Consider the following 60,948-nt stretch of genomic DNA (forward strand, 5'->3'; position numbering starts at 1 on the left):
AGTGAAACCACAGTGTGTTCACAGTGCGCAGGATTTCCTTCACACTCCATCCTGATATAAAGAGAGAGGAACTACGTGAGAACATATAGGATATTTAGGGTGGGTAGGGAGGACCCTTGCCACCTCCTCAAATCAGATTTCCCTAATGTGCTTAGCACACACACCTCTACAAGTAAGGGTGTAGTTAGCTATATACCATGTGGCCAACTGAAGGTTCAGCTTGTTCCTCTTTGTAAATGGAAACTGTGTTTAGCAATCGTTGTGATGGTATTGTCATCTGTTCCCTTTGGCATTTTACAAATTTTTTTTTTGTTTTCCAATACAAGGATTGACTGCTTTTTGTGTCATTTACGAAAGAAAATGAGGAAGAGTTGAGCACAGGACAGCTGGGTGGACAAAAGAACTTATTTCAAAACACCACTTTGGGCTCTGGGAAACTTCAATGAGCATTTAATAGATTCAGTGATTGCATCATCTGCTGATAACCCTTGGTGCGTCCCTTCAATCAAAATCAATAGAGTTTCCTCGAGTCACAACACTCAAAGAAATCAGAACTGATGAACATAAATGTATCATCACTTTGTGGCTTTGTGACCACACACACCGCAGCAGCAGCGTGTTTCAGTACAGTGCAGCAGCATCTTCTAAGCAGCTGCACTGTTCGAGCTCGTCACAGGATTCAGGCTGTGGCCCAAAATCCCTCGCATCCCTCAGCAGCTGAGCTCAGCTCTGCGCAGCCAAGCACCTATCTGTGATTTTTCCCTAGCAAGGAAAAAGTGCGGTACATTCCCTAAGGTGTCGGATAGAGGATTTTTTACACTCAACTACACACACACACACACACACACACACACACACACACACACACACACACACACACACACACACACACACACACACACACACACACACACACACACACACACCATGAAAAACCAATAAAAAAAAGATATTGAACTAAAGATGACACATGGCTAAATAAAGATACACTGTTTGGAAATTCCATTTGCATTTCTGTGTTTCAAATCATTTTAAGTTTACCTCTACAATTACTGTGTGACTCCTATTTCCCACCACACTCTGACATTTATGAAAAAAATCATCACCATAAAGACAGTTATTTTATAGCAACCCCTCTTTGAACGTTTTCAGAACTCCATACACTTTGCAAATGAAACTTGAATTATACATTTTCAATTATGTAAGTCACAGTTTTTAGATGATAGACTTATAAAATTTTACTGGATTGGAAAGTGGAATAAAACATCAGTGCTGTTTGTGTGTGTGAAAATAAATGCAAATGAATATACAGTAGGGGTAAAAATATGCCTGCTCAGTATCCCACATACGCTGAACCAAAAATAAAAAAACAAGTGACAGATTAAAGCAAGAAACCAAATTGAGTGTAATCACTTATTAAATAGCATTCCGCAAGGATGATGTATTTTTGAAGGCTTACCCAGAGGTTAGGCATCACCATGGGTTTTCTCAGACATCAGCCAATGAGATTATTTTACAATGGATTATTGTGGAAAATAGGCCCTGTGGCGGTTTGTCAGACTTCCATTGTTTTACTCAGAAAGAAAGTCATCGATGCTAACATCATGCTACAAGCAAACTACACCGCTGTCTAGTTTAGCCAGTTATCAGCAAACACTGAAATTCACACGAGTGACATTTACTGATCTGTTCTATGCAAACAAAAAACAAAAAAGAGAGTCATTAATATCTTAAATTAGTTTTGCCACAGCTTTTATTTGAGGTATTTCACTGAAAACAATTCAAAAATCACACTGACTACTGGAACCAGACATTCAACTATCTAACTTATTTCTGGGTTTCAGCACTCATTCCTGTGACATGCTTCCATACAGGGTCACTGATAGTTGTGATGAGTATGTAAATAATTTGAAGATGAGGGAATATCCATGGGAGGAAGGAAGGTTCATCCCTCCAGTAGAGATTTCTTTCCAAGACACTTTATGTACCTGCTTTCACCCACTTTACCTTAAATCCACTTCAATAGTGTGAATGCAGCAGTGTCGGATAAACTGCCCCACATAGTGCATTAAAATTAGTTTGCACTGCTCATACCACTGCAACAGAAGTCCTGCAGCAGCATGATGTATCCGTGCTGCTAATCATAGGAAGTATTAGTCTATTTGTTTTAATGAGTTGTACTATAGAGACACAGTACACAATGGACTTCCATGTATTTACTTCCTCCACACCTGGCCTGTGACACAGCAGGAACTATGATCACATCCCTCCTCACTTATAGCAGCTCTGAGGGCAACTCAGACTTTGCACAGCACAGGAAATAATATTAAACACCCCAGATACAGACTCAGTATTTTTAAAAGGAAGAAATGACTGATATGATAGATATGTCCACTTACTGTAAAACTGACTATTAGTTTATGTAAACAATGGATGAGAAAATCTTATACTGACTTACCTCTGTAATTTAGCCCAGTTTTGTAATAATAATATTTACAATTGTAATAATAATAATAATAATAATAATAATGTCTCTTATGTGGGATGTTTTTACAGCGTGTTGGGGTGAAATAACCTGCATGTATTAACATTCAAAACATGTGGCTGCCTGCTCCGCTGTGGATTCCCCCTCCAAAGACAGGTCTCCCTCCCCAAAACCTCAAGAGTTCGCGCTCGCTGCAAAAACTGACCAAAACAACCAAATATAAGATTTTTACCTGTTGATTTTCAAGGCAAATGCCCGTCGGTCGGCGCTGGCCAGAGAAGACATGTGTGAGTCCGAAGTCCGGTTGAGCGGCGATGGCTCTGGTGTTTTCCTGCGGTCTCACCGCCTCGCTGTCACCGACGCAGCACCTCTGCTCCCCGCTACAGCTCCACTGTCATGACAGCACTCATCTTAACTGTGGCGGCAGCAGCTTAACGGGGTGTAAACTTCCGCGTTTGATTTGAGCCATCCCGCTAAGGGAGGGAGGGACAGAAGAGTGAGAGAGAGAGAGAGAGAGAGAGAGAGAGAGAGAGAGAGAGAGAGAGAGAGAGAGGTGGACGCTGGGCTCTCCCTGCAGTGGGACATCTCGACTTTTTTTTTCCTTCCTCTCAAAACAGGAGTGCGGTGGGGCAGGGAATACTGAAAACAAGAAGGCAACACAATCAAGTTTCTAATTAGTATTAAAATATGTTCAACGTAAAAAGAAATTTCAAAAAAAGGTCTTCTTCAAGTTCGCATTTACTAATTACATTACTTTATTTAGCAATTGTGCTAACAAACAAAGTAAGCTCGCCTCTAAGCAATATTTGTAAGTCAGGTCTGAAACTGCCTGAACTTAAAAGTTATAAACATTTACTTTGTTGTTCCTAAAAAAGAAATGTACATCAAGTTTGCGTTATTAGGTAAACTTCAAAGTTCAATGTATGCTAGGCTAGTGGAGGTAACTAAATGTATGCTACTTCTTGAATTAAACTTGGAACTTTGTTTATTTTGCTTTTAAATGAATGCTTTAGGGATTAGTAATGAACATTATCTTTCACATATCCAAAATGAAATAATTCATATGAATTCTTCTGTAAAATATATACAGTATTTACTCGTGTGGCCATAAATATTTCAATTGCTACAGCACTCTATCTAGCCTCAAACTCTTATCTAAGACCAAAAGCATACAGTATAAAGTGGCGTGCAAAGACATTTCCATATCTACGTGTTCAAACTTGTTTCACACTTAATGTGCCATTTTTCATAAGTTTTTATCATCTGTCATTAAACTACTCAGATATTCAGCTTCACCCAAATTATATTCCAATACCTGAAACTAGGAAATTACTAGAACGAAGAACCTGTTATAACCTAACCTTAACCTGTATAGTTAAATGATTAATATTTTCCTTCCTAGGCACTTGTCACTAATGTAAGAATTAATTTCGCACTCTTGTGGCTGATAGCGGTCATTACATCAGTTTCAATCATCACTAGGTGGGGCAATGAAATAAAATATTTATGTAAATATAGACTTTGAAGTTTGATATGCATTAAAAGTATGTTTTAAACTGGCTATTTCATTGCTCTCTTGATTTTTTGAAAGCTCAACTCCTTTCAGACTTTGTGTCCTGACTGACATGAACGAAAGCGGAACCTTTGTCGATGTGTTCAGGTTTGACCGGAGTGTAGACTGTGTTGGACGCTGTCACAACAGTAAAGGCAGAACGCTGCACTAAGGCATTTTATCGCTGAAGAATTGTAAAAGTTTCCCATTTGAACGAAAATAACAGGTAATTTTTCTTTGGTATTCGTAAACAGAGACAACCATGGTTTTTGCGTTGTCGTGGTAAAATGGCACGTTGTTGTTCCCCTTTTTAAATACATGTGTAGGTGTTGATGGTGTATGAAGCTAATCGATGCTATTACCAGAGTTTAAAGGAGTATCTGGGTGGGGAATGTGTTGGTTAATGTGGTCAAAATGTTCTTTGTCGTCTTGTCATCTTTGTGTGCTTTTATTTGGGTTTTTTGACGAGGATTTTTGGACAGAGACGTGCGTTGAGGTCATGGTGGCACATTTACACTGAATAACACTGAAGCATGACAAGTTGCTTGAGCTTTTTCAAACCAAAGATTGATGTTCGTTGTTATTATGAGAATTTTTAATGTACATGACTGTTGTCTACATTATGGATTGACTAGATGACGTTTTTCTCCAGTATATTTGTGTAAACTGCTGATTCATCATCATCATCACCATCAGATCCTCCTATCAAAGATCTCTTCTGGTATGGATGGTGTGATGGTGGTGGAGGAGGAGGAGGAGGACGATGATTGCCCAGAGTTGGTGCCCATCAACACCCAGCCTAATCCTCCTGCCAGGCAGATACCTGTCACCATCATCACTGGCTACCTCGGTGAGAGCCTGCTTGTGTTAATGAGCTTATAATCTAGATTATAGTCTCACACATTTATCTTTCCAGTGTCACTGTAACGCAGTGCAGCTCTGAATATAACATTTATGCTGACGCAAAACCGTGATTTGCTTGACTGTTCTTTAAAAAGTAACATATTTCTTGTGTTCCTTTGTAGGTGCTGGAAAGACCACACTCCTGAACTATATCCTAACAGAACAACACAACAAACGAATTGCTGTCATACTCAATGAATTTGGAGAAGGTAATCTTAATTAGCATTAGACAAAAGGTCACACCATATGTCTGCTCATGAAGCTGGCTTTGATGATTTTATGTGTTGTATCACAACTCTCCACAAGAGAGCAGCATTGTAACAACTTTGAACCCACAAAAACACACATTCACAGTCAAATACTATGCCTCACATTTGCATAGTACTCATTATTTGCTTTTTAGATCTTTGGGATTCCATTATGTTTTACTCCTATTATGGTGTGAAGTGGAGTTGTAATATGTCCAAACTGTTTTGCTGCTTGTTCTGTTGAAATCACCTTTCAGTGGGAAAGTTACAGGACATCTTTGGTACCAGCTTCTTGTCCTCACCACATGTTTCTATCCGTGTCCTGCAGGCAGCGCCCTGGAGAAGTCCCTTGCGGTGAGCCATGCTGGAGAACTGTATGAGGAGTGGCTGGAACTGAGAAATGGCTGCCTCTGCTGCTCTGTCAAGTATGCAGGTTTATCACTCACATTCGCTTTTAACCTGCCACTTGTTTTTTTCTTATTTTTTATTTTGTCAGTGGTTATAGCTTTGCATAACCTTTTGTAATGTGTGTGTGTGTGTGTGTGTGTGTGTGTGTGTGTGTGTGTGTGTGTGAATTTTTGGGGTGACTGATATTAAGTGGTAAAAAAAGTCAGAAAAGACTTACTATATATTGTGTGTGTGTGTGTGTGTGTGTGTGTGTGTGTGTGTGTGTATACACACATATATATATATATATATATGCAGAGCTTAATTAATACTGGATTTGCGTGGCTGGTGCTTGTTCCAATCTTCTGTTTACAGTGATCAAATGTCATGTTTCAATTTACTGTTGTTCATTCTTCAGGGACAATGGTTTTAAAGCCATAGAGAACCTGATGGAGAAGAAAGGAAAGTTTGACTATATCCTTTTAGAAACTACAGGACTTGCTGATCCAGGTAATGATACATTTGCAGATTAAAAATGAATATTAGTTTTTTAAATTGTTGTTGTTTTTTAAAAATTCTTTTCAAGCTCTATATTTGACACGTTGCGGGGCATATAAACATTCAGTGTCCTATCAGTTTGATTTATATGAGCTCATGGTGTCACCACCTCTTTGACCAAGAGGTGTGATGTTTGTTGGCTGGAGGAGACGAGGACATTTGGGTCATCTAGCCCACACACAGCCCACTCACACACACACACACACACACACACACACCACCCACAGATTTGACTGTCAGTTTGCAAACATTATCATGTTAAAAATGCGTGAAACATTTAAAAACACATCTTTAAATGATGACTGTGCTCGCTCATCTTACAGTTTTGATTTCCAGACTGCAGCAGGTCATATAACTAAATCATTAGAAGATACTCATGAATGGTAAATTGCTGCACCAAAACCAGTGGAGGGCTTCTTTAATCTCGGAATCAGTGAGAAAACTTGTCTCCTAAATCACACCATGTCACATTTGTATCTCATCTTCATCAGAATGTTTCAGCAGCTTTACTATGTTACCTTCATAATGTGATGAATAACAGACGAGTGTTGAAACAAACTTGAAAAAAGCTCATTGCTAACTTGTCACATGATGCCAAAAATGTCTGACTTGCTTTCTTTACATATAATTACAGTGCTGCTCTGTCACCTGTCGAAGTTGCACTTTTCTCTGTTTGCAAGACTGTGAAGTAATGTGATCAAAGTTTGATTCATCAGGTCTGTGTTACAAAGTCCTGAAAAACTGGAACGAGAAAAAAATAAGCAATGAAAAAGAAGAGACTGAACTGTCTCAGGACAACAAGCAGCCTTTAATCAAGCACCATGAATTCAAAGTTAAAGCTAAAATAGGACTCAACACATTTCTTTTCATTTTCATACTATTTTCAGAGCTTGCAGTGAACAGTCCCCTTTTATTCAGTATCTTTGTATCTTTGACTGCTCCTGCTCACACTAGCTCTGATTAGGTCACTCGATGATCCATGTTCTGTTAGGTCTCACAGTAAAACCGCTAAAGCTTAATCCAGCTTTTATGAAATGCTCTTCTTGTGCAGGAGCAGTGTGAGCCATTCTTTTCTCTAATGTGTCTGGGATTAAACACCTGCTGATTGCTTTCTACTGCCCCCCCCCCCCCCCCCAAACTTAAGTTAAACACTTTTTTAGAGGCAGTCTTATGGTTTGATGACAGTGATATCCCAGGAGCTTTGCCCAAGCAGCCATTCCGCTTTCATGTTTGAATCAGGAAATCAATATTTGGCCAATATGGCGTGAGTGTTGTTGGGGTGTGTCGCTAAGTGACAGGTGTCAGAGAGGAAGTAGCAGTGCAGGCAGATACGCCTCTGAGTGTGCTCCATTGCACACATGGACCAATGGAGCACACTCAGACTCTTCAGCTCTCTGCCGTCTCATTGGGTGAGACAGGCTTGTTATCAGCTGAGATGGGTGTGTCACGCATCCCGGCACTGCTGTCAATCATAAAATCTCCCGGGGGGATTCTATCCCCCTCTATCAAGGAAAGGCTCGGGTGATTCATGTGAAACATGCCACTCAAAAACAGTGTTTTCATTACACGTCCATCAAATATTTACAATGCTTTCTTATTCTCGCTTGGCAGTTTGACAAAAGTGCATTATGTGAACAAGCTGTGGCTGGCATGGCAACAGGGTCTTGAAATAACCTGGGCCAGCGGAAAATGGAAACAAACCAAATGAACCAGCAAAAGAATTGAAAGCTAGTGATACTGGTTTGATCTGGCTCACAGAGCTCACTCAGGAACGTTGTGTTTTTTTCAGAATAGTTTTATAAACACTTGAATTTCAGAAGAGGTCATGGAATACCTTAATTTAATTTAACGAGAATTGTTTAATGAATCAGTTAAAGAAAATTCATCTTTAACTCAAAGAGAACATATTGAGGATCTTCAGATTTTCTTCATTATTTTAATCTCTACGACTACCAGCCTTTTTCCATTCTTTTGATGGACTCATGCAGAAGTTAATGAATTCAGAGTTTTTGAACAAAAGCTTTGCCTCCATCGGGTGTCACAAGGATGATGTCTTTTTGTAGGCTAACCAGAAAGTTAACGTTATCATGGTTTCCCTTGATTAAAAGGCAATTGCTGAAAATAATCTCTGTGGAAACAGAAAGATTATGATACTTGCACGTTCTATTCAAACAGCTAATCCCCACAAATAAACACCACTTTCAGGACTTTGAAGCATAAATTCAATTGTTAGAAATACAAAACTAATCTTAGGCTATGCAAGAACTGCACAGTGTTCTTCTATTTAAGGCATGATGAGGTCTAATGTCCACAACAACCTCTGTACTCCATGTGTCAGCAAATGCAATTTAGAATGCAAAAATGGCCTCCAAATTCACAGGTGGTATTTCCATATTTTATGCTGTAGAACAAACAAGCTTAATAAAATAAATAAGCAGGGCTTATTTCAGGCATTTAAAAATAAAACTCGATGACTTCAAGACAAGGGAACTGGACTGGACTTCAACGATGCTAACTACTAATGCTAGTTCCAGGTTTTAGGACTTGTTCGTAAATATACCATAATATACCGTTATTTGTTCTTTGTCAGGCGCTGTGGCGTCCATGTTTTGGGTGGATGCAGAGTTGGGCAGTGACATCTATCTGGATGGTGAGTGATATGTTAACATTTGTAAGGGATGAAGCTCTTATTTTGTAAATCTGTTAATTAATCAGCCAAACATGATTGATTTGACATCACCCATTTGTTGAAAGCAGCGATGCATTGTGTGTGTGTGTGTGTGTGTGTGTGTGTGTGTGTGTGAGAGCACAGTGTCTCACTCCTGAGTCTGAATGCTCAGCTGTCCACTCTGTTGTGACAGGCCAGCAGACCAAAAGTTAACTTCAGATGAGTCGGTGAAAGTGGCTCAGACAAACAAACTGAACACCAAAAGGCTCCAGAAAAGAATGTGCAAAAGTTGAGGTGGATCATTTGTTTTACTGGTCAACAAAATTTTGTTTGTCTTAGGTATCATCACCGTCATCGATGCCAAGTATGGACTGCAGGTATGTAATGACATTTTTGGAATTCAACAGTATGATTGCTCTATTTGTTGGTCAAGCTGATTTAGTTAATTAGCAGCAAACTTAGTTCATTAAGATTGGCACTGAGGTTTGTATCGCTCTTCCTTCTTCCTGAGCCATCATTTCATCAGCTTGCGCTGGGCCTCATTCATTCCAAATCCTGACTAGAAATTAGTTTGTTATTCAAGGACGACGTTATGTTGCTGCTTTTTATGCACATCGGTCATCTGTTTTAAACAGTTCACATCCCCATACTCCTTTCTCGCTGGACAAAAGGCCCAACTAACACTTGTAACATCTGGCTTTTGTCTGCAATGGGGAAGCGTACAAAGGGTGTTCACCCCCCCACCCCCCACCCCAATCCCCACCCCTGTCATATAACTCTGCAGTAGTCACGGGCATTTATCTGCTCCTCTACCAACACCCAACAGCTGTAACGCTTGCATGTTTGACACAATCAGACATAGCATCAGGTCATCCTCAGTCAGGGCAAGCAGTATAAAAAATAGATGGCTGGATACGTGAAAAATCGTAAGTTTATCATCCGCTGTACCACCACATACTCTGCAAAGGTCTTACATGAACTTTTTTTTTTTTTTTTTAAAGAGGGGGAAAAACACCTATCAAAGTTAAAATCTGATTTTTCCAAAGGTTCGGTTTCTGTTAAACTTTTCTAATGTGATACTTGAAAAAGCACAGCTACTGTGACTCGAAAGCCAGATTAAGCCTCCCAGTTTGTGAGAATGTTTGCGTAGCGATGGACACAGACTTACCTTGCCCTCCCGGGGGCATTAAAGGGAACAGGGCAAGTGACACCTACATAATGGGCTCTAATGTGAAGGTGTCATGCTCAGTCAGGTGACACATTTCATGGCTGATGTGCTGTTCCATCCTTGTGCCAGAGAAAGTCGAGATGAAGGAAATCAAATGACAGGAAGAGTGATGGAGTAATTCCTGTCACCCACCTCGCCCCTCGCATGTTCCATTACATATCCATCTAGCTGAGGTCTTACTTGAGCCGTTTGTTCCACCTAAAGTCTCAGAGGTTGTTGAGCAATCATCATTCTATCAAGAGTTTTAATACGTTTTTGTTGCTCGTTCCTTGAACTGTGAGATAGACAGATGAATGTCAGGTTGACACATGGGGTCAGGATCCAGATTAGCCCCTCCTGATCTGTCTGCTATGGCATATTAAAACGTAGAGGAGACGGCTGCATCGTCCCAAGGGACAAACCTGAGTGAAATGGGATGTCCTGTGGTTTCCTGTGTTGAGAGGCTTTTATTTTGAAATGTAGTGTTTTCAGTGATGAATTCAGGCTTCTTCTTTTTTTTTTTTTTGATGCAGACACTTATTTTGAGATCCAATGTTCCATAATATCATCTTTTCCACAGCAACTAACTGAGGAAAAAGCTGATGGACTCGTGAACGAGGCAGCCAGGTATGTTCGTTTTTAAGATGACATCCTGTCCAGACTCTAACTGCCCACCGGTCCATCTGTCTGCCTGTCTCTGTCTGTCTCTCCGTCTCTCTCTTTGTCTCCTCCAGCAGCTGTGTGCCATTGCTGTTGTTGTTGAACAAATACACAGATGAACAAAGACCAGTTGTATGACCCCCTTTGGATTCTTCATCCTCGTTTGTGTTTTCACCTTCAAACCAAACAGTTGATCAAGTCCTGACCATTGGATTCCAGAAAGAACAGCACACAGTATTAACAAGATGCTGGCGTTGGCGGTTTTGGGTTTTCAGATGTCAGAATAGAATGCTGGTCTTGTGTCTCTTAGGCAGATCGCCCTGGCTGACCTGACTATTCTCAACAAGACAGACCTGGTGAATGAGGAAGAACTGGTTCAAACCAAAGAAGCTGTCAGGTCTCCATCTCATCTTCTTCTGTTTCTGTTTTCCACACTGCTGCAAAAACAAAGATGGTGGTAGAAGTGAGTTCTGATTGGGTAGCAACATTTTTTTCTTCTCACTACAGGTCAATCAATGGTGTTGTCAAGATTTTAGAAACTCAAAGATCAAGGTAATTTTATCTTTTTAAGCTCTCAGGGGATGATGAAGTTGTACTGTGTTCAGGCTCTCTGTTTTGTTTCTTTTGGCAGCAGAGCTCCACGTGCAGCTCCTGCTCAGATCTTTGTATCAAAGATGAAGCTCTTTAGGTGGGACGTTGCACAAGAGAATCCCCAAAACACACACACACACACACACACAGGAATACATACACAAACTGCTGCACTCTGAGAAAACACCAGACGTTCAGGGGTGTCCAGTTACCCTCAAGTCTTTACTCTCTGACCCCAGGTCTTCCTGGGTCTGAGCCAGTGTGTGTGCATGCACTGTGTGTGTTATAGCATGTTATTGGACCAAGGTAGCACCTGGCTTACACAAGCAGTGTGTATCAAAGGTCTGGGTGTGTTTCAGCTCTGCTTTGCCCCCCAACTGAGTTCAGACCAGGGTGAAGAGATGAAAGACACCATGCAGCGAGGGGTTAATCAGAAAAACATTCAGAACTCTTGAATACTTTTCAGCAACTTGTACTAAAAGCTGAAATTTCTCGCCCACTTTTCACTTTGTTGGAGTTTGATGTTAAAATCGCCGATCTTCCTCCACAGGGTGGATCTCTCTGAAGTTCTGGATCTTCATTCCTTTGACAGTAAAGATGGAGCCAAGTGAGTTCTTTTGCACCTTATTGGTTTCATGTAAAAACATATCATTCAGGAGGGATAGTGCATATGATTGACCGCAAAGCTGACTTAGAATCCAGCCTGGCCAATACCAAAATTCATGTTGGAGGATTATCCTTCATATTTTTTTTATTTCACACAGATATATTTTATTATTACTTAGTAGAATACTTCAGTGTCTAAATGCAACTCCTTGCTGCCATTTTAGGAAGCAGACACCTCACTGTGTTCGTCATATCGACCACACACCTGTACAGTATCTAGATATTCTGTTTTCAAACTTGGAGTGAAAGAGGAAGACGGTTTCGGCCTGCAGAGTTGGCTCTGCATTGATGTCCTTTGTTGCTGGTCTGTCTGAAGCATGTACCCAGCAGTCTTTGATACTGTTGCTCACCGTGTTCCTCTCTAATTAACAGACTCTTTTATTGAGCGTCCCCCCAGGGTGGTCATCATATTGTATCCCCTGTAAAATGTCATTGTCATGAATAGAGTCAGTGTTCATCCCTTCATGTAAATGAAACGCTCGGCGGTGTTAAAGCTCTCTTACATGCCCTGAGTCAGTTGCTGAGGGCAGCTGGAGAGGATTAGAGCTGTGTGTGTCCACTGGCTCCCAAGGAGTCCCCCCTTGTCCCAACAGATAGCTCCTTTCCCCTTGCCTTTGAGAGTCAGGACCCCTCCTCCTCTCGATCCCACGCTGGCTGTTTGAAGCGGCCCCCCGCCGCTCTGCCTGTGTGGTACTAACTAATAGCGCACAGGGCTCAAGCTGCTGGACACAACATTCAGCCTCCTTGTGAGGTCAGGCAGAAGGGGGGAGGACGAGGAGGTCCGAAGGAGAGAACAATGGCTGTAGTTTGTTTGGCAGCAGCAGTGGGTGTTTTGTTGGATTTAATTGCCATTTCTAAAGTTTTCACAAGTCCATTCAGGCTTGTGTCATTAAGCACTGATACCAGTATACTGTGGATTATACTGCCATGCTACTACACTGTCCTTCTGCAGAAAAGGAAAGATTCCAGATTAAAGTCTTAAACTCTCAAGTCAATTTACTCAATTAGGATGATTTTATATATATGTGTGTGTGTGTGTGTGTGTATGTGTATGTATTTGTCTACCAGCTGTGAACAGTTCCATCAAAGAAGTTTTTTTTTTTTTTATTCTTAAGAGGTAAAATTGTCCAGAAATGTACATTTTTTTTAAAAAGTCACATGGTATTTAACATATGAAAGCATGTGGTGTCCCCCAGTTTGTGCAACATAGCCTCAATCAGAATATCTATTACAGATTGTACAACACATCAAAGTATCAATATCAACTCCCTCTTTACTGACACGGGCTAAACATTCAGAAACAGAGTACAAGATGTAGCTGGGGTCATCCTGGGTTAGGGCACGACCTCCATGTTGTACAGTGAAGAGATGCATAAGTATCCAGGCATGGAATGTACACGGTTGTGTTTTTTTGTCTGTTAGCTGCATTACAGATTTACATTTATCAGATATACACACTTTGGTTTGGATCAAGGATTTTTTTTCTCAGCTTTTTTTTTAATAGTGTGTTATAGAAGTTGTTTTTTAATTGTTTCATCATGTTTCTATTTCAGTTTATTCATTTATTTTAATTTTTATGAGAACAGTCGAGCATATTTCTGATGCTTTGGAATATATGCAAAGATTTTTGTTCCTTTACCTTGCATGGTAGGCTTTCTTTCTTTTTTTTTTCTTTTTTCTTACACATTTATTTTTCATGAGATATTAGGCTACAAAATGGTCCAATTGCAGACTGGGCTACAGACCTTGTGGGAGGATTGTGCTCTCAGAATGCACCTGTACTTAGAAAACGTTTCTCTATAAAAATGTAAACTAACAGGTTGCCTTAAAATATGAGTGTCTAGCATTTTTTTGTAGAAAATATATGCATTTGTGGGATGAAATCAGAAAAACTGACACCATACATTTTCCTTAAAAGTCTAGCAGAGAAGCTCCAGCTTGTGAAACCTACTGGACCACATATTGACAAGGTATTGTTTGTTCCTGACATCTTTCTTTTAGTATTGTCTTAAATGCTCTGTGTTTTGTTTGCTAATTTATTTCAACACATCATTTCCTCCAGGATGAGGAGGCATGCATTCTCCTGAGGCTAAATTTGTGCCTTGCATTCCCCCTGGGGCTGTAACGCTGTAGTGAAAACTCCCTCCCTCCTTTGGGTTTTGTGTTGAGATCAACTTGAAGCTTTTGATGTTGTCTTATTACCCTACAAATAGAGCTGCTTTGTGGCATACACAGCATAGACATGGAAACACTGCCTCTGCTGGCTGGACTGATGAGTCTTTCCTCAGTGGCGCGGCTCTGCAGACTATTAAATGTTTGCGAACAAGTGAACCAAGTTTCACCTGGTAAATTAGCAGCTGAATGTCTAGTTTACCATTTTAGAAGGAAGTATAAAAATAGATGAATATAATAACAATAATTTTAACGATAGCTCTACGCCATGCAATTGTCGGATAATTTGCTTTCTTTGGTTCCGGATCTCTTTGATCCTGGTGGCTAATCTTCCAAGAGTACGCTTTAAAAAAACAAAAGAAAACATGCAATTACATACATAATTGAACACATATCTTGATTAAAAAAAAAAAAAAACCCACATCTATCTACAATCTTTATACACTGATACATCCTGTATTTACCCACATATTATACTCAAAAAAAAAAGAAGTTAGATAATAATTATATTTTAGTCTTAAAAAACCCCCAAATCTACTATCCAACTGCAGCTGAAGAAATTATTCCAAAGTTTAACACTTCAACTTCCTATTTGTTTGTTTGTTTGTTGTTGGTTTTTTTTGGTAACCCAATGATTTCTCTAATTCATGTGTTTACTTAACACTTTTCTTAAATCAGTCCAATAGAATGTCGTCCACTAGCCTCGCTCACCCCACTGCTGCGTCTCTCACTACTGAAAAACAGAACCAAAAAAAGAGAAACATCTGAATCCAGGATCGGTGTGATAACATGACTCCCAGTGTTGTTTCCATTAGACCACATGACTCCCCACTAAATTTACATCCCATATTTTTAGGGTTTTATACCCATTAAGTTTTACCACAGGATGAAGAGCCACAAGGTTTGTTTGTGTGTGTAAATAACGGCATTGTTGTCTGTTTTCTCCCCTTTTCCCGCATGAAGCTGGGCCCTCCTTCAGAACCCCCCCCCCCCCGCCCCACCCGACCACTACCCCCTCCCTGCTTCTCCATGTTGCTCTTTTCATGTAAATGAGAATGCTGTTTTTCTGTTGTTATACCAAAAGACAAGGAAGTGTGTAACCTTAACACTTCAACACAAAACCACCAAATATCTGCAAAGTGTCCTTTTAATGCTGTAAGGAAGTACACAGAGAAGGGTGTGTGTTGGGGGGGGGGGGGGTGTGTGCAGGCAGATAAAGAAAGGTGCCGTTTCTAGGTTTCAGGTGCCAAGTGGAGTTGTGCTTTTTGACATGGCCATCGACAAAGTCATCAAGTGGGGCGTAAAAAAACACTTCTTTTGTTTAACAGCAATAATGACTTCTCTGCTTTCAGTAAACTGAAAATATATGTTAAAATGAGCTGTCAATGCATGCACTTTTACATAAATGCTTACTCATCCTTAACATGTGGATTTGCAAAGCGTAACAGAAAAAGTGTAACTCTCAGTATTTACGAGCCGGAAAAGTCCAAATGTTGTTTTGTTTTGTTTTTCTGTCATTGTCAGAGTATTTTAACCGTGACGTTTGAAGTAGCTGGAGATCTCTCTGAGGATGCCTTAAATGTCTTCATTCAGGTACAAACAATCATTCAGCTGCTCTACTTTGTCTCGCTGCTGCCATTTTTAATGAGACAATACCGCCCTTTGATAAGTAGACACCCATTTTCCACTCTTTCAGGATCTCCTTTGGGAGAAGACGTTCAAAAACAAAAAGGGGCAACCCATGACTGTCATCCGTGTAAAGGTACAGTTAACCACAATAGCCACCGCCGCCCCACCACACACACACACACACACACACATACATACACACACACACCAGTATCTGCTGTGATCAATAACTGCTCCTCTATTATCTGAATTAATCAGTTCCAAACACTTCATTCATCGTCTGTTAATCTGTTACTGGTGACTTGTGACGTGTGTGTTTTGTGTGTGTGTGTGTGTGTGTGTGTGTGTTGTCAGGGAGTTGTATCGTTTGCAGGTAAAGCCCACCAAGTGATGCTGCAGGGGGTCCACGAGCTGTACGAGCTGAATGAGACTCCTCAGCTGTGGGAGGAGCAGTCGCGGATCAGCCGACTGGTCTTTATAGGTAAAGAAACACACTGTTCTTCACCATTCAGATGTGTTTTACAACGGATTTGGCCGATCGCTGATCTTTAGAGATGTTGATATTATCTGTATAAAACAAGTTTGAATGACATTCAGGCTTTGTGTTCTGTGGAAAAACATTCTGCATGTATTTTTTAAAATATTTGGAAAATCTCCTAAATTACATAGTGACCTGTATGTTTGCTCACGATAAAGATCAGATGATGTGCAAAGAAGAGGAAATCAGACTGATACTGTTTTATGTCAGATTTAAAAAGAAAAAACAAAAACAGACCAGTAACTGCAGATACCGATCGTGCATCCCTAGACCTTGTGTGAGGGTAAAGTGTGTGGTATGAATGAATTATTTTATAATAATAACTATAATGTTTAGTAAATAGAGACTGTTACCAGGTGAGTTTTTAAGCCATTGCACAACAGATCTGCTGAAACTGATGAAGATTGCAACATGCAAGTGTGAGCTTAATCATATTAAGCATGATGCCTTCTGTGGAAACGTGTGTGTGTGTGTGTGTGTGTCTCTCTCACTGGCTGTAATGTTCACTTTTGTGTCCGCTGTGTCCCACAGGAAGGAACCTGGACAAAGATATTCTTCAGGAGCACGTCATTTCAACCGTGGCGCAAAGAGAAGTTGGACCTTAAATCAGAAGTTCTTTTTTTTTTTTTTTTTTTTAAACACATCAGTTCTGGAATTAATAACACCAGGACTGTGTTTCAGCTGTTGATGCTAGTTACTTTCCTCCCAGAGGTACGTCAGAGGATTGTTGAGTAGTGATCACACGACAATTAAAAACATGAAATTGTAGTTTAAAAGTCTTCTCAGTATTAAAAAAACAAGTAGTTGAGCTTGCGCCTGGAAATCTACCAAAATCACCCATTTTTAAAACCTGGAACATGAGGAAGCCTGACACCAGACTAGTATTTTGTAAATTAAATAGTTTTGCTTACTTCTTTTTTTTCAGCTTTTCTGCATTAAACTATTATTTCAAATAAAGTTTTCCAAAACATGTTTCTCGGCAACAGTCTCACTCTATCTAACCCCCAAAAAATAATCTTTTTAATCATTAGTAAACTTGACCACTTCCAGTTGTTAACAGCTGACTATTAACATAACAAGAGAGACAAAGTGCCTTTGTGTTACAGCGGTGAGCTCACTGATACTCAGAGGAGTGAGATAATGTATTAACATTTTTGGTTTTTTGCTTTTCGGATAAAAGATGTGCAGAGCTTGAAGTTGAACGTGCGGCGGTGAGAATCAACAGTGTATATTTGTTGATTTTGATAGTCCCACCACTGTCGCTCGATGTCGAGGGCAAATATATTTCACTTTTTAATCATCTACAACTCTATCATGATTTATTTTCTTATATTTACGGTGACAAAATTAATATTTAAGGCTTTTTTCATATGGACTTCTCATATTTAATCTGCTGGTTCCATTGGTGCAGAAATATTTCCATTTAAGGGGTAGAACTGTTGAATATATTGAAAACTGCATTTTTTTTTTTCCTTTTTCACATTTATCTTGGCTGTGAGCTGCACTTCTAATTATATGTTAGACTTAAATCATTAACATTTTATAGCTGAGCTGAGAGGTGCTGGCCCCCACACCTTCAATTACATTTGGGCATGCAATACTTTATATTTTCTGGTTGCCCATGTGTTGCTTTATTGGTACAGTCATGTGAGAACCATTCAACACACACACACACACATACGCACACACACACGCTGGAGCACAGTAGGCCCAGTCAGGTGAGGAAATGGGTGGAGTTTTCCCAGCTCGGTCATTTGCAATGGAGATGGTTTGGCAGCCAGCGGTTTTAGCACATATCCGCTGCTGCTCCGGTTTGCTTTGAGGATCTCTCTGCTTATTCATCCCGGTCGTAAATCCTAGCTGAGCCCTGTAGCCCAGAGCGCACCGTGCAGCTGAGCCGTTTCCTACTCGATTCTGATGCTGATGGCCTCGTTAAGGCGACTATTGCCTCTTTTCTCCTCAGGCTGCGGGGAGCTCTACCACGGCCATTTTCATGGTCACCCCACCCGCGGGCATCCAAAGGTGGCAAACTAAACGAACCCGCGGGGGGTTCCAAAGGGAGAACCGCTTGGTTATCACGGGGTTAGGCGTGGTTCTAAAAGTCCTAAGAACATCCTCATCTCCAACTGTGCTGCTGTACATTTCAAATACCGGGATCAAGTTTAAACTAAATTTAAGATATCTGTAGGATCACCTTATTTTTGTGCAGCTTTTTTAGACGTCAATTAGATGAAGCCGAAGTGTATGACGAGCCAAATTGTCACAGATGATTCTTCTGGCACTCATAGATCTCACGGTCACCACTTCAACTGAATTGCAAAGGATTGAACGTGTTAACCTCTGCCTCATCTGTACTGTTTTTTGGTGTGAGTGTGCCACACAGTGCAATACTGTACGTTGTTAGGGTTTTTTGTATTTTTGTTGCTGCTGTTCCCTTTAGTTGCGGTTTTGCCTGAGTGGTCTGTGCGCACTTTGCCCCTTCCCCCCCCGAGCCCCCACTTGTGTGCTTGCCTCCTCTGGCTCCCCGCGGTGAGGGGCCACTCTGATAGGTCCCGAAGGTTAATGGGACTGGCCTCCAGGGCAGCAGCCTCTAAGCATATAAAGCATCAGCTCCCAATACCGCAGTGAACAGTTCAGGCTTTCCATGAGTCTTCATGCGCCTTTACGCACCAATAGGGGCCTTTTGGTTTTGACGCACGGTGAACCATCAATGCCTCTTTGACTTTGCCGACTTTGTACTCCTGTTTGAACTTAACGCGTCCAGCCATGACTCTCTCCAGTGAATATGAAGCTTCACAACACGGCGCCTTGCCTCCAGAGGAGGATGAAATCGACATAGTGGGCGAGGATGAGCCTACCGCCGGGTATCGAAACGGGTGTTCCACGGACATGGGCTCCTCCGTAGAATCGGGGGCTGAGTTTGACTCCTCGGAGCTCGACTCTTCAGGGGAAAGCGAGAACAGTTTCTGCACAGATGCCGCACCGTCCAGGAAAGCTCAGAGCAGCTCGGTGAAGCCCCCTTACTCTTACATCGCTCTCATCACCATGGCCATCCTGCAGAGCCCGCTGAAGAAGCTGACGCTGAGCGGCATCTGTGACTTCATCAGCAACAAGTTCCCCTACTACAGGGACAAGTTCCCCGCCTGGCAGAACTCCATCCGGCACAATCTCTCCCTCAACGATTGTTTCATCAAAATTCCGAGGGAGCCTGGGAATCCGGGCAAAGGTAACTACTGGTCTCTGGACCCTGCCTCGGAGGACATGTTCGACAACGGCAGCTTCCTCCGGCGAAGAAAGCGATTCAAGAGAAATCAGTCTGAGTTTGGAAAAGACGGGCTAGTGTTTTATTCCAACCTCAACTGCTACCGGCCGTACGGGCAACCATACTCCGTGAGGGGCCAGATAAGCCCCCCTCCCGCTGCTCCTATCCGATACATGCCCCTTCAGGAAAGTATCATGATGCCCCCTTCTTCGTATCACCTTCTACCACAAACTTTGAGCAGTAACGGGAAGAGCAGCGGGCCTAAAGACATCAGAGCGCAGCTTTCCGAGCCAAAACCTGGCACGCAGGCCAAGTGCTCATTCAGCATTGACTCCATTATGAGCAAACCATCTCCCACCGGTCCACAGAACAATAATCCTCAACAGAACCCACAGAACGCCTTTGGTTACGCTCGTATCATGTCGGGCCCTGCTGCCTGTTTGGTTCCGACGCTCCTGCAGAATCCCAGGACTCCATTCTGCCCCCCCTCCATGCTGAGCAGCGCCCCTCTACTAAACGAGCATCTCAAACTCTCATACCCGCATTGCTGAAGAACCTTGACTATTTTTACAGTGTGTGTGTGCGTGCGTGCGTGCGTAAGGACACGTTTGGCTCATTTCTTACAGAAATATTTGAAACTGCATGATATTTATGTGCGCTGACTTTCAAAAGTAGACGGAAGTAATGTAAATAAGATCCAGTGGTAATATATGTGTGGACGTCGATGAAACACTCCATGAGGAAACTGTTTTGCCATTAATTAACTTGAAAAAAATAATAAACGTGTATAATTATTACCCTGACGTCATTTGTACAGTCATTTATTTGGGGAATTATATTTATTTTTGCGGGTTTGCCGATGTTTTACAAGATCTGGCTGAGAAAGTGTATCCATACATGTCACTACTTTCCGTTTAAAAACTTTATATGATATTGACACTTTAATTCATATCGATGACAAACAGCGAATTTGCAAAGTTGAAAAAATCTTTGGAAAAACTTATCAATCCAACAGATAATGAGTAACACTATCGGTATCGGCAGATACCGATATATACATTGAAAATGATCAATATCTGCTGATCACCAGCGACTTGCTGGTATTGCTGTCCATCTGGCGATTTATTATCACCAGTTTACACAGGATGATGTCTGTCTGGGTGCAACTGAGTTAAAAATGAGGAAACAACTAAAAAATCCTCCAATCTAAACAAACAAACAAACAGTAAAACCTGAGCTTGATTAAAGTACATTGAAAAAAGATCGTGATAAAGTTTATGTAAGAAGACTACATCTGGATTTGGTTGATGTCCGAAGTGGGGGAAACCTATGTAGCCTAACAGAATAAAAGACATTTCCCCCAATTGAAGAATTTATTTAGCGGATTATAACCTTCCTTGTTAATAACACTGACTAACTTTTGAAACACTCGCCTCGCTCCCAAAAGAGCTGGAGGTACAACGGGTGCAAGATTGACTGGCAACACAAAATTCCCACTCAGTATATTAAAAATTAAAATTAATTAAAATTACCTATGTAAGAAAATTCAAAAAGATTGAAAAAGTAGTCTGTCATTCCGATGTGTGGAAGACAAATACAAAAACACACTAACATTTAATCCATATAACAACAACAAGAAGATAAACATTTAATAATGTGTTCAGATTTATTAAGCTAGTTTAAGGGAGGTGGTATTCTTTTCCTCATCACAAATTCCCTTATCTTACCTCAAGGGTGCGCTGTTCACTAACATTTGGAGCAGCTCTGCCAGGCGGACTTGTTGAGAACTGTTAAATATCCTAATTAGACATGATGACAACTACAGGCATAAGCAGGATTAAAAAAGCTAAACTAGAGGAATCAATTCAAGTCTGAAATAATGACAAAAGAAAGAACTTTCCGAGTTGTTACTGAAATTTTTCTAAGGGTGGGGGGTGAGGGGGTGGGGGGCAAATAGTCTGTACAAATAAACTTCTATGACGGTCACGGCTGGTGTATATACCTTCCTTCGCACCGGGCAGTGTCCGGTTGCAGGCCGGGGCAGACACAATCCCCTCTGCCATCAGTCAGAGGTCTATTTTTGGTGTCTCAGCTGATTCTGGCGCTGCCTGCATTTTTTTTTCCTACTTGTCAGTTGTTCGGGCTTATTAGGAAAAGAGGGAGTAGTCAAGCAGTGAGAGCTGGTGGTGCTGGAGGTTACTGAGCTCTCAGCAGCCGAGGAGAGGACATCTCTGCCCGGTGTGGGTCCACTCCCTCTAGCAGGGAGGAACAACTCTAGGGTTCTGTTGGTTCTCACTAGTTGATTGTTGGGATCTTTTAAGGAGGATGGAGACGAGCCCCATCCCGGTGGTGACGGTGCAAACCGCCCCGTTCGAGGACCAGAGGCCCGGGACCAACGGGCTGCGGAGGAAGACTGCGGTGTTCGAGGGGAAGAAGAACTACCTGCAGAACTACATTCAGAGCGTGTTGTCGTCTATGGACCTGCGGGACCGGCAGGGCTGCACCATGGTGGTGGGCAGCGACGGGCGCTACTTCAGCAGGGCGGCCATCGAGGTGATCGTGCAGATGGCAGCTGCCAACGGGGTGAGTCAGGAGGGAGGGTCAAACCCCAGATGCTAAATATCAGTCCCTCAGTATGCGGGACACGCCTGGCCTGACCAGCCCCACATGAGAATAAAAGTTAAGTAAAGTTGGAGGAACTTTACTTCCACCAGTTAGAACATCAACGCAACAGTTAAGTGTCCAGGAGTTACAGTCATCATTCACTGTTGTCTATGAAGCAGTAGTACAGGAAGTACAGGCAATACCCAGATAAAGTAGTACTCTGGTATACGTGAAACTCTTCATACAAAAGGTCCCTTGAGTTAAAGTAGAGAAGTATCTGATACTGAGTTGACTCGAGTATCAAAAGTAAAAGTACTCATTCTGCAAGATGTTTGTGTATTTCAATCATTGAACCTTTGACCTCTAACGTGGTTTATGTGTGTGTGTGTGTGTGTGTGTGTGTGTGTGTGTGTGTGTGTGTGTGTGTGTGGTCAAAGTTTGCCGTACATCATCTTTATCAGGTTGTTGCCATGTTTACAACACAAAATCTTTTTCTTTAAAGTATCCAGTAACTAAGGGGTTCAGATAAATGTCATGGAGTAAAAAGTACAATGTTTCCTTTGAAATGTAAGGAAATAAAAGCACAAAGTCGCAGCAGCTCAGAATCTGTTTCATGCCGATTCTTTCTCCTTTCCTGAGTCTGTTTAGAAAATGACAAGCTCAAAGCCACGTGTCCAAATCTTTCGTCAGTCAAAACCAAACCAGCAAATGTGTGAGATTTTTGCTTGAAGAAAAAGGACAGAAATTGTTTGATTAGCAGTTTATCAAAATAGCCGGCAATCGATTATCTTTCAATGGAGTTAATGGATGAGTTGATGCAGCTCTACCGCCTTGTGGAGTGCTTCACGCAGTCAAACACTGTCTCACCTCAAGTAGATTCAACTTTGGGTCATAGAAGGCAAGACAGCCAGTAGGACTTCTGAACAGAAGCTCTTTTATTCACTGCTGTCATTTGTCAGTTTGACTAATTACTGTCATTCTTCTGCAAATGCGTTTAATAAAATATTTTATCTCTCACTAAAGCATTACATATTTGGAAATGATTGGTTGGTGTCACAGTTTCATCTCAGTTCATCTCTTACTCTCTCTCTCTCTCTCTGTCACTCACAAACACACACACACACACACACACACACACACACACACACACACACACACTGACATAAACTTGTCATCTCTCCAAAATGTTCTCTGATCTGTCAGCAGCATATAAATGAAAATGGGAAGAGCGAGAGAGAGAGGGAGAGAGGGAGAGAAATTCCCTACAGCTCATTTAAAACGCTTGCTCAGAGATCTCTGTGATTGGTTTGGACAGGTTCCAAAGGGGAACCTGAAGGGAATATAATTTGAGATCACTTTTTCTGCTGGCCCAGCCAAATGTCTCTGGATGTGGGTCTTATCAGCACTCCCATCCATCCTGCTCTACTTTCCTGCCTGCATTTGTCCCCCCTCCCTCTCTTTCTCTCTCGCACCAAACTGTTGTCGTTAGGGATCCCCTGTTAAATGGCACGCAACCAGAGGTCAGGGTAAACATTGTAAGCATGAGTCACATTTACATTGAATTAATCACATATGTTTTCATGAATATAATCATAGTTTTGTTACATATGCAGGCTAATTACAATTGGTCACACTTTTGTCATTTTTCTCAAGCCGGATGTGAGCAGGAGGAGAATAAATTCCTCTCCAGTGAGGACTTCTATTTAGAATATCTAATATGTGGGGTATTATGGGCTGCTGATTGTATTACTTCTTTATAAGTAGCGTATAATTATAAATAGATGTAGTATTTAGGCACCCTCCTGGGGCAGATCCTTTGCTTTCAAAGTGGCCTATCATTTTGAAGACCGATGGCCTATTGAACTTTTTCAGGTCACAGTCAAGGAAAAGGAAGTTTTTCTAGTACATGTGGCTTAATGAGAAGTTTTGCCTCATTAAAGGATTCAGAAACATCCTTGTCAATAAAGGTCGTCCTGTTTTTATGTTTTTGTTTTTTTTGCAGATCGGTCGCCTGGTAATCGGCCACAACGGCCTCCTGTCCACCCCCGCTGTTTCCTGCATCATCAGGAAGATAAAGGCCATCGGTGGAATCATCCTCACAGCTAGTCACAACCCTGGAGGCCCTGCGGGGGACTTTGGAATCAAGTTTGATGTTGCAAATGGAGGTTAGGAATGGAACTCTCCAAACAGGTCTTCTTCGGGTCCCGGTGCATGTTTGCATTATATTTGATGAAAAGTCCTGAAGGTGCTCTAGAGACGTGCACATTAATGTGACCTTGACCTTTGACCGCTAAAACCTTTTCAGTCCATTAATGAGATTGAATGGACATTTAAATCCAATTTGAAGGGATTCCCTCAAGTTGTTCTTGAGATTTTGTGTAAATGATACACAGGAGGTATGTACGGATGTAAACATGAAACATTACGCCTAACGACTGTTATCACATCATGCCACATCCTGATGGAGTAAATTACATCCCAGATTTTAAAATTCGTGGTGCTTGGTGTCACAGGCCCATCCCCAGACACAGTGATGGAGAGGATCCATCAGGTGAGCCGGACGCTCGAGGAATACGCCATATGCCCCGAACTCCGTATTGACCTCTCCAGGCTGGGACGACATGATTTTGATCTGGAGAACAAGTTCAAACCTTTCAGAGGTACTGTTGTTGGTATCAGTCAAATATTGAGACATGGAGTTATCTCAGGCGCATTCATTCATGTGGTGCATTGTCTGTGTTTCCAGTGGAGATTGTGGACTCAGTTGAGGTGTATCTACAGCTGCTGCGGACCATCTTTGACTTCAACTCCATAAAAAGTCTTCTCACAGGACCAGATCAGCTAAAGCTACACATAGACGCAATGAGCGGAGGTGAGACGGCATCCCATCATGACACGTGACTCCCCTGTTCTTGATTTTAACAGCCCTCATCTTGTCTCCTCCGCCCCAGTGATGGGCCCGTATGTGCGCCGTATCCTGTGTGACGAGTTGGGGGCCCCTGCTAACTCTGCTGTCAACTGTGTCCCTCTGGAGGACTTTGGGGGCCGGCCTCCAGAGCCCAACCTGACATACGCCACCTCTCTGGTAGATGCCATGAAAGGAGGAGACTTCGGCTTTGGTGCTGCGTTTGATGCAGACGGGGTGAGATATTTACTACCTTTGTGAGGCTTGTAGAGTTTCTATAGCTTTTTTTATACATCACCATCACCGCGTTCATTCAACTGAATGCTTTATTGACTATTTAGATCCAAATTTTTATTTAAATGCTGAGCTAAGAGCACTGGTAATCATTAGAAATATTTGTGATCCTTCCCTTATTTTAGCCCACCTCTCTTTGTGCCACTGATAAATAATACAGTAAACCTTAAAGTTCATGCTCTTAAAGTAGACTGGAGATGCTTGACATTTGCAAATAATCACATCTCTCTATCCGAAAAAAAGTATTTTACAGTAATTTCCTAGTAGTTAAGGAGCTACTTAAGCCAGAGTGTAATTTGCTTTCCAAGTGCCTTGCTCTTGATGAAGTGCTGGGAGCTATTCTAGAACAACTGTTAACCATAGCGAAAGTGTCCAAAATGATCTATTTACAATCTCAGAGAGATTGTAAGCCTAAAACAAACTCCAGCACTTTTGTTTTGGTGCAGCCGTGAACCAACTGATGCATTCAGTTTACCCACAGATGGATGTTTGGGTGGTTACACCACCAGGAGGACACCAAGATCTTCCAACTCTCAACTCTTTCTTGATTTCACCAGAAAAGTAATGGCGATTGTGCTTTTGCAGTTGTGGCTCCAGCACTTTTGAACTTTCTCTGGTTGGACATCTGGTCTGCAGTCTCCACAGAAACGTTCAAGAGTACCTATCTGCAGACCGTGGGGGCAGACACCTTAACTTCCACCTCTGCAACTGAAAGGAAGTCACGTGACCTCTGGGGTTTAGGGTCAGGGTTAGGTTAGGATTTTCACAAAAGCAGACCACAAACTCTGCTCATGGAAATCACGGCACAAACTTCCGCCGCAGATGGCACTTGACTTCCTGCCATTCACGGCGGACCACCATCTTGTGGGTTAAGGTAACCTTAGATATTTTGAGTGCCCCCTGTGGGCCCCACAGGAGAAGAGAGCCAGAACACTAGAGATTTCCATCAGCTGATTGTTTTCATTTCCAGCTTAACCCGTAAAATGTTTTAATCTTACAACTCTGCTTAACTTCTCAAATGTTACTGGACCAAGGGGATAAATTCTGGATAGTTAAATGAATAATTCATTAGCAGTTGTGAAGCTAAAAATGTACATCCAATGTTTTTTGCAGCCATGGGAAAACATGTTGTTTTTTTGGGGGGGGGGGCGGTATTTAGCCATTATGAAAAAGTAGCGGTATCTAGGTCTTATTATCCATAAAGTCCATAAAGTGGACTCAGTCATGGTTCTGGGATTGAGACATTTAATGGTGAGTAATTCAAGGACAAATTACACGTTTTGGTTAAAATGTGTTCTTAAGGCTCCAGAACCCACATTGGATTTTCATGAGCGAACTTCAAACCTGACCAATTCTTGTTGAAAGAGGGTGTGGATTATGATCCAGGTTAAAACAAACAAAAAAAGATTAATTATTCAAAACCAGTCAAGTTTTTAGTGAAGGGTGCTGTTGTGTTTGTGTGTTTTTGTTTGCTAGTTGGAAGAAAGGTGATAGGGACTGAATAATGCTGAAACCACCATGATCCAGCTAGCAGCTCTCAGTTTTTCCACAAAGTCATCCAGTAGTCATTTCTATCATCAACACACACACACACACACACACACACACACACACACACACACACACACACACACACACACACACAAATACATTAGCTTAGCATCAGGAGAATTATGTCATAGGAGCTGCGTTTCTCCCACCAAGATTGATGGTCATGGGGGGGGGGGGGGGGTTAATCCTTTTTTCTTTTCTTTTCTTTTCTGGTTACATAATGCTGTAACCACCCATGTACCCATTTCTTCCAAAAGTCTCAACTGTGATTGTGATTTTTGATAAAAAGCCCTTACTGGTTCTCTTTGTTAACATCAGATTTGCTTCACAGTATTGAATAACAGGAAGCTCAACAGATATGCAGTCATAATATTTTGAAATCATGTATCATATAAATATTCTATTCTATTTATGGGCAATAGATTTTTAATGATCTCATATCATTTTTATCAGCACAACCTGTTTTGTGTCAGTCATACCTAGCATCACATATACAAAAACACTTACCAAAATGTTGTTTTATTCACATTGATATTTGTTGCTTGGTGTATCGATATCATATAACAAGAGGAAGTATCGCGATATAGCTCAGTTTCCATATTTTGTCGTACCTGTCGTATGCAGCTCACAACTATTTCCAGGGAACAGCTCTTCCACAGTTCTTAACTTAGAAGTACACTCTTGAAAAATATTCCCTCAAAAAGGTACAATTATTGCCTCAGAGGTACAAGATTGGCCTTCAAGAGACCAGAAGTACACATTTTGACTATCAGAGTACAAAATGAAGTGAAGGGTCTTTCAGACCCCTTGTAGGTACGCACTCGGTGATGTTGACAGTGGAAAATCTAAAAATATGAAAAAGGCTAATTAATTTCCTAAAACTGGTCTTAGTATTTAGTCAAATTCACAGTAAGTCGTGTTTTGTAGGATACAATTGTCAACCACTGATCAGTGCACACATTCAAGCTACACAGCGTGACCTTTTCACGTGTTTTTGTGTCTTTGAGTATTATTTTTGGACAAGGAGAAAAAAACAGGCTTTATATAAACTCTTATCCTCACTTCGCAGGAGCAGGCTCATCATGTCCTATCTGATTTTTGCAGGACCGGTATATGATCCTCGGAGAAAATGGTTTCTTCGTGAGCCCATCAGACTCGGTAGCCATCATGGCTGCAAACCTCTCCGCCATCCCCTTCTTCAGGCAGCATGGAGTCAAGGGCTTCGCCAGGAGTATGCCCACTAGTACCGCCATTGACAGGTAGATTACACACTGACACACACGCACTCACACACACACATTCAGTTCTTCTCGTCTTGTCACACTACCCCCAAACATAAATTCTTGCAGTTGTCTAATCTCTGAGGGAGAGGGAGGAGGACCGACCCACTATGAATAAGACTGTGAGATCACACACACACACACACACACACACACACACACACACACACACACACACACACACACACACACACACACACAGCCTATAAATGTTGGTTATGTAAGCTGAGAGCAGAGCGGCGGGTGCTGAGTGAATGGAAGTGATCACTGCTAAAGTCATCCCCATTAACATTGTTCCAGTATAGGAGGGATCCCAGTGTTGCACCCCACCGAGGCTCTGACAGAATGCCACTCACGGGAAGCGTGTCAGAGCCAACCAGAAAAGATCAACTATAATTAGTTCACTCAAATACGTACATGTACACTTTCTACTCGGCGTTGTTGTCGAGATTCATTTCATGTTCTAAAAACAGATGAGAACATTTAGAAGCTCCTTTTGTTTTGAATTAATGAACACAATACGTACCAAATGTTCTTCATTAATTTCCTATAAAACATATTGAATTAAAATTAATTTCCACAGAAGACGCAATTGTTTTGGGAGAAAAAAATCCTACCTGTTATTTAATTGTTTTCTTGTTTTTTTGACAACTTTTGTTCTGTAATACGATGCTTTTCCTTGCCTCATTTTATCAAAACCATTTTTGTGGACATGGGGGGGGGGAAGCGGCTTCATTGGCTTACAATTTTAGCATCATTATTTAAGTGTCAAGGCTCCTCCTCTTTATTTAAAAGAATAAAAGTATGAAAAAATAAGCACAGGGCTTGACAAGTTAAACAATCGCTTAATTAGCTGATGAAAAAAAACTAGAGATTAAACTGGGAGGAAAACAGACTTGGAGAGGATCTGACAGACACTGACACCAGTAACTGTGCTTGAATACAAACTCGACTGATAACACAGCAAGAAACAGGTGTGAGAACAGGGGAGCAGGCCAAGGAGAAATACTGGGAACGGAGCTGTGACTTATGAGGACTGATAGTCTCACCAGACACAGGTGACACACAAAGGCAGGAGGCAACGAAAGGGATACAAATGAAAGAAGAACTACGTGGAAACACAACAGAACACCAACAAGATCAGAAATACAATACAAGCTAATCACTTCAATTCAAAAAAAGGCCCTCACGGGACCATGACAGGACATCCAACCTGGGATGTACTACTCACCGTCACCTCCGTATCTTCAGTTATGATGGACAGATGTATGTCACCGAAATTCTGTATTCATTTTCCAAGTTTTATGGCTGCATTTGTGAACATATAGATGAGGTTTGAGGGTGAAGACATATCGATGAACTACCATCATAAGACATGTGCGTGTGTGTGTGTGTGTGTGTGTGTGTGTGAGGCCACATTTTGTGGGATCAGATGTGCTTTGTGGGGAAATGCTTGACCTGACAATTTTTACATGCTTGACTGAAAGTTTAGGCTCTTTTTTTTTAGGTGCTTAGGTTTAGCCATTGAGTTATGAGGGTTAGTGTTAGAGTTAGGGGCTAGGGTCGGGTAATACAAGACAAGTGTGTGTGTGTGTGTGTGTGCTTGTTCTTGATACACAATGAGGACCAAAGTACATTTTTAACCAACAGAGTGAGGACGTTTTTGGAAAGTGAGATAATTTTAGCTGGTCCTCACAACTTAAAAGGTCTGTTTGAAGGTCACAACTTGGTTTTCGGGTCGGGGTTAGAATTAGGTTGTTGTCAGGGTTAGGGTCAAGGCAGTTAGTTGTGATGTTTAGTGGCCAGGGGCTAGAGAATGCAAAATGTGAATGGAGGTCCCCCCTAAGATATATTTATCAGGGTGTGTGTGTGTGTGTGTGTGTGTGTGTGTGTGTTTTATAGGCTTAACAACCAATATGTCCTGTACTGATGCAATAGAGAGATCACAGTTGGCACAGCTTTGTCTAAAACACATTGCATGAAATAGCATTTGCCTCTTTACGAGTGTCCTCTGCTGTCCACACGCACGCACACACATGCCTTCTTATGAGCTCCCCTGCCCTGTAACATGCTTGCCTGTGTATTATATACAATGAGTGCAAATCTTCAGCAAAGCCCATGATCTGTGCTGTAAGGAAGTGCGCTGTTGGATCCTGGAATAACCCTGAGTGTTGTAGGCCTTTTTAGGCAAGCAAATGGCTTATGTGAGTGTTTAGACTGAGCAACCCTCTACCTCCCACCACCACCATGTGTTTATGCATGGCCAGGCAGGCTGTGTTATGAAAGACTTGATAAATGTGATAGTGTACAGTATGTATGTAGGGCAGATGATGTTTTGTTGTTCAGGAACCTGATATGGATTCATTTGGAGACTTAGAGAAGGCGAGAACATTTGGGTTCTCATTGAGGGTAGAGAACCTAATGGTACTCCGATTTTGCATGACTCATGTGTGTATTGTGGTGTAAATACCGTTTCCTGTCACCACTAGGTTGCACTATGATTTAAATTCAGCTCGTCTTTCGGCCACGACTCTCATGAAAGGGGTGAAGTTTGGGAAAGATGTGACCGTGTGAGGTCCAGTTACAACATTTAAGTGTTCTCAGCGGTGAAACTGGAGGCCTGCTATCACCGTTAAACAAAAAAGAAACAACCTTCCAGTTGTCACAGGAACCTTTCACCAAGTTCATAAGGCATTTCAAATTTAAGATGGTTCTTATTGACACCTGTTAAAAGTACATCAAAGCATTCAAAAATATACAACAAATGTGTAATTTCCTGTTGCGACCAGATGGTGCTACGACTAATCTACTCTGAAATTTTCTGGATTCTTGCTTGATGCGAATTACACACTTTCTATGCGACTCTGCTGACAAGTGAACCGACAAAGGCCACCTGAAAACACGACCTGCTCGGTGGAGGAAGTGTCTCTTGTTGTCGTGGATGCTTGCGTCCTTTACCAGAGGGACCGACAGAGGGATGAACAGATCTAATGAGAAGGCAACGATTAAAAGAGAAGGGTTAATGGTGCATTAATGGCTCTTGTGCTGGTTGCTAGGATGAACAAGACAATATGATCACCGTCTCTTAACCGCCCCCAAAGCCCACATGTAAACTTGTGTCAGAGATTATGCGACCCCACCCAGACACAGATGAGCTTTTTATGGATTTATTTTTATCCCGCGTTCCCCTTGAGTGTTGTGGCGTTTGAGACGTGATTATCTGCAAAGATGGTTTGGTTAACTGTTTTGAAGATGTAAAAACATAAACAAATGCAATTCTTGGGCAGAGATGTTTGATTTTACAAGGGGAAAAAAAGGGAGTTACTGCAGAAAACATTTTAATTTAGTTTGATGTATTTGTCAGTTTGACCTCAAGATTGATGAGGGCCATACAGGAAAATACAGCACCAGTTCTGGTAGTGTTTGACTCATGTTCTCAGAAATAACCAAGAAAATTTTCAGGAATTCTAATATTCTACAATAAAAAAAAAGGAAAAGCTATCATCAAACCCAAGGCCAAATATTAAGAGACGGAACAAACTGCAGGAGATAACTAAGGCAAACCTTTACCCTGCAAGCAATTTTCTCTCCTGAATACAGTGCGAGAAGACAAATAACATATTGATACAGCCTTGGAAAAACCTTGAAATGTCTCAGATGTATTTTGGCGCCAGATCCACAAAACCATGTTTGCAACAGCTTTGAATCATCGCATAAATCACCTCGGTCACTGTTGTTTGTCAAAGTATTGGATGTCGGTGGTGTCCAGTTAGGCTTCCAGGTTCAGGTCAAGAAGAACTAACATTTCTAGTCCAAGTAAAGCTTCGGCATGCTGCGCTTTTTTGTCCGAATGCCAGTCTAAAGCTTTTAAATCCCAGCTGAGCTCTCCTCAGAGGGGCGGGGGATGTGAGAGAAGAGGGCACTGGATGCTATGTTTGGCAAAATATGAAGTCATGGCCAAAAGCTGGTAATATTTCACTCCCCAGATGTAGAGAGAGGCCTCGTCCCACATTTTACTGCTCTGAATGGACTGATGCATGATGGAGGGAGACCAGGAGCACAGGAGATACTGGCTTTCTTCTTAGAAGGTTGAGCTCAGGAGGTGGAGCGGCTGTCAGGGAGTAAGAAGATACATGGTTCAAGTCTCAGCTCCTCCAGACTTTGTGCCACCTGGTTATTGCAGAGAAGTACTTTCCCTGTAGCGATCGCTGTAAATCCTCAATTAATCATTTACCTCTCTTTCCCTTCCGAGGATGTTTGTCTTCATCAATGTCAGTTTTCTTTGTAACTGTTTGAAATCTCGCACAATAAACAGGCATTGTGAAGAGTGAATGGGAGACCAGACAGTTCTTCTCAGTTACCCTCTCATTTCTCATTTGTCTTCCTACCTCCTTCTTCTTCCTCCTCTTAATTAGTGTAGATTTACATGCCATGCTTTCGTTTGACTTCATTTGTGTACCCGTCCATTACTTGACATCGGGAAGCTTAGAGTGGATGATCTAAAATCAGAAAATATTGAGAGAAAACTGAGAGGAAATTGATCATCTTTGGATTTTCGACTTTGATCAGTCAAGAGAAAACGCAGAAAAGTCATCCTGGTTTCTGCAAACACTGGATGGACATTTTTCCGACTAAATGACATTATTATGAAACAGTAACTTGCTGCAGCCCTAGCTTTCTGCTACCAAGTCTGTATCTGAGTGTGTATACACGCGTGTGTATGTTCCACGTCAGTATTTATGCACAAATGCATAAATCAAAATTAAGAACACACTGTTGAACAATTCTCACACTGTTAATAATGTTGTCCTCACGTTTGTGCACATTGGTAGGGTCAGTTTTTTTGCTTGTGTTGGATGCATGCTGTTTAAGATGTCAGTTCCTCATCAGAAGGCCGGCGTTTCTGTTTTCTTTTTGGAATGCCTGCGCTCTGTTCCAGCTCTCGCCTCCCCAGAGGGGAATAAAGCTGGTTTACTCTTATTTGGTAATTTATCCCATCCTCACGTAAGCAACTGGGAACTTGTAAGGGTTGTATTTGTGTGTGCGATGAATGCGTGCGTGTGTATACCGCAGTTAGGCTCACATCAACATATGTCGCAGTGAAATCCCCTTTGTAAATTTAGGAGCAGATTTGTCGGGTGGGATATTTTGTGAGGTGATCCTTATCTAAGACAAGAGTTTACATTTTTGACAGATTCACAGAGGAGTTTTGAGACGACGTGGTATTTCATCCTTTGTGACGGTAAGCAGACGTGGGATCGTGACTGTGTTTGGACTGAACAATAAAAGTTAATAAAATGAAACAGAATCTAAAAGTCTTGGCCGTGTTTCTCTTCAAGCTTTAAGTTCTCATGAAGGAATGTTTCATCAGTTGAAACACAGGCTGCTTTGAGTCGTCGTGCACGATATACCCTAAATGGCTATGACATATTGCACCGGACCGAAAAACAAGATGTTTATCATTATTTTCTTTGCATTGAACAATCTCTGCTCCCATGAGCAGGTCTGATGACAGGATTTTAGTACAAATTTAGATTTTTTTGGTCTCAGTAATTAATAATCCACTTTGCCTAAAAAAAGAAATAAATAATATGTCATTGTTTGAATTCATAGTTCGGTTTTCAGCTGCATGAGCTGATTTGCTGACACAGCAGTGTGAGTATCTATAAACGGATGTAGAGCAACATCAGTGTTGATTTGGAGTTGTATTACTTTCCGCCCAATGAATGTAGTTCTATCTCTTTGTAGCTCTATTTTGGTCTCCACCAACTGCTGCAGGACAAATCTGGCTGTTAAGCTGCTGTATACACCTCTGTAGTCAAGGGTTTAACCCTAATTTCAAAGAATTGGCAAAAGAAAGTGAAAATCTATGATATTTTCGATCCGCTGCTGTTTCATAAATGCTCAGTTGATCCATTGGGATAACCTCATGCTCTCCTGCTGTCTATGTGAGCACATGGCTCCATTTCAAAGCAGACATCGGCAAAAAGGTTGACTCACTTTGTTCTTACTGCTTTTGCCTTCTTAAGTTATGGATGAACTGCTGGCAGGTTTTGCTTGTCATCAAGCATTTGATTTGCTTCATATTAAAAGGTCACAGGATTGTTTTTAGGCTTATCTCTATTAAAACTGGCGGTACAAGAAAGATAAATATATGAAGTGTTTACCAGAATAAAGTGGGTGATTTCTCTCTCTTTTGTGTGTTTGTAGGGTAGCCAAAGGCTTGAAATTGGCATTGTACGAGACTCCTACAGGATGGAGATACTTTGGGAACCTGATGGATTCCGGGCGTTGTTCCCTTTGTGGGGAGGAAAGCTTTGGGACAGGTACGATCTCCTTAGAACACTCACTCCAGTAACAAGGCGTCCTACAGAAATCCTTCTTTGTAGTCAGAAGGTCACTCATTCAAACCCCTTGACCGGTTTGGAAAATGTGAGAGGGTGTGTGATTTAGAAATCCCCTCCCTTCAGTAGCAACTGTTGCCGAGGTGCCAGCAAACAAGGCCATCAATAGAAGAAGCACTTGGTCAGCTGCTGCTATTGCAAGCATCAAGTGTGTCCGGTCTCATAAAACTTAAGGGACATTACAACCCAGGTGCAGTACACCTACCAGACGAATTACTTGAAGGTCTTCATGAAAGCAGCTGAAAAATTGCCGCCCAATTTTTGGTTGGATAACCTATTGAATCGTTTGAAGCAGCTTCTATGATGTCATATGTTGTTCACTAGCAGGAAGTCACTTCTGGTGAATGTGTTTGTGTAAAGTGAGGGTTAAATGTGACGTTGTTATCAGAGAAAATGCACAATGGAGATGGATATCTTGTCTCAGAGGCACATTTACTGTATACTACAACAACAACAACAACACTTCCTGGTTCTAACTCTCATGTGACAGGATAGCTTATAGCTAACAGCTCACCGCTAACTGTGCCGGACTCTAATGTGTGCTGCTGCTCCTGCTGGAAATGTATGATGAAAAAAAGACTTTTTAAAGAATAAAAAAAGGAAGAGAGCGGCATTGGTGAAATGAACAACTTTTACCATTGTTCTAACCTTTATCTTAGAAAGAGCACAAGTATTTCATTCTTTTGTAATCTTGTACACGTGTCAGAAAAACTGAACTCAACCAAACATTTAGAAAACATTTCATGAACATGGTTTTCTATACAAGTATAATTCGTTGTTGTATGAATTAAATCAAGTTAGCAAGTCGTACATCCAGTAAGTGTCTTATGATTCAATTTCACATGTGTAAAACTAATTTTGACAACCTTGGAGCAGAAAAAGCCTCACACGCCTGTGCTTTGAATGTTGTTGTGGCCCCAGATTAACTTTCTCTGAATAATGTTATCATAGGATATTATTGGATTTTGGATTGTCATCATATCCAAAACTGTAAAAATAAGATGGAGGCTGTTTGAAAATCATTATTAGATTTTAAAGGTCAGAGTTTTTCGTCTATCTCCTATCACACCCTGACTAGCCTTTTCTCAGTTTAGAGTGTACTGGAGTGCATCCTGGCATCCTGGCTGCCGGCACAGTCGTCTAATAGATGTGAGGGCTGTGACCCTGGCTGCAAGTGTAAATAATCCCCATTCTTCTGCTATAAAAGGAGACAGGGCCTCCCTGAATCACTGCAACATGCACACAGACCGACAGGGACAGTGTATTCTATGAATACATGCGCGCACGCATACGTGTGCAGGAAGAAAAAAATGTGCATCCACAAAGCTTTCTTTCATCTCATAAGTTTAACCTCCCTTGGTTTCTGTTTGCTGGAGAGAGCATCTTTCCAGAAACTCAATAAATCAGGACAAAGTGAGGAGAGGGAGGTTGGATACTCAAAATATCAGACTACTTGACAAAGAGGAGAGAGCTGAACAGAACAGAGAGCACCGAGGACTACGGGAGCTTACGCTTTGTCTATCCATTTAAGGCCAAAAGCTCAGAGGGAGCCCAACAGAGTTAATCATCTGAGCTGTTCACCCCTCTCGCTCTCAACTAAGATACACCCCTACTCAGATACACAGGGACAGCATTAACCACTGCTAGTTTTCATTTAGTTGCACGCAAATAAATATACAATATGTTATTTCTAAAAAAAAAGTTGTCGGTGAAATATGAAATCGTCACCTCAAACGAATAGTTTCCATGTCAAGTTATCATGAGTACTTGTCCCTGACGTGTGGTCTTTGTGACTCCAAAATGCAGAAAGAGCCAGCCACATATATTTATTATTAATTCATGCAAATGGGAACTGATGGCTGGTGACATCAAAACTTTTCAAATACGTCTGTTTACAATCTCTCACTCGTTATAATCCATTTCCTCTTTATCCAGCAACGTGCTCAGTAATCACAAAATACATTTTGACTTGAGCTAAAAACAAACAGCGCTTATTCGTGGTAGCATGAAGCAAAACCAGGTAGCCCATTCGGTTGAACCAGCTCATCTGCAGAGCATTGTTATAGTCTTTTGGGGGATTTTTTATCGCTCAAATCAAAGGGTTTGAAGATTACTGAGCATAAAGTTTGCTGTAAATCAATATTAGCATCAAGCTAAATATAGGTGGCTGGCTCTTTCTGCATTTTGGAGTCTCAATGATATAATGTCAGGGGAGAAGAGCATCTTTGTGAGTGTAAGACAATTATTTTTGAGTATTTGAATAACAAAATACACTTTTTGGTTGAAATGTTACTGGAATATACCTGTAGCTTTGACTGCAGTTCTCTCAGTTTTAGTTATATAGCACCAAAATAGAGTAAGTCTAGAACCACGCTCTTTAAATTGACTAAGATTAGAGACCCCGCTGTTCCTCTATGAGGAAGCACCTCTGTAAGAGCGATGGACAGACAACTAATATTGATACAATAATAATATTAATACTTGTACAGTAAGAAAAATGAAGTACTACCAGCATTAAAGAAGGCAGTCTTTGACATTTGTCATATGTGGGAGTTGAAGCACATATCCTGATCAAAGGCCACTCCCAGATTCCTTACGGTAGTGCTGGAGCCCAAGATGTTCTAAAAATGTGTTTCTAAAATGTTTTGGGACTAATACAGCAACTTCTGATTTGTCTTAGCTTAGAGGAAGAAAAACTGTAGGTCATCCAGGATTTTATGTCCTTGAGACAGGCCTGATGTTTAGCATGTTGTCCCGTCTGTTTCACATTTAGGATTTCTGATAACAGATTATAGATTTGAGCTGTGCAACAGTGCAGATTGAAAAGGTCTGTTTGTACTTAGTTGTTGCAATAATAAGATCTGCTAAATTATGTGACCCCCAGACAAGTGGAGACAGACAGTAAGACAGGGATTAAATATTGGCAACTGGCAGTTTCCTAACAGCTGTACAGTGGTAGAGATGGAGAAAAATAACACAGAGCCGAGACCCCCACCAAGGCTTATACTCCACTTTTAGATAAGTTTTATTAGGATTCGTATAAAATCACACATCTTCATAGATGTTATCCCAGTAAATGTCTCACTACCTTCATAAAGGTCCATAAAAGGTCATTTCTGTAATTGAACCAAATTTAATCTAAATCCGTGTGCAACTTTTCAATCATCGGCCACTGATCACATAACTTCTTTGGCTGAGATAATTGTGTTCTCTAAAAAGAGATTTAGGGTTTATGCTTTTTTTTTAATGCACATAACCTAAAATACATTGATAACAGTTGATTCCAGTTTGGCTCCAACCTCTTGCAGTGAAACATCACTTAGTCTCGTTAAAATGTCAAAGTGTCCTCTTTACAGAAACATTAACTGTGCAGCTGTCCTGGATAACTGACTGATTGCTCCCCAATGAAGTAGGCTAAGGGTGTGAGCTACTCCTCAAGTGTGGGAAGCATGAGGCATTACTTGTGTTGGGATGTCTGGTATGTTTCTTAAAGTTCTCTGAGACCTCCTGTTACATTTGGGGTGGATGATGAACCAAAATGTTTGTCTGTTTTTTTTGTGGTGGAAGCAGGATCCAAATGCAGCAAACAGCAAAGAGGCAGGATTCCTGAAACTCAGACTTTATAATATAAAATAAACAGAACGCAAGGGGGAACTAGGGAACACGCAGGCGCCAGCGCAGGTAGAGAAGACACAAGGGTCTGAGAAAGACTGAAATGAAGTTAAATACAAACTCTACTAATGATTCAACAAGAAACAGGTGTGAGAACATGAGGGCGAGGCAGGAGAAACGCTGGGAACAGAGCTGTGACTGATGAGGACTGATGAACTGACCACACACAGGGGATTCACTGAAAAAAAGTGGGAAATGGACAAAGGAGTACACACAAGGGAAGTAATACAAAATAAAAGAGGAACTGACAAGAATGAACACAAATCACGGAGACGATATTGATACAAAATAAAGACAACTAAGATGAGAGCTACAATACGAAAGAGTCCATGAGAGTACAACAGTGTCCACAACGAATAGTTCACAAGATCCAGACCATGACAGTGTTCACATTTTCAAGTTGTGTATCACTTGAGCACACAAAGGCAAAAGATCTCAATCTGGCCTGGGTTGTTCTAAACCATTACAAAGCATCTCTCAACAACAGGCAGTATTTTGTTCATAATTCTCCATGCGAGCAACCACAATAAGAACTGAATTGCTATTAATCTTTATTCCAACAGAGGGCGCTGTCCACATTTAGCGAGGCAAAAGGCCTCAGTTGGTTCTTTACTACAGAAGAGATGGCCATAGTTCCACTAGCTGCTGGGATGACAGGATCAGTCATAGCTTAGCGTCAACATGGCTCAACCACATGTAAATATCATAGATTAATGCATAATGTCTCATTGATGTTGAAGCAACTGAAAGACTCCAGTCTTGGTGCTAAGCTAAGCTAACTTGCTACTAATTTTTGATGTCTTGCATGACACAAGAGTTTTGTTACATAACAACTTTTTAGTTTCTCATCCCCTCATTTGAGGACCTCAACAAATAAAAAGACTAGAACATTTTGACTTTGATGTTCTCTTCCTACTGCAGGTTCAGATCACATTCGTGAAAAAGATGGTCTGTGGTCGGTGCTGGTGTGGTTGTCCATCATGGCGGCTAGAAAGCAGGGGGTGGAGCAGATTGTCAGAGAGCACTGGGCCAAGTTTGGACGCAACTACTTCTGCAGGTAACTAGTGGAGGAATCTGCAATCACAGAGCTTTTCGAGAGCATCCAGTGATCTGTCTTTATCTCCTTGCTGGTCTGTCTTTATTGTCACCATGGAGCTACTCTCCTTGTTATTAAATGTACATGCCATGAGCCTAACATGAGTGATTCCCTTTCTCCACAGCTCTCAATCCCTTTCATCCAAAGCCAAACATATCTCCTTAACCTTCACCTTCGCGCACTTCTCCTCCGGTTAGCCTCGCTGGTTGTCACTTGTTCTTATTTTAACCTCTCCCCAGTGAGAGGCAGAGATAGTTACTCCAGTCAAGGTTCCCACTGACAGTTGCTGCTGCTTTTCATATTCCCACACTGAGCTGCCCAGATCTGATCCAAATTTCCCACAGCGCATTTATGGAGGAGATGTATAGGCCAGACATAGGACTAGACCTCAGAAAGACAAACAACATCTGGCTAATGGCTTCCTGTTGTTGAATAACTATTAAACTAATTTGGTTAAAAAAGAGAGAAGCTAAAGTTAAACAAACCTTATCATAATGTTTCTCCATAACCACATGACTCTTTATATGTTTTTTTCATGTGATCGACAGATTTGATTATGAAGGCCTGGATCCACGTGCAGCCTTTTACTTGATGAGGGATCTGGAGTCCATAATCACGGATAAAGCATTCACCAGTCAGAAGTTTGCCGTAGGGGATCACATATACAGCGTAGAGAGGGCCGACAACTTCGAGTACATCGACCCCGTGGATGGAACAGTGGCCCGAAACCAGGTCAGCGTCAGCAAAGAAAGGAAATCTAATATCAGAGGATTGAAAATAAATTGCATGTAGAATATTATCTATATTGAGCCATGACCCACAGGTGGGCTGCCAAATACCTTCTTATTATTCCTTCCAGGCTTTTATAGAAGATTTATATCACTAGCTCTGCAGCCAGCCTCAAAAAAAGGATGTTTGGCTAAAAAAAAAAAAAGACATCACACCCAACATCTCGTTCATAAAATATTCAACATGTGTACGTGGTTTCAAAGAAAGAGAGGAAATAAAAAATATGAGATAACTTCTCAATTCCACGCATTTACCTTAGATTTTTTTCAATAGGGTGTGCATAAAACAGAATTGTGACCTATCAGATGTAAAGCAGGGATAAGAAAAAAGGTTTGTGAAATACTCATCGAAATAACAGTTCTTTTTACATTGAATGAGGGAATCCACCAGGAATATTTATCTACCAGGAATATGTGGCACTAAAGAATTGTTTTGATTAGAAAGTGTGTATTTCTGGAGTGTGAAAGTATGCCATTTTTTTCAAAGGCTTTTTTAGATTAAAGGATCTACTCTCACACATAATGATTTACAAGAGATCTGGCTTTTATTAGGTTACAGATAAGAGAATTTGATGGAATCGTCTATAGGGCACATTCTCTCTCTCTCTCTCTCTCTCTCTCTCTCTCTCTCTCTCTCTCTCTCTCTCTCTCTCTCTCTCTTCTATCCTCACACACTCACTTACTGGACCACCCAGGAGGCTTCACCATTGTTTCATCATAGAGGTGCCATATGTAGACATGATGACCTTTCTTCCATTTGGAGCCATAAACCTATATACACATTATACAGCTGATACACACTAATGACTCCCAGACTGTGTATCCACTTCCTGCCCCCCCCCCCCCCACACACACACACACACTTTCTGTAAAGTTTACCCAGCTGACTCCTTCCATGCATGGAAAATCATTCCTGGCTTACACACATCTTAGCCTCTGCCCCACCCCACCTACTACCACGCACACACACACACACACACACACACACACACACACACACACACACACACACAGACAACTGGTGTGTACATTATCAGTTGTCTGTTTGTATAAGTATAAATGTGTGTCTGTGCATGATCGACATGCCTTAACACTTGTGTTGTTGTGGAATTTGTCCATCACTGAACGCGCCTCTCTGGCTGAAAGAGGAACGTCTGTCACTGTCCAGCTGAGAGAACTTCCCAGTGTTGCCATGGTTACAGCGGCTTCACAGCTAGTTAGTCAGTCGCCCCAAAATGTGATTTAACCTCACTGGTAAATCCTCAGCGTCCCGGTCGCCCCAGTGTGTGTTATTCCAGCACACATTCCTCCCAGGACAGAATTATAACAGCTGTCATCTCTCTCCACAGCAAGTGTGTCTGAAAGGGGAGAAGTTGGCAAACATAAAAACACCCACCCACGCACACACACACACACTACAAACTATGGGGGTCTAAACAGCAGCGGCATGGCTCTGTAGCCTGCTACTGAATTCATTTTGCATTGACCACATGTCATATTTTATCAGCCGTCCTGTCAGCCTTAACGTGAAAAATGGTTTTGTTTAGATTATATACAGTGTAAATGCATCTGTTTTTCTGGTTTGCTTACCTGTACACTATTAACACTCATATTGATCTCAATATAATAACATTTCATACAGTCAAACAATCATTCAAGAGTAAAGTTGTTTTCTTGTCACTCGGGTTGTGGAAGTGTACAGTCGTATAAAATACACAACCTGTGAGCCTTTCGTAAAGAAGGGAGAAAGACAGAAATAGTAGTTAATGAATACAAGGCATATATGGATAAATAAATATATAAGGATGAATAAACAAATATGGATGTAGACTTGGATGTTGAATATGAGTAATATAAGTAACTTGGCCAAACTTCAAGGTTAGCAGTATTTCCTGTGTAATACTGTACCATTACTGAGTCAGTCATTAGGATGAATGTTGCTTTTTTCACAGATACCTGCAAAGATAAAATCGACAAGTATGTGTTGTGACACCTGGGCAGTAATTCCTTGACACTATCCACAAATTACAACAGCAAAGTTGCCATAGTTTTAACAGCAGTAAAGGGATAGTTCTGATTTTTAGTAGCTGAATTAAAAAGTGCAAAGAAAAAAGTCTGTACGTCGACATTCTGGTCTAGATTGTACAAGTAAGAGTTAAGAGTTATAAGGCATAGACATTTTCCGTTTATTCAGTTTTGACATACGTGTAATTGTTTTACTTTCCTTGGTAAATATAAAGAACCATGACCTACGGCATTTGTGGCTGGCACCTGCCTCCAGTGGGGGCCTCGGGTGTTTTAAACGGGCTTTAGTCAGCCTCTTGATAACTGCAGCTCTATTGTTAGAGATGATAAAGAGACGGACAGAGAGACGGACATCTTTCATTATCACTGTCTCTCCTCACCTTCATACTGGCATATTCTTGCAGAGCCACACACAGATTAGGCCAGTTCAATCCTGAGCTTCTTTCCTTTTACACCCACAAATAAACGATGAGGTTCTTAGTGGTAGGAGCGCCCACTCCGAGGTAAAACTGTTCTATATTTGAAGAAGGGTTAGTAGTAGTTGAGTAGTACATTGTTTAGCAGTGAAGTCATGATATCTGAACAGCTACTCTGTAGTCACTATGATCACGTCATCCTGCATTAGAAGGGTGTGTTTAATGAAGTTGTTTTTCCTCGAAGCACATTGCAGTCTGTCCTCCCGAGTGTGTTTTCTGCTATAATGGGATAAGGAAAGATTCCTGTGGAATTCAGGACAGATAAGGGTTATCATCCATCCATTAGTCAAAGTCCTATCTTCCTTACGTCAGCCAGAATTAGAGAGACGGAGTCAGTTACCCTGACGCGACAATATCCTGCTTTTCCTGAAAAGTTCAAAGAGTTAGCAGTCGGGTTTCATCCAGGTGACGTGTGATTCTTCTCCTCAGTGAACTGAATCCAGGAAGTAGAGCCGACCTCGTAAAGCTTCCTGAAATGACACCAGAGATCCAGAGTAGCTCTGACCTCACATAGCTTTAGAAGGATGGGGGAAATCAGCTGCTACATCATAAAGGACTCAGTGGGATACACTCAGTACTAGTGCCACCTACTGGATGTTTATACTTATTGCGCTTTGAAGAAGTCTACAATTTTTAAAAATGCTCCAAGTAAAATATTCTCTACTCTGTCTCAGATTGTACCTACATATCATGTTTTCTGAGTTTGTCTCTTTTTCCACTTGTTTGTCTGTCAGCTGGTTTACAAAAAAAGGCAGATTCTCACCAAACATGGCGGAGGTTGGCCGAGAAAGAACCTTTTACGATATGCGGCGGATTAGTCTTAGTGCCACCTGGTGGCAACTGCAAACTGCATGCTTTTGTTTTTGTTTTTTTGGTTGTTTTTTTTTACACTTTACCGTACCACTGCTGAATTTAAGTCATAGCACCATCTCATGTTTACAGGAAGTCAACCTGACATAATGATAATCATTTGATTTACGTTAAAATGGCACTGTGTTGCCTCAACACAGCAATATCATGTGTGTTCTGCAGCGCCAACTAGTGGATACAGGAAGTGAGATTTGCATCACAGTGCGCACATTATTTTTTTCCGTCATGCAAAATCTTTATATTAAATGGATTCATCACCCTCTCGCTCTGTAGAATGGCCAGACACTGCGACACGTACAGGGGTGTGAGGGCCCGCTCATAACTGTTTGCGGCTTTAATTGGGCCCGAGCACAAAAGTGTGTCAGAGTTCTCAGCTCACTGAGTGCCTGTTGCTCTTAACTTAAATGGACATTAACACAGTTTAATGAATTGAATACTGAAGATATCATGAGTTTGATTTTCTTGGATTTAGTGATGACACCGATGGGTCAAATATTTGCTATCCCTCTCAACAGTGATTGAAATTATTGCAGAGGTTCATTCTGATCAGTGACACATGAAGCAAATGACTTAGAGAGGTCCAAACGCTGTCACGTGATTTCTTTCTTGTCATTTCACACTTGTTGAGTTTAAGTTCAATCCTTTTCTCTTGTGGTTGATAATGACAGGAAGTCAGGGTCCACTCTCTGACCTGCGTCTTGTCACTGAGCTGTTACACCGACACTAAACACACTGTCCTGCACATTTCCAGGGTTTAAGGGTTGTCTTCAGTGATGCATCTCGTCTGGTGTTTCGGATGAGTGGGAGCGGTGGAGGGATGGGCGCCACCATCCGGATTTATGCAGAGAGTTTCGAGAGAGACCCAGAGAGACACAACAGAGAGACACAGGTAGGGTGTGCTGGTGTATACCATCAATTGCATTTAAAGGGAAGGCCTTAAACCTAAAATTGTGACTGTGATATCTATTTCTTCATTTATTGTAAATGAATAGTTGGACATTCAGCGTGTTTCAGAGAACTGATGATATCACAGCTTTACTGGCTGATATCAGTAGCAGAGGTAAGGTTTTATGATGAGGTGACACTCTCTTTAGATTATTCAGCTGGCCACCAGCGTCTTTGATAATTGGTAGAAAGAAGATTTAATGTCAGGTGGCATTTTGTTGATTTAAAGATGGACTTTGATATTAAAGAGATGTTGGATCTTAACATCAACCAGATTGTCATTATACGCACACACGCTTATATAAGCAGAAATAAATGTGTTTGTGTATGTAAGTGTATATATACATGTGTATGTATGTATGTATGTATGTATGTGTGTGTGTGTGTGTGTGTATATATATACATATATATACATATATACATGTGTATGTATGTGTGTGTGTGTGTATATATATACATATATATACATGTGTATGTATGTATGTATGTGTGTGTATATATATAGATATATACACACGTGTATGTATATATATATATGTATATATATTTTATATATATATATATATGTGTGTGTGTGTGTGTGTGTGTGTGTATTTTTTTTTTTTAAGTCTGTCCATTGTCAATCTCAAAGTCCTTCTGACCTTCAATAGATATCCTTTGTTAAGTGGATTAATAGAAAAATAGTTCATTATATTTAGATTTCAAGCAACCTTGTAAAATAACTAAAATTCTACTTTGGTAAAGGTTTGGCTTTATTTTACTTTATTTTTAATGTTGAGGTGTTTCATCCATTGTAAGCATTTTACCTCCAGTAAATTTGAGTCAGCGCAGCTCCTGTGCAGAGAAGCTGAGAGCAGCAGCAGTGTCTTCGTGAACTGGCTCCCGCAACGAGCCATTTTATCCACCAAACACAAGTCAATATCCACTGCAATATCACAGCTTTACTTTTAATACTGCTCAGGTCATGAAAGGTCCGTCTGCCGGCAAAAATAAACCCATAAAAATGTTCCGAATATAGTGTACATGCGAGTAGATATTGATTTTCATTGGTGGATAAAATATGAATTATGAATGACTACCTCATACAACCCCACATTTATATAATATATATATATATATATATATATATATATATATATATATATATATATATATATATATATGCACACACACACATATATGTGTGTATAATGTGTGTGTACACACTTTGGCACACTTCACAAGTCTCGTCCTATCCATAGAGTGTATTGATCTCGTTTAAAGCCCCACAACATCAGAAGATTATTAAATTTAAGAGTTTTAATCTTTCATAGATTGAAAAAAACAAGATGGTGTTTGTCCTGAAATGGCATTTTGCGATCCTGCATAACACCTTCCTTCACAATTGAAGGCGACTGACCTGTAGACTTTGGAGTAATTAGGAACACTAGCTTCTAGTGTGGTTATGGATGTTGGGATAGGTGGTGTACTTTAACCATACTCAGGGGTTATAAACTGCCGCCACAATGGCTAGACGGTCTAATTCAGGTTTGGCCACCAAACTGTACAATGATATGGTGTATCTTTTTGCCAAAACAATAAACAACTAGGAGTTACTTTGAGATGTTAAGAAGCAGAAGCCGATGCAGAAAGAGTAGGCTCATTCATAGCTTTCATTACAGCCATAGATTATGTGAGTAACCTCAAGTTAATTTAGGTGAAAGACCGAAAAATCAATATGTATGCGGAATGATTTAACATCCAGATTACAAGCTCTTTCCCTTACGACGAAGTCTGTTAATTCATCAAGTACTGAATGATATTTCCCCACGACACGATTAACATAGTGGGTTCTTTTGGAGATAAAATAAAGAGCGTTTATACATAAAACTAAATAATGTTAGATTCTATATCTGAAAAGTAGAACGTGTCCCTGTTGTCTGACCTTCACTGCAACTTTGAACAATCTATCATTAATGTGAGATCATAAATTTAAATCCTAATCGTTCTGCTCCTTATCCGATGGAACATAAATCATCCAACATGACAAACATGATTAGACAACATTCTTATTAGGTTAGCAATCAAAGTACTACGAATACTTTCGCATACGAAAGACTACTTGTACTTCTGTTTGTGTATCAAAGACTCAGGAGCTTTTGAGATGACCACGAGACTGTCGTTGTGTTTGTGTACTTCATAAGAAGTGTGTGCTGCTTATCTGGAGTTTTATATAACATTATAATGTACAAGTAATGCTGCAAGCGACGCATGCAGCTTAAGCACTTAAGCAGTATTAACACCATGTCATGTTTGTGCTCCTCGCTCCAGTTCCTTCTTACTTTTTGAAATGTTTCACTGTCCGGTATGTTTAAAATGGTTCAAGTTCTCTAGTTACACCAGGTCCACTTGAAATACCTGACTCAGCAGTTTCTCAGAGCTGATTTTACTGCTGTACAGTGTTCTCGTCTGCTTTTATGAATGAATCCCGTCTTAACAAGTACCAAGAACTGTTTAACAAACTAGATTACTGCCTCTGTAAAAGCTGTATTATCTACTGTGGGATCTGAGCAACTATCTGTTTATCTGCATCATGTTTCAGGCCCCAAAGTCAAACATTATGTGTTTTATATTTGACCTTACACAACATAACAAAGACTGACTCATGACTGACTCGTTATCAGTGTTTCACAAATACACAGTATGTTACATAGATATAGAGCCGTGGACGAGCTGCTATTTGATATCCATTTCTTTTGAGGAAGAGTAAGAATTTCAATTGTAATGCTTTTTATTGCTTCTTTGAGCAGTCAAATGAACTGAACAGATAATAATATTTGTGATTTCATTCCATATTTCGGATTAATACTTAATTTATATGTAAGCAATAGACCGAGAAACTGAGATCTCCTGCAGCATCAGGCTTTTTTCATTATCTGTTGTTTGAATATCTACTGTATTTATGTTATTACTTTTTAGCAATAGAATAAAAGCTTTATTGTCATCATACTGTTGTGCAACTGCACGATAAAATTGGGATGTCACTCAAAAAGCGTTAAACCCCATTAAAACAGTTTCAAGACCATAAACGGTTTAATAGCAACTCAGACGTGCAGTCCGAAGTGCAAATAAGCAGTCGACAGCAGCAGCAACATCACACTATAAGGTACATTTTGTTGCCCCATAAATATTTGCTGTAAATGTGTATACATTTTACATTATTTCTTTTTATTGCAAACTGAAGTGAATGAACTCAACTGAAAACAATAGTGAAAAGCATCGGGATAATGCAACAAAGATTTGCAAGGAAGATTTTTACATGTCAAGATTAAAGCCATTATGGCGAGAATTAAGCCAAAGTATCGGGAACAAATTCATAAGAGTACACGTAAGGAAGGAAGATTTCTGTCAAACTTGCGTTGAGTTGAGGAATTAGTGAAATTATGCCTTCTAGGAAGAAGTAATTTCTTTTTACTCAAGATGGCGTTTTGACTATCTTCTTAGAAATTAAACAAGGTAAATTTGTGGCCCTAATAATTCTTGATAGATTGACGTGTATACTTGCAGGTGGGCAAAGCCAAAAGAAAAATTTGTCAAAGTGAAAAATGCATTGTGGTCATTGCCAGTCCCGACTATATGGGTATGATACCAGAAAAGTACTTCTAAAACCGAAATGACATCACAGCTTGGCTTTGAAAACTGTGTCTTCTGTCCGTACAGGTGGTGCTGGGTCCCCTCATCGCCATCGCTCTGAAAATCTCCAACATCCACGAGAGGACGGGACGCCAAGGTCCAAACGTTATCACATGAGTGACACGGGAAAACACACGTGCACACACGCACCCTTAAAAAAACAAAACAAAAACAAGCCTTCCAGACACCTGGCCTTGCACTCTTCTGCGACCGTTCGATGTGCCTTCTCTGTAGCCTCGTCTGTTTTTCCATGACGCTAACAGATTCTCTGAGGTACTTCTGTCACCTGCAGGAAAAATACTCAGTTCCTGATTGACCACCATCTTCTCTCACCGATCAGAACAAAAACACGGGGGCTATTTCATGTTACGATGGATAAATAATGAAAAAAAAAAAGAAGCAAAAGCAAGTATGTTGCATGTGTTAACTCCATGTTTGTGCATTTATCAAGAATTATTGACTGTTTTAAGCCACTATATCTGTGTATTTCTCACATTTTTGTATGGCTTATATCCACTCAGTTGTGTACTACCATTTTCTTTTTTCCATGCAAAGTTAATAATACTTAAATGTAAAATAAAGCAGGCATTGCATCATAACTGACAGATTCTTGTTAAATGAATCAGGCTCCATTCATATTTGATATTCAATGGACGTGTGATGTAGAATGGCATCATGGGAAGTGATCCAACCCAAAATAGGAAACAGATTTTATTTTATTCTGGCTTTTGTCTGATATCCAACAACATCTGCAATATTTTAATATATTAATTCTTATTTTGAATCCAAATAAAACGTTGTGTGTAGTTCTTGCTTGTGCTAATTAAATCAGACAGGTTTAATAGGGACAAAAAATATAAGCTTGACATACTGTATGTAGCCTTTAGGGACTTTTTTCTGAGGTTTTTAATTAAAATAAATTTTTCATAATTCAATTTTTGTTCCGATTGTTACGTCCTAGAGGGGAAAAGAGGCCTTTGTTGGTGGAGCCCAGCACCTGCTTTTGAAGCCAGTGTGAAACGTGGAGAAGAAGCTGTCGCGTTGCGATAAGAAATGAAGAGGGTTGATCTTTATACGGCCTGAATGAGACAGCAGAAGAGAGCAGGAACTCATAAACATGCTGATTGCCGTCATTATGAGTTGAGGATATGCCAGTGGATATCCGCAAGGATGTGTTCACTCAGTCAGCCATTCATTACCTATCAGCCATTAACAGGTTATTGCCCATTCCAACTGTTTTGTAATGTCATGGGTTGAATTTGAGGTTGGATGAGGGTCAGCGGCCGTCGATCAGCCGCTAAGACCGCGAACGATTTTTCATAAAATATTTTGGATTAGCACACGGCTGGCGGGGGGTGAAGAAATTGCAATTTTTATTTATCAATTCAAATGAAGAGCTGCAAAACAAGTTATTGAATACTTTCACGACAACAGCTATTTAATTTTGGTGAACTTTTAAGCTGAGCTCAGAGGTAGTTTCAGGAAATATGCTTATGAACAAAAAAAAACAACAACTGCATGTTGGGACATCTCATCATGCACATACACGTGCAAAACACAAGAACACTTGCAGGATGCAAAGACGTGACCACAGTAATCTGAGATATTGATCTTAGAACAGGGATGAGGTATTTTTGTAAGATAACCTGGAAGTTGTACCTTAGTACCTTAGATTTTGAATCATGAGGCAAACACATCTTAACAGATGAGCACCACTTTATGAGTGTAGAAGCGTAAACGCAACCGTCAAGCGGACAAATCTACACCTGGTGCAGCTTAACTTCAATTTCTTTTTATTCCTTAGAACAAAAGGATAAAAAAAAAAATTAAGCCAGTGTGAACAAACAGTTCCCAATTCAGGCATTTGACAAAACAAAAGAAATAAAACCAACCCACTGACTTTGAGATGAGGGACCTGGATGTTGATGTTTGAGACTCATTCCTACACCCATCTGCATATAAATATATATATATATATAATTTTTTTTTTTAATTTGAATACACACTGCTTGTACAGGGTTGTGAGAGGTTGCAGGTTAACCTAGCGGCTATCTAGTAATCAGAAGGTAACCTGTTTGATCCCTGGGTAAAAATGTGATCGTAGGAATGTTTTTGTAAAAGCATTTTGAGGAGCCGTTCTCACTCTGCCGGGCTGTCAGAGCCTCCACTTAACCTAACTTGCATGTTTTTTGATAGAAAGAAGTAGGAAATATGTTATATCCCACTGAAGCTACTGAAACAATACCAGAAATCTGAGTAATAGATAATAAAAAATAATTAAAAACAAGTCATTGAGGTGTATCAGAATATTCCTATTGAAAATCTGGCTGGTAACATTACTTCTTAGAGTTTGTGTAATTCTGTTCTATATGCGTTGCAGCGCAGTGAAGACATTTTAACTTGGTGAAAATAAAATAAAGACGGTCAACTCAGTTTGTTGGACTTGAAAACAGTACAGGCTAAGACAATGTTCTCTTTTAGAAAGAAGTGTATAATCACTATGCAATTGTTTGATGCAAAAGAAATAACAATTCATCTCAGACTTTTAACTTAAACTACTTTTATTTTTATTAACTTTTTAACTTTTTTTTTTTTTTACAAAACAGAATACTCCTGTACACAATATTGAACTTTCACTAAAAGTATCAGTCATTCCGTGTGACCCGGGTCCTCAACATCGTCACAGACTTATTGTTTAACCCCAAATGTTCTTGCTCCATGAGCACCAACCTGCGGTCTGTCAGGAGTCAGCTCAGACATCTTCTGGGGTCTCAGTGCGTTCACCCAGATGCATGTTTCATTTTTCTTTCCGTCTCAGCTCGGTCAAAGAGTCTTGTCTCCTCATCAACCTTCCTCCTTTTGCCTCTCAGTTAGTTCAAATCACGTCCTTTCCCTCAGTGTCCAGACGAAAGCTCCCTCCGCTCCTCTGCATCCACCTGTCGCTCTACCTGACTGTATCGAGGAGGCTGCTCCCAGCTCCAGGTGCAGTCTGGGGCCGCTGTGCTGTCCTGGTTGTACAGCGGAGGAGCCAAACTCAACACCATGTCCACCCCGTCGACTACTACCATGCACTCGGAGGCTGTTTGTGGACAAACGTGTCTCTGCTGGGACTCGTCGTACGATGGGGGGAAGGAGCTTGGTCTGAAAGACAAGGAAAATATCATTAAGTGATCAGAGCTGTGCCAGTGGATGATCCATCCATCTCTTGATGTGCAATAGAAATTTATAACTGAGTCCATCTATTTCTTGCACTGTAATCTGCAGTTCAAATTGATTGGTTTGGTATTTTATAGTAGTTATAGATTATATTCCACTTAGAAAAAAGATTATTTCCTCAAATGTTTGACGGGTCTGTTTCATGGGTAATTCCAGCAGAGACAGGTACCTTTCGGTGGTGTAGACGTGGATGTGCTGTTCGTTCCCCCTCCTGTGGTACATGCCCTTCACACCGTGGCAAAGGGTCCAGAAGACCCCGACCAGGATGGCAAGGAAGCCAATGACGATGAGGACGTACGCAGGGATGACGCTCCACGTGTAGGTGTCACCTGTCTGAAGGGACACCAGGTATGCCCCAAAACAGGTCGTCACAAATCCCACACCAGGCAGCACTACACAGACCGCAGACCACAGCTGCTTCTTCACATTCAGCATCATTTTTTCCTCTCGTTGTTTCTTTATTGGAGTTTCTAGCTTCCCGCTTTTTTCCCCCTGTATTCTGTTTTCTATCTTTTAAAGTCTTGATGGTGTTTTTTTTTTTATTATTAGACAGGAGGAGTCTTGTTCCGCTCAGGATTGAAGACTTGACTATAGCATAGACAAATCCTCACACACCAAGGACCAACATGAAGCTGTAACTGAAGGTGTGTGTGTCTGTGAATGAATACGTGTAGAAACAAGGGGAGGTGGCTTGGATGTTCCAGCCTACCTTGTTGTATATTAACTCAGCATTAATCAGACGTCAGACGGATGGCAGAGATAGGGCCGCTAGAGACGGGAAAGTACAGTCAGGAGATAAATCTCCCGCTAAAACTACACAAAATAACAAAATGACTGTAACTGTTTGCGGAAAGGTGGGCAACGTAAAGTGATAATCTATGATCTGTTTATTTTCAGAGGCATCACGAGTAGTTTTCTGGATTATGAGGGGTCATGAGATGTGGGACATCACAAAACCTCCCTGACTTTGATCTAACACCAATCTCTATTTGATCTCATACAACCAGATGATGTCACAGAGCATCAAAGGTATCCAGGCAGATTCTGACTGACATCGCTGCCTAATAATGTTTTTGATACAGTTAAAAAAAAAGGGGGGGGTGTAAAAGGAAATGTGAATTATTAGCTTGTGGTGTCAGATACAGTTGAAAAACTTTGTTAGTTTCCGTCCTGAGAAATGTTCAGTTTATGAGAAGAAAATGAAGTGGGAGGAAAGAGTTCTGTCAGCTCAGTCCACGCTGTATTTCATTTGATCAAGCTTTCAGTTAGCAAGGCCTTCATCTGAATACACTGCAAAGACGCACAGGCAGGCAAAGCAGATACAAAATATTCTACTTATTGATATTATATTTATTTTATTTCCAACATGTGAAAACAAAACAAAAAGGAAGCGTAGATGAGAAACAAGACAAATGTCCGCATCCATGTAAGAATACCTATTTCTACTTTAATGTCATGTGACCTCCCGCCCAGGTGACAATCAGCCAGTGACAGTAAAACGAAATATTGCACAACATTTTTGCCAGAGCGGTTGACAGTTAGAGAAGCCATTACGTTCCATAAACCTGTTTTGATGAGCAGGATGACCTGTGAGATCAGCGTGAGACAGTGCAGCTCTCTGTTATCATTTGTATAATCATTTATATAAACGTGAATTTAAATGCATTGATTTATATAAAAATAAAACCTGTTTTTGGTTTCATTTTGCACACAACAATTTAGTGTTGTGTCTGATTTTTTCCCCCATTTTTTTCCCCAAGCTCAAGTGTCATGTAAAACCATCCAGTGAAAGGTATCTCTGAACGTTCTAGCTTTGATAGAATATTTCAAACTAAAATGTTCATGCATTCTAATTTCAGTGAAGACAAAAAGAATTTTCTGGTAACATAAAGCAGAACTGTGTGTAAATATGGAACAAGACACCTATTCTTCTGTTTTTTTCAGGACATTATATGTAGATTTTTTTCTACAAAATCTAAGGGATTAGTATTTTTCTACAATATTAGACTTGTGCAGGTACTTTTAGAGTGTCTATCCATCCATTGTCTATACTGCTTAGGGGCTCAGTATCTTGCTCAAGGATACTTCAACATGGTCACCGGGAGAAGTGAGGATTGAACCAGCGACCCTTTGGTTGCTGGACGGCGACTCTACCTCTGCCTCTGTATCTTGGAAATCATATTCTAAGTTTTGTGCAGAACAGCAAACAGATATGCAACATAAAGACCAAATTTAACTAAAAGTACCCTGCGAAAACTGAAAGATGGCCTTGTATTTTCTTGTGGCTTTGATCTAAAACTTCTTCCCTGCTCCTCACTCTCTTTTTAGCGATGTCGTAATCATCAGCTGTTAGCAACACTTAATTGTGAGAAGCACAGTACGCTTTTCCAATAGAGAATTATGAATGAAATCTATCCACCCCCTCAACACTTGTTGTGAATGTAGTGCAGCTATAAGAGCTCACATTGAGAGTGTAATGGAGTCTTATCAGTCTTATCAGTTAATCCCTTGAGCTCAGCCTGGCTAGATATTGCTCCACGGCCATGTTTTTTCGACAGGTTAACACACACCTTTATCTGATACCTACGTCAGATAGAGTACCGGCTTCTTAATACGCACGAATGATCAAGTAATGAGTTTTAATAGCGTCGCTGTATAACTGTTAATCAGATTATACATCTTTGTGACTGGTCTACATATTGAGCACTCTGATAGGCCAGTTTGTGAAATGGCACTTTACTCTGTTTTGAAGTAGATAATGTGAGCAACATGTCCCAGTGCTGCAGATAGTGTATATTCCATCACCTCAGTCATCAATGCTGTTATCACAAAATTGTCTGGGCTGATATCATGAATGAGCTTTTGGTGACCCAAGAGACAAAATAAACTGAAACGGTACAAACGGTAGTCCGTAAACAGCAGATAGTCAGCAGAAATTTCAAAGAACCGTTCACCTTTGCAGTGGTGTGATTTTTTTATTAGCGAGTTTTAAGTGTGTGACTCATTATAACAAGCCAAGTTTCCACTGGAGGTTTGTTGTACTGGTGTAAAAAGCTGCGAGTTGACTGTCATTGGTCTGAAGTACACATAAAAGAACCCTTAAAAAGATCCATATTGAAGAAAAACTTTAGTTTTGATAGCGAGGGTCGCTGTCGTATCCTGATTAGTTTTTAGTTATTACATTATCTCTGCTGGTATTCGAGGTTTACAGCTGCTGTACACAGTAGCTAGAAGATCATGTTTATTGTATTATCTGTCATTTTTGTCAAAAAAGAGGAGAGATGGAGAGGAAAGCACTTGAAAGGCAAGATACAGCTTTTGGGTTACGGCTGTGAATTCACAGGCAACCCTGTTGATGTTACAGTTTAATGTTCAACATGTCGGTATAATCGAAGAATTTGTGTGTTTGTAACATGATAGAATGGTTTAATATAAGGACTTCATTATGCCTTATCTTTGGCCTTCTCTCTCTCTCTCTCACACACACACACACACACACACACACACACACACACACACACACACACAAATCCTTGTACTATCTTTGTGAGAACTTTCATTGAAGTAATACGTACATTCTCTAGCTCCTCACCTTAAACCTAACCATCTGAACTGACTGCCTGACCCTAACCTTGACCCTGAACCTAACCAGAACCTGATTCTAACCTAGACCCTAAAACCAAGTCTTGACTTTCAAACGGCCCTTTGAAGACATGAGGACCGGCTAAAATGTCCTCACTTTCCAAAAATGTCTTCAGTCTGTTGGTTAAATATGTATTCTAGTCCTCCACAGGTAGCAAGTACAAGAACACCCACACACACACACACACACACACACACACGCACGCACGCACGCACGCACGCACGCACGCACACACACATACAGACACGCTGTGTCTTCTACACCTCATTATTGAGTGATAATAATAGACAGACTAAGACAGAGAGCCATTAGTTATGAGTGAAGGTGTGAAGAGGCCGTTATTAATCAGCCAGACTCTGATGAGGACCTGCCGTCCCCCCCGTCATTAATACACATCAGACTCAGACTGCACACTCAGCAGTACACACCCTCAGTCTTTACATGTCCTCCAACTCTGGATGCACAATTCTTTGTTTGCAATACACGTATCATATCTGTGGACAGTATTTTACAGTTATTTGCTGGAGCAGTACCATGAGAGCTCAGACGGGGGCGACGTTGTACTAGTATTTTTTTATGGCGAGTGAGTTTGAAGAGGGGACATATGGAGGCGGGGGTTGGGGGTACTGTAATATATGGTGAGGAACTAAACTAAAACAATCACTTTCATCTAGTAGGTCCAATGGGTTCCTCATGTGGAGTGAAAGCATCTCTCGCTCCTTGTGTCACATATGTAATGTGATCCAGTTGGAGGCAGGATGAAGGCTCCAGCCTGCCTGGTTTCCATAAGCATGATGCGCTCACACTGGGGATTGTGGTTTGGATTATTTCTTGTTTTGTCACAGATTATAAATCTCCAAGTGCTGCATAACATCTTTAGGCTGTAAAACTAGTCATCGACACTCCAAATGGGGTGTAATTTTAGCATTAAAGAAAGCAAAGGGGATTTTTCATGTGAAATAGAGAGAAAGAAGTTTCGGAAAAAGAAGAAATGACAAGAATGTTTCACATTTCTCTTCTCTCCAGCTTTCTTTGACCTTTGACCCTCAGTTATACTTCAGTATCTGACTAAAGCACCCTCTGGTTGGGTCCATGTCTGGTGCTACATGTGCACTTGGCTGTAGTATCACACTGCTCTTTCCTGTAGTGGCTGTATAAACCCTCGCAGTTGTCTGGCCTAGCTGAGGCAGGAGGGGATCAATGAGGAGATCAATAGGGTCCATGGGAGTCCTAATAGCCCTGTTACTGCTCCCTGACTCCCTGCCTGGCTGCCTGATATAGCAGCACACTAGGGGAAGAGGTGTGTGTGTCCGTGGGTGTGTGTGTGTGTGTGTGTGTGTGTGTGTTTGTGTGTGTGTGTGTGTGTGTGTGTGTGTGTGTGTGTGTTTGTGTGTGTGTCCAAATCCTGTCTACGACCCCCCACTGAGTCTGTGCTGGCACTTAGGTCATGATACAGCACAACAAGTCCTGAAAGCGTGCCCATTGATGGAGGTGATGGCTGCTGTGGAGGATCTGTATGTGCTACATGGATAAACCCGTGTTCACTGAGTCAGGCGGTCAGGGTTTCATGTTTCCAGGAAGTACACTGGCAACGTCTATTTGAGCTTCAAATAGAAGGTAGTCGACAATGATGGATTGTATAAACTTGTACTATACTTCATCATCATTTTGGAGCTACTTGTTTTTTAATATTACCAGCACACACTCCTGGGCGAATATGTGGACTGAAAACCCCCCATAAACATTTGACTGCAATGCAAAAAGGTGCTTCACAGGGTGGAAATTAGGATGAAGTCAATCCAGAGAGCATGAATCATCATCATCTCTGTCACATCAGAGTTTTGAACCGACTTGTCCGGTATCCACAGTATCTGATTGTGCACACGTCACTCTGTTTTTAGGGCACTGAAAACAGGGGTCAAATCAATGAAAGAAATGAAAGTTGACTTGGCATGGAGCATTGTGGGAGTTGTAGTTTTGTTGCTTTGGAACTTGTCTCCCATAAGCCAAGAAATTGTATTTCTCTACTTCATTCTTATAATCTTGGGACCTATAGAACTTCATTGTCAGGGTGCAATGAGGAAGGTGGAGCCAGACGAAGAGGGCCAGGAAGCAATAAGTTAATGTACAAAAACTGAAATTAAACACATTAATCAAAACAAACTAAAACAACTCAATTTCCCTGGATATAAATGATCACATGTTTGTAGCCAAACAGAGAAACATAAAAGTCCAACTGACAAGGACTGAAACAGAAAGTCAACCTAAACTAAAAACTCATCTAATGACAGAACTAGAAAAAGGGATGAGAGGGTGAAGGCGTTGATTGGGTAGCAGAAACACAGGGCTGTGGCTGATGGGGACTGATTAACTTACGGCGACAAATGAAGGAAGAACATTTCAAAATAAAACAGGGACCAGCAAAGGTCACCCTTTACTAAATCATTACAATTTTTGGTCCTTTCGTGGAGTTTGCTGACAAAAAATTTGATGGCATTAAAAGGTTCGATGTTATGTAACAACACTTTAAAATGGCTGAGTTACTTTTTGATGGTGATTTTTGTGTTACACGAGTGTAAAAAAGAAGAAAAAGACTAAAAAAAGACTAGAAACTAGAAAGAAAATAACTGAGCAAAAAAACTGATATTGGCCAAAAGCTACAAAAAAAACCCACCTTCCAGAATTGGCACCAGCTCAAATTACTAAACACAGGTATCCATATCAGCACAGAATGCCACAATCAGTGCATCCTCACTTAAAACCCAGCATTTCAGAGGAAGTTATGATTCATTCTGTTACATTTCATTGACCAGAATCTAAACAATTGTTCCTCTAAATTCTCTCTTCCAAATTTCATTGAAATCCATCTCTGACTTTGAGGTTTTGCAAACCAACAAACAAACAAACCAAATCATCAGATTTATGGTTTAATGATAATTAGTTCAATGAAGCACTTTTCATGAAGGTAAATTTCCACTTTCACTGAAGAATTTTTTTGCACCTACCTGAACATTCTTCATTGTGTTTCTTGAGGGTTTTTTTTTTTACATCTACTGAGGTAAAACAAATCTAAATACATTATTTTACAAGTTTATTACAGTGATGTATTGCATTATGACAAATGGAAAAAGTAATATAAGTACACCCTCCTGGTGCGTATGTGCCACAACAGAGGTTTGACAAGAACAAAGGCATTTTATTCCCAATGTCTGATATTACAGAAAATGATATGTAAAGCAAAACTTTTGGAAACTCCCGGAGATATTTCTGGTTTGTAGCTGAGATGATGAAGCCTCCTGCAGCGCATGTGTCATCCAGTCCTCGTCTGCTATCCCCCCACACCCCCCTCTGTGCATGCATTGATATTTCCACCACAGTACAGCACAGGTTCTCTACATGTGCCCGCCTGAAAAAAAAAGAAAAAGAGATGTGAAAAAGTACAATATATCAAGACTGCCAAACCTTGCAGCTATCCGAACACCCCACTGATTTCTCAGATTATCAGGCTTCCCACTGGCACCTTAGTTGTGGTAATAAGCATGTGTAATGGAGGTGTGTTGGTGAGAGAAGGAGCATCAGTGAAATTAATCCGACTGAAGAAATTTTACCGTCCGAATTGAATGGTAATTTTCATGCAATTTGTATAAATTAGATTAATCTCGCTCAAAATGTGAGGGCCAGAAGAAAAGAACAAGCTACAGCTGGACATATGGAAGCTGAAGGAGCTTTGTGATCGCAAAGTAACTTAAAGGATCTCTTTACTGTCTTTCTGAGCTAATTATTAACAGTGGAAGAAGTTAACAGAATCTCTACAAGCATGCAATAGCTACCAGGTACTTGTGTCAAGCAGGCTCCTATTACTATTCTAAGTCACTGAAAACAAGCATCCCAACAGAGATAAATGAACATGAGTCTGGTCCTTAAATCTCGCAGGAGGTGAGTTGTTGATAGAAAACAGAAAGTGTAGCTCTTGTTAAAAGATTAAACTAGAAATTAACATATTTCTGTTGTTGACCTTGGGTGGTTCCGTGGGGTTTGCCTCGCTGCGGGGAGGCTCTGATTGGTTCTCTCTTTACATCCTGGATTGGCAACCTGTCATATCTTCCCGCTGACAGCGAGGATAGGCCCCGGCCCCCCACAGGATAGGTGGTGTATCAGATATTACACACATGAGATGACAGTGACCTTTGACCACCGAAATCTTTTCTTTCTTTTCTCTTAGTAGAGATTCACACACGTTCCTGTGATACTGCATTCAATCAAATCGATCAAATTCCTTACAGTCTGTAAAGAATGAGGCAAAACTTCCTAAAAAAAACAAACTCTTTTACTCCCTACCTCAGGGAAAGGAACAGGTCTTTCTCCCAGGATGGACAGCCATGCAATTGATATCAGCAAGGACAGAACAGATTAAGGCAATCACACAACACAAAACAAGTTGAGAATTTATGATTTCAAAAACATAGTACATTATAAATATATGCAAAAATCTCTGTATTGAGCAGCTTCCACCAGCTGAGTCTCAGACATACGTCCTCAACTCCTCCCAAGACCCTCTCCTGGCAGTTTTTCCCAGGTTAATGAGAATCTATGCAACACTCAATTGTCTCTTTATGAACATTCTATTAATATTGCCACTTTATGATGCATTTCTCCTCGATAGAATCAAAGTACATTACACTGGCATTATGTAATGAAGTTATATTGCATTCCAGTGTTCTGTGTGATTTGTAGAATGCCGCTCTAGCTGTCTGGTTTACAGAGGTGAGACCGTTTGTTCCGCTACTCCATCTCTTGTACAGATAGAGTAACAGCAGCAGAACACTCCCTCCTTGAAAAGTGAAACGGGGACATGCTGAAGTTGAGGGTTGTGGTGGTGTTACACCTGAAATGAAACACCAGTGTGGGGTCTACAGCAAGAAAGAGAAGAAAATCCACACCAAACCACCTTTTTTCAGTAAAAAATCTCTGGTCCAAGAGCCAATCAATCATTTGGCAAACCTTTGGTATTCACAAAACACTTTTAGTGGACATTGTTTCACACCTGCTGATTAGTGTTCTCACTCATGATCCAGCCGATCTCAATCTGTCTTGTCCCTCCTTAGATTCAAAACATGTGTCCCAAGTTTAAAAATATTGGAGTTAACCTTTAACAGCCAGGTTTCTCTCTGGTGGAAACATTCATCCCTGTTCTCCTCCTAAGCAAACACATGTGGTGTGTGTGTGTGTGTGTGTGTGTGTGTGTGTGTGTGTGTGTGTGTGTGTGTGTGTGTGTGTGTGTGTGTGTGTGTGTGTGTGTGTGAAGGGGAGGGGGTGATCAGAAAGGTGCTTTGTTGCACCTGTAACCACACCTTGGAGTGAATCAACAGCATTTCTCAGTGCCTTTAGAGAGCAGACAGGCTGTTAACCGTTGGTTGTTTTAGTGCATGAGAGAAGAACCTATCATTTTCAATTATGTCGGGATCAGTAAGTCTAATTAAACCTATAGGATGTATGCAGCAGCATGGATTAGCCACCCCCCCACCCCCAGACAATGTGGCTCTGCAGCCCATTATAGCTCTCCACAAACAAGCCTGTGATCTCCGTCATATACCACATACATCACAAAATGTGGACGTGAGGATGTAAAGTTCAAAGATGTGCAGCGGAGTCATGTTGGAGGCAGATGTTGCGCTATATATTGAGGGTTCCCACATTACGTTCCTCCTGGGTAAGATGATAAGATGATAAGGGCAGGGTCGTCCTGCATGGGCCTGGGGGAGAGGTAATAATTGCAGCGTATAATTCAGGGTAATGAAGGCTCCACCACTAGATCAGCCATAAAGAATGATAGGGAGGCAGACGGGGAGCCGCTCACGCGTTTGACCTCCACTGGCATCCCTCCACCTCCTATAAATTTGTTCTGTGGTCTGACTCCAGGCAGCTGACAGGGAAGGAATGAGACAAAATGAAAGAGATGGGCAGATGTAAAGAAGAGGAGG

The 60,948-nt window shown here is 40.9% G+C and overlaps 5 protein-coding genes across 7 annotated transcripts in view; 3 read left to right on the forward strand and 2 right to left on the reverse strand.

Annotated features, from left to right (window-relative positions):
- dock8 (dedicator of cytokinesis 8) overlaps positions 1 to 2,927 on the reverse strand; it is a 54,055-nt gene extending 51,128 nt beyond the window's left edge. For both annotated transcript variants that reach the window (XM_086206383.1, XM_086206382.1), the window contains exon 1: positions 2,718 to 2,927. In XM_086206383.1, coding sequence (XP_086062509.1) covers positions 2,718 to 2,770 — 53 coding nt within the window. In that variant the 5' untranslated portion in view covers positions 2,771 to 2,927. The remainder of the gene's footprint in view (positions 1 to 2,717) is intronic.
- A 1,179-nt stretch (positions 2,928 to 4,106) lies between these two features.
- zng1a (Zn regulated GTPase metalloprotein activator 1A) lies at positions 4,107 to 16,903 on the forward strand. Of its 2 annotated transcripts, none has more exons than XM_086206385.1 (16): positions 4,107 to 4,263; positions 4,734 to 4,887; positions 5,063 to 5,149; positions 5,517 to 5,613; positions 5,994 to 6,085; positions 8,724 to 8,783; positions 9,141 to 9,178; positions 10,589 to 10,635; positions 10,979 to 11,065; positions 11,176 to 11,220; positions 11,810 to 11,866; positions 13,844 to 13,895; positions 15,622 to 15,690; positions 15,794 to 15,859; positions 16,081 to 16,207; positions 16,796 to 16,903. In XM_086206385.1, the coding sequence occupies exons 2-16, from the start codon at positions 4,761 to 4,763 to the stop codon at positions 16,867 to 16,869; spliced, it is 1,125 nt and encodes a 374-aa protein (XP_086062511.1). In that variant the 5' UTR covers positions 4,107 to 4,263; positions 4,734 to 4,760; the 3' UTR covers positions 16,870 to 16,903. The 2 variants fall into 2 exon arrangements, with proteins under 2 accessions (XP_086062511.1, XP_086062510.1); XM_086206384.1 differs by having other exon boundaries at positions 4,141 to 4,263; positions 4,690 to 4,887.
- Positions 16,904 to 19,025: 2,122 nt separating this feature from the next.
- Positions 19,026 to 20,077, forward strand: foxd5 (forkhead box D5). The gene has a single exon (XM_086205327.1). The coding sequence runs from the start codon at positions 19,031 to 19,033 to the stop codon at positions 20,075 to 20,077; it is 1,047 nt and encodes a 348-aa protein (XP_086061453.1). The 5' UTR covers positions 19,026 to 19,030.
- A 1,606-nt stretch (positions 20,078 to 21,683) lies between these two features.
- On the forward strand, positions 21,684 to 48,964 carry pgm5 (phosphoglucomutase 5). The gene is made up of 11 exons (XM_086205328.1): positions 21,684 to 22,109; positions 24,133 to 24,295; positions 24,644 to 24,790; positions 24,877 to 25,002; positions 25,082 to 25,272; positions 27,985 to 28,139; positions 34,371 to 34,486; positions 39,158 to 39,293; positions 39,881 to 40,064; positions 44,243 to 44,380; positions 48,136 to 48,964. Exons 1-11 carry the CDS (start codon positions 21,852 to 21,854, stop codon positions 48,223 to 48,225), a joined length of 1,704 nt encoding a protein of 567 aa, XP_086061454.1. The 5' UTR covers positions 21,684 to 21,851; the 3' UTR covers positions 48,226 to 48,964.
- Positions 48,965 to 51,002: 2,038 nt separating this feature from the next.
- On the reverse strand, positions 51,003 to 51,762 carry LOC147260029 (transmembrane protein 252-like). Its single transcript, XM_086205211.1, has 2 exons — positions 51,494 to 51,762; positions 51,003 to 51,249 (listed from the first exon to the last, which is right to left on the reverse strand). Exons 1-2 carry the CDS (start codon positions 51,760 to 51,762, stop codon positions 51,003 to 51,005), a joined length of 516 nt encoding a protein of 171 aa, XP_086061337.1.
- Between the last annotated feature and the right edge of the window lie 9,186 nt (positions 51,763 to 60,948).

This window comes from Aulostomus chinensis, chromosome 6 (assembly GCF_037954235.1).
Source record: "Aulostomus chinensis isolate RoL2024-O1b breed Wild chromosome 6, RoL_Achi_v1.0, whole genome shotgun sequence".
Lineage (NCBI taxonomy): Eukaryota > Metazoa > Chordata > Actinopteri > Syngnathiformes > Aulostomidae > Aulostomus > Aulostomus chinensis.

Coding starts and splice junctions, on each gene's coding strand:
- zng1a (XM_086206385.1), top strand. CDS start 4,761: ATGGATGGTGTGATGGTGGTGGAGGAGGAGGAGGAGGACGATGATTGC. Junction 5,150..5,516: donor ACTCAATGAATTTGGAGAAG/GTAATCTTAATT, acceptor CGTGTCCTGCAG/GCAGCGCCCTGGAGAAGTCC. Junction 11,221..11,809: donor TTAGAAACTCAAAGATCAAG/GTAATTTTATCT, acceptor CTTCCTCCACAG/GGTGGATCTCTCTGAAGTTC.
- foxd5 (XM_086205327.1), top strand. CDS start 19,031: ATGACTCTCTCCAGTGAATATGAAGCTTCACAACACGGCGCCTTGCCT.
- pgm5 (XM_086205328.1), top strand. CDS start 21,852: ATGGAGACGAGCCCCATCCCGGTGGTGACGGTGCAAACCGCCCCGTTC. Junction 24,791..24,876: donor CAAGTTCAAACCTTTCAGAG/GTACTGTTGTTG, acceptor CTGTGTTTCCAG/TGGAGATTGTGGACTCAGTT. Junction 39,294..39,880: donor GGACGCAACTACTTCTGCAG/GTAACTAGTGGA, acceptor TGTGATCGACAG/ATTTGATTATGAAGGCCTGG.
- LOC147260029 (XM_086205211.1), bottom strand. CDS start 51,762: ATGATGCTGAATGTGAAGAAGCAGCTGTGGTCTGCGGTCTGTGTAGTG. Junction 51,250..51,493: donor CACGTCTACACCACCGAAAG/GTACCTGTCTCT, acceptor CTTGTCTTTCAG/ACCAAGCTCCTTCCCCCCAT.